Below are 72,089 nucleotides of genomic sequence, written 5' to 3' on the forward strand. Positions count from 1 at the left end.
GCTTCGGAACTTTTAAATATCTTGATATATCTCGAGAACTACGCATCTAATCAAAAAATATCATACAACATAAAAAGTAGGAAACTTAATTCTCTACAAAAAAGGTCTCTTAACATTTTGCCATAGCTCGCTTCGTTTCCGAGATATTTGCAGATTTATCTCAAGGGAAGGGGCCTGACGGACATATTTCGAGATATTTCTCCTTCTTGTTGTTCTTCTTCTGCACAGCTAAGCTGGAAGTGGCATTTGCAGCTCGCAATAGTGCAGAGTTATCTCAAAGAAAGGGGCCACGGTGTTTCTGTATCTCTATTATGTTGGTGCGGCTTCGGAACTTTTAAATATCTTGATATATCTCGAGAACTACGCATCTGATCAAAAAATATCATAGAACATAAAAAGTAGGAAGCTTAATTCTCTACAAAAGAGGTCTCTTAACATTTTGCCATAGCTCGCTTCGTTTCCGAGATATTTGCAGATTTATCTCAAGGGAAGGGGCCTAACGGACATATTTCGAGATATTTCTTCTTCTTGTTGTTCTTCTTCTGCACATCTAAGCTGGAAGTGGCATTTGCGGCTCGCACTAGTGCAGAGTTATCTCAAAGAAAGGGGCCACAGTGTTTCTGTATCTCTATTATGTTGGTGCGGTTTCGGAACTTTTAAATATCTTGATATATCTCGAGAGCTACGCATCAGATCAAAAAATATCATAGAACATACAAAGTAGGAAACTTAATTCTCTACAAAAGAGGTCTCTTAACATTTTGCCATAGCTCTCTTCGTTTCCGAGATATTTGCAGATTTATCTCAAGGGAAGGGGCCTGACGGACATATTTCGAGATATTTCTTCTTCTTGTTGTTCTTCCTCTGCACAGCTAAGCTGGAAGTGGCATTTGCAGCTCGCAATAGTGCAGAGTTATCTCAAAGAAAGGGGCCACAGTGTTTCTGTATCTCTATTATGTTGGTGCGGCTTCGGAACTTTTAAATATCTTGATATATCTCGAGAACTACGCATCTGATCAAAAAATATCATACAACATAAAAAGTAGGAAACTTAATTCTCTACAAAAAAGGTCTCTTAACATTTTGCCATAGCTCGCTTCGTTTCCGAGATATTTGCAGATTTATCTCAAGGGAAGGGGCCTGACGGACATATTTCGAGATATTTCTTCTTCTTGTTGTTCTTCTTCTGCACAGCTAAGCTGGAACTGGCATTTGCGGCTCGCACTAGTGCAGAGTTATCTCAAAGAAAGGGGCCACGGTGTTTCTGTATCTCTATTATGTTGGTGCGGCTTCGGAACTTTTAAATATCTCGATGTAGCTCGAAAACTACGCTTCTGATCAAAAAATATCATAGAACATAAATTGTAGGAAGCATAATTCTCTACAAAAAAGGTCTCTTAACATTTTGCCATAGCTCGCTTCGTTTCCGAGATATTTGCAGATATATCTCAAGGGAAGGGGCCTGACGGACATATTTCGACATATTTCTTCTTCTTGTTGTTCTTCTTCTGCACAGCTAAGCTGGAAGTGGCATTTACAGCTCGCAATAGTGCAGAGTTATCTCAAGGAAAGGGGCCACGGTGTTTCTGTATCCCTATTATGTTGGTGCGGCTTCGGAACTTTTAAATATCTCGGTATATCTCGAAAACTACGCTTCTGATCAAAAAATATCATAGAACATAAATTGTAGGAAACATAATTCTCTACAAAAAAGGTCTCTTAACATTTTGCCATAGCTCTCTTCGTTTCCGAGATATTTGCAGATTTATCTCAAGGGAAGGGGCCTGACGGACATATTTCGAGATATTTCTTCTTCTTGTTGTTCTTCTTCTGCACAGCTAAGCTGGAAGTGGCATTTGCGGCTCGCACTAGTGCAGAGTTATCTCAAAGAAAGGGGCCACGGTGTTTCTGTATCCCTATTATGTTGGTGCGGCTTCGGAACTTTTAAATATCTCGATATATCTCGAAAACTACGCTTCTGATCAAAAAATATCATAGAACATAAATTGTAGGAAACATAATTCTCTATAAAAAACGTATCTTAATATTTTGCCATAGCTCGCTTCGTTTCCGAGATATTTGCAGATTCAGCTCAAAGGAACTGGCCTGACGGACATATTTGGAGATATTTCTTCTTCTTGTTGTTCTTCCTCTGCGCAGCTAAGCTGGAAGTGGCATTTGCAGCTCGCAATAGTGCAGAGTTATCTCAAAGAAAGGGGCCACGGTGTTTCTGTATCTCTATTATGTTGGTGCGGCTTCGGAACTTTTAAATATCTTGATCTATCTCGAGAACTACGCATCTGATCAAAAAATATCATAGAACATAAAAAGTAGGAAACATAATTCTCTACAAAAAACGTCTGTTAACATTTTGCCATAGCTCGCTTCGTTTCCGAGATATTTGCAGATTCAGCTCAAAGGAACTGGCCTGACGGACATATTTCGAGATATTTCTTCTTCTTGTTGTTCTTCCTCTGCACAGCTAAGCTGGAAGTGGCATTTGCAGCTCGCAATAGTGCAGAGTTACCTCAAAGAAAGGGGCCACGGTGTTTCTGTATCTCTATTATGTTGGTGCGGCTTCGGAACTTTTAAATATCTTGATATATCTCGAGAACTACGCATCTGATCAAAAAATATCATAGAACCTGAAAAGTAGGAAACTTAATTCTCTACAAAAAAGGTCTCTTAACATTTCGCCATAGCTCGCTTCGTTTCCGAGATATTTGCAGATTTATCTCAAGGGAAGGGGCCTGACGGACATATTTCGAGATATTTCTTCTTCTTGTTGTTCTTCTTCTGCACAGCTAAGCTGGAAGTGGCATTTGCGGCTCGCACTAGTGCAGAGTTATCTCAAAGAAAGGGGCCACGGTGTTTCTGTATCCCTATTATGTTGGTGCGGCTTCGTAACTTTTAAATATCTCGATATATCTCGAAAACTACGCTTCTGATCAAAAAATATCATAGAACATAAATTGTAGGAAACATAATTCTCTACAAAAAACGTCTCTTAACATTTTGGCATAGCTCGCTTCGTTTCCGAGATATTTGCAGATTCAGCTCAAAGGAACTGGCCTGACGGACATATTTCGAGATATTTCTTCTTCTTGTTGTTCTTCCTCTGCACAGCTAAGCTGGAAGTGGCATTTGCAGCTCGCAATAGTGCAGAGTTATCTCAAAGAAAGGGGCCACGGTGTTTCTGTATCTCTATTATGTTGGTGCGGCTTCGGAACTTTTAAATATCTTGATATATCTCGAGAACTACGCATCTGATCAAAAAATATCATACAACATAAAAAGTAGGAAACTTAATTCTCTACAAAAAAGGTCTCTTAACATTTTGCCATAGCTCGCTTCGTTTCCGAGATATTTGCAGATTTATCTCAAGGGAAGGGGCCTGACGGACATAATTCGAGATATTTCTTCTTCTTGTTGTTCTTCTTCTGCACAGCTAAGCTGGAACTGGCATTTGCGGCTCGCACTAGTGCAGAGTTATCTCAAAGAAAGGGGCCGCGGTGTTTCTGTATCTCTATTATGTTGGTGCGGCTTCGGAACTTTTAAATATCTCGATGTAGCTCGAAAACTACGCTTCTGATCAAAAAATATCATAGAACATAAATTGTAGGAAGCATAATTCTCTACAAAAAAGGTCTCTTAACATTTTGCCATAGCTCGCTTCGTTTCCGAGATATTTGCAGATATATCTCAAGGGAAGGGGCCTGACGGACATATTTCGAGATATTTCTTCTTCTTGTTGTTCTTCTTCTGCACAGCTAAGCTGGAAGTGGCATTTGCGGCTCGCACTAGTGCAGAGTTATCTCAAAGAAAGGGGCCACGGTGTTTCTGTATCCCTATTATGTTGGTGCGGCTTCGGAACTTTTAAATATCTCGATATATCTCGAAAACTACGCTTCTGATCAAAAAATATCATAGAACATAAATTGTAGGAAACATAATTCTCTATAAAAAACGTATCTTAATATTTTGCCATAGCTCGCTTCGTTTCCGAGATATTTGCAGATTCAGCTCAAAGGAACTGGCCTGACGGACATATTTGGAGATATTTCTTCTTCTTGTTGTTCTTCCTCTGCGCAGCTAAGCTGGAAGTGGCATTTGCAGCTCGCAATAGTGCAGAGTTATCTCAAAGAAAGGGGCCACGGTGTTTCTGTATCTCTATTATGTTGGTGCGGCTTCGGAACTTTTAAATATCTTGATCTATCTCGAGAACTACGCATCTGATCAAAAAATATCATAGAACATAAAAAGTAGGAAACATAATTCTCTACAAAAAACGTCTGTTAACATTTTGCCATAGCTCGCTTCGTTTCCGAGATATTTGCAGATTCAGCTCAAAGGAACTGGCCTGACGGACATATTTCGAGATATTTCTTCTTCTTGTTGTTCTTCCTCTGCACAGCTAAGCTGGAAGTGGCATTTGCAGCTCGCAATAGTGCAGAGTTACCTCAAAGAAAGGGGCCACGGTGTTTCTGTATCTCTATTATGTTGGTGCGGCTTCGGAACTTTTAAATATCTTGATATATCTCGAGAACTACGCATCTGATCAAAAAATATCATAGAACCTGAAAAGTAGGAAACTTAATTCTCTACAAAAAAGGTCTCTTAACATTTCGCCATAGCTCGCTTCGTTTCCGAGATATTTGCAGATTTATCTCAAGGGAAGGGGCCTGACGGACATATTTCGAGATATTTCTTCTTCTTGTTGTTCTTCTTCTGCACAGCTAAGCTGGAAGTGGCATTTGCGGCTCGCACTAGTGCAGAGTTATCTCAAAGAAAGGGGCCACGGTGTTTCTGTATCCCTATTATGTTGGTGCGGCTTCGTAACTTTTAAATATCTCGATATATCTCGAAAACTACGCTTCTGATCAAAAAATATCATAGAACATAAATTGTAGGAAACATAATTCTCTACAAAAAACGTCTCTTAACATTTTGGCATAGCTCGCTTCGTTTCCGAGATATTTGCAGATTCAGCTCAAAGGAACTGGCCTGACGGACATATTTCGAGATATTTCTTCTTCTTGTTGTTCTTCCTCTGCACAGCTAAGCTGGAAGTGGCATTTGCAGCTCGCAATAGTGCAGAGTTATCTCAAAGAAAGGGGCCACGGTGTTTCTGTATCTCTATTATGTTGGTGCGGCTTCGGAACTTTTAAATATCTTGATATATCTCGAGAACTACGCATCTGATCAAAAAATATCATACAACATAAAAAGTAGGAAACTTAATTCTCTACAAAAAAGGTCTCTTAACATTTTGCCATAGCTCGCTTCGTTTCCGAGATATTTGCAGATTTATCTCAAGGGAAGGGGCCTGACGGACATAATTCGAGATATTTCTTCTTCTTGTTGTTCTTCTTCTGCACAGCTAAGCTGGAACTGGCATTTGCGGCTCGCACTAGTGCAGAGTTATCTCAAAGAAAGGGGCCGCGGTGTTTCTGTATCTCTATTATGTTGGTGCGGCTTCGGAACTTTTAAATATCTCGATGTAGCTCGAAAACTACGCTTCTGATCAAAAAATATCATAGAACATAAATTGTAGGAAGCATAATTCTCTACAAAAAAGGTCTCTTAACATTTTGCCATAGCTCGCTTCGTTTCCGAGATATTTGCAGATATATCTCAAGGGAAGGGGCCTGACGGACATATTTCGAGATATTTCTTCTTCTTGTTGTTCTTCTTCTGCACAGCTAAGCTGGAAGTGGCATTTGCGGCTCGCACTAGTGCAGAGTTATCTCAAAGAAAGGGGCCACGGTGTTTCTGTATCCCTATTATGTTGGTGCGGCTTCGGAACTTTTAAATATCTCGATATATCTCGAAAACTACGCTTCTGATCAAAAAATATCATAGAACATAAATTGTAGGAAACATAATTCTCTATAAAAAACGTCTCTTAACATTTTGCCATAGCTCGCTTCGTTTCCGAGATATTTGCAGATTCAGCTCAAAGGAACTGGCCTGACGGACATATTTCGAGATATTTCTTCTTCTTGTTGTTCTTCCTCTGCACAGCTAAGCTGGAAGTGGCATTTGCAGCTCGCAATAGTGCATAGTTATCTGAAAGAAAGGGGCCACGGTGTTTCTGTATCTCTATTATGTTGGTGCGGCTTCGGAACTTTTAAATATCTTGATATATCTCGAGAACTACGCATCTAATCAAAAAATATCATACAACATAAAAAGTAGGAAACTTAATTCTCTACAAAAAAGGTCTCTTAACATTTTGCCATAGCTCGCTTCGTTTCCGAGATATTTGCAGATTTATCTCAAGGGAAGGGGCCTGACGGACATATTTCGAGATATTTCTCCTTCTTGTTGTTCTTCTTCTGCACAGCTAAGCTGGAAGTGGCATTTGCAGCTCGCAATAGTGCAGAGTTATCTCAAAGAAAGGGGCCACGGTGTTTCTGTATCTCTATTATGTTGGTGCGGCTTCGGAACTTTTAAATATCTTGATATATCTCGAGAACTACGCATCTGATCAAAAAATATCATAGAACATAAAAAGTAGGAAGCTTAATTCTCTACAAAAGAGGTCTCTTAACATTTTGCCATAGCTCGCTTCGTTTCCGAGATATTTGCAGATTTATCTCAAGGGAAGGGGCCTAACGGACATATTTCGAGATATTTCTTCTTCTTGTTGTTCTTCTTCTGCACATCTAAGCTGGAAGTGGCATTTGCGGCTCGCACTAGTGCAGAGTTATCTCAAAGAAAGGGGCCACAGTGTTTCTGTATCTCTATTATGTTGGTGCGGATTCGGAACTTTTAAATATCTTGATATATCTCGAGAGCTACGCATCAGATCAAAAAATATCATAGAACATACAAAGTAGGAAACTTAATTCTCTACAAAAGAGGTCTCTTAACATTTTGCCATAGCTCTCTTCGTTTCCGAGATATTTGCAGATTTATCTCAAGGGAAGGGGCCTGACGGACATATTTCGAGATATTTCTTCTTCTTGTTGTTCTTCTTCTGCACAGCTAAGCTGGAAGTGGCATATACAGCGCGCAATAGTGCAGAGTTATCTCAAAGAAAGGGGCCACGGAGTTTCTGTATCTCTATTATGTTGGTGCGGCTTCGGAACTTTTAAATATCTTGATATATCTCGAGAACTACGCATCTGATCAAAAAATATCAATGAACATAAAGAGTAGGAAGCTTAATTCTCTACAAAAGAGGTCTCTTAACATTTTGCCATAGCTCGCTTCGTTTCCGAGATATTTGCAGATATATCTCAAGGGAAGGGGCCTGACGGACATATTTCGAGATATTTCTTCTTCTTGTTGTTCTTCTTCTGCACAGCTAAGCTGGAAGTGGCATTTGCGGCTCGCACTAGTGCAGAGTTATCTCAAAGAAAGGGGCCACGGTGTTTCTGTATCTCTATTATGTTGGTGCGGCTTTGGAACTTTTAAATATCTCGATATATCTCGAAAACTACGCTTCTGACCAAAAAATATCATAGAACATAAATTGTACGAAACATAATTCTCTACAAAAAAGGTCTCTTAACATTTTGCCATAGCTCGCTTCGTTTCCGAGATATTTGCAGATATATCTCAAGGGAAGGGGCCTGACGGACATATTTCGAGATATTTCTTCTTCTTGTTGTTCTTCTTCTGCACAGCTAAGCTGGAAGTGGCATTTACAGCTCGCAATAGTGCAGAGTTATCTCAAAGAAAGGGGCCACGGTGTTTCTGTATCTCTATTATGTTGGTGCGGCTTCGGAACTTTTAAATATCTTGATATATCTCGAGAACTACGCATCTGATCAAAAAATATCATAGAACATAAAAAGTAGGAAACTTAATTCCCTACAAAAAAGGTCTCTTAACATTTTGCCATACCTCGCTTCGTTTCCGAGATATTTGCAGATTTATCTCAAGGGAAGGGGCCTGACGGACATATTTCGAGATATTTCTTCTTCTTGTTGTTCTTCTTCTGCACAGCTAAGCTGGAAGTGGCATTTGCGGCTCGCACTAGTGCAGAGTTATCTCAAAGAAAGGGGCCACGGTGTTTCTGTATCTCTATTATGTTGGTGCGGCTTCGGAACTTATAAATATCTCGATGTATCTCGAAAACTACGCTTCTGATCAAAAAAAAGCATAGAACATAAATTGTAGCAAACATAATTCTCTACAAAAAAGGTCTCTTAACATTTTGCCATAGCTCGCTTCGTTTCCGAGATATTTGCAGATATATCTCAAGGGAAGGGGCCTGTCGGACATATTTCGAGATATTTCTTCTTTTTGTTGTTCTTCTTCTGCACAGCTAAGCTGGAAGTGGCATTTACAGCTCGCAATAGTGCAGAGTTATCTCAAAGAAAGGGGCCACGGTGTTTCTGTATCTCTATTATGTTGGTGCGGCTTCGGAACTTTTAAATATCTCGATATATCTCGAAAACTACGCTTCTGATCAAAAAATATCATAGAACATAAATTGTAGGAAACATAATTCTCTATAAAAAACGTCTCTTAACATTTTGTCATAGCTCGCTTCGTTTCCGAGATATTTGCAGATTCAGCTCAAAGGAACTGGCCTGACGGACATATTTCGAGATATTTCTTCTTCTTGTTGTTCTTCTTCTGCACAGCTAAGCTGGAAGTGGCATTTGCGGCTCGCACTAGTGCAGAGTTATCTCAAAGAAAGGGGCCACGGTGTTTCTGTATCCCTATTATGTTGGTGCGGCTTCGGAACTTTTAAATATCTCGATATATCTCGAAAACTACGCTTCTGATCAAAAAATATCATAGAACATAAATTGTAGGAAACATAATTCTCTATAAAAAACGTCTCTTAACATTTTGCCATAGCTCGCTTCGTTTCCGAGATATTTGCAGATTCAGCTCAAAGGAACTGGCCTGACGGACATATTTCGAGATATTTCTTCTTCTTGTTGTTCTTCCTCTGCACAGCTAAGCTGGAAGTGGCATTTGCAGCTCGCAATAGTGCAGAGTTATCTCAAAGAAAGGGGCCACGGTGTTTCTGTATCTCTATTATGTTGGTGCGGCTTCGGAACTTTTAAATATCTTGATATATCTAGAGAACTACGCATCTGATCAAAAAATATCATAGAACATAAAGAGTAGGAAACTTAATTCCCTACAAAAAAGGTCTCTTAACATTTTGCCATAGCTCGCTTCGTTTCCGAGATATTTGCAGATTTATCTCAAGGGAAGGGGCCTGACGGACATATTTCGAGATATTTCTTCTTCTTGTTGTTCTTCTTCTGCACAGCTAAGCTGGAAGTGGCATTTGCCGCTCGCACTAGTGCAGAGTTATCTCAAAGAAAGGGGCCACGGTGTTTCTGTATCTCTATTATGTTGGTGCGGCTTCGGAACTTTTAAATATCTCGATGTATCTCGAAAACTACGCTTCTGATCAAAAAATATCATAGAACATAAATTGTAGGAAACATAATTCTGTACAAAAAAGGTCTCTTAACATTTTGCCATAGCTCGCTTCGTGTCCGAGATATTTGCAGATATATCTCAAGGGAAGGGGCCTGACGGACATATTTCGAGATATTTCTTCTTCTTGTTGTTCTTCTTCTGCACAGCTAAGCTGGAAGTGGCATTTACAGCTCGCAATAGTGCCGAGTTATCTCAAAGAAAGGGGCCACGGTGTTTCTGTATCCCTATTATGTTGGTGCGGCTTCGGAACTTTTAAATATCTTGATATATCTCGAGAACTACGCATCTGATCAAAAAATATCATAGAACATAAAAAGTAGGAAACTTAATTCTCTACAAAAAAGGTCTCTTAACATTTTGCCATAGCTCGCTTCGTTTCCGAGATATTTGCAGATTTATCTCAAGGGAAGGGGCCTGACGGACATATTTCGAGATATTTCTTCTTCTTGTTGTTCTTCTTCTGCACAGCTAAGCTGGAAGTGGCATTTGCGGCTCGCACTAGTGCAGAGTTATCTCAAAGAAAGGGGCCACGGTGTTTCTGTATCCCTATTATGTTGGTGCGGCTTCGGAACTTTTAAATATCTCGATATATCTCGAAAACTACGCTTCTGATCAAAAAATATGATAGAACATAAATTGTAGGAAACATAATTCTCTATAAAAATCGTCTCTTAACATTTTGCCATAGCTCGCTTCGTTTCCGAGATATTTGCAGATTCAGCTCAAAGGAACTGGCCTGACGGACATATTTCGAGATATTTCTTCTTCTTGTTGTTCTTCCTCTGCACAGCTAAGCTGGAAGTGGCATTTGCAGCTCGCAATAGTGCAGAGTTATCTCAAAGAAAGGGGCCACGGTGTTTCTGTATCTCTATTATGTTGGTGCGGCTTCGGAACTTTTAAATATCTTGATATATCTCGAGAACTACGCATCTGATCAAAAAATATCATAGAACATAAAAAGTAGGAAACTTAATTCCCTACAAAAAAGGTCTCTTAACATTTTGCCATACCTCGCTTCGTTTCCGAGATATTTGCAGATATATCTCAAGGGAAGGGGCCTGACGGACATATTTCGAGATATTTCTTCTTTTTGTTGTTCTTCTTCTGCACAGCTAAGCTGGAAGTGGCATTTACAGCTCGCAATAGTGCAGAGTTATCTCAAAGAAAGGGGCCACGGTGTTTCTGTATTCCTATTATGTTGGTGCGGCTTCGGAACTTTTAAATATCTCGATATATCTCGAAAACTACGCTTCTGATCAAAAAATATCATAGAACATAAATTGTAGGAAACATAATTCTCTATAAAAAACGTCTCTTAACATTTTGCCATAGCTCGCTTCGTTTCCGAGATATTTGCAGATTCAGCTCAAAGGAACTGGCCTGACGGACATATTTCGAGATATTTCTTCTTCTTGTTGTTCTTCCTCTGCACAGCTAAGCTGGAAGTGGCATTTGCAGCTCGCAATAGTGCAGAGTTATCTCAAAGAAAGGGGCCACGGTGTTTCTGTATCTCTATTATGTTGGTGCGGCTTCGGAACTTTTAAATATCTTGATATATCTCGAGAACTACGCATCTGATCAAAAAATATCATAGAACATAAAAAGTAAGAAACTTAATTCTCTACAAAAAAGGTCTCTTAACATTTTGCCATAGCTCGCTTCGTTTCCGAGATATTTGCAGATATATCTCAAGGGAAGGGGCCTGTCGGACATATTTCGAGATATTTCTTCTTTTTGTTGTTCTTCTTCTGCACAGCTAAGCTGGAAGTGGCATTTACAGCTCGCAATAGTGCAGAGTTATCTCAAAGAAAGGGGCCACGGTGTTTCTGTATCTCTATTATGTTGGTGCGGCTTCGGAACTTTTAAATATCTCGATATATCTCGAAAACTACGCTTCTGATCAAAAAATATCATAGAACATAAATTGTAGGAAACATAATTCTCTATAAAAAACGTCTCTTAACATTTTGTCATAGCTCGCTTCGTTTCCGAGATATTTGCAGATTCAGCTCAAAGGAACTGGCCTGACGGACATATTTCGAGATATTTCTTCTTCTTGTTGTTCTTCTTCTGCACAGCTAAGCTGGAAGTGGCATTTGCGGCTCGCACTAGTGCAGAGTTATCTCAAAGAAAGGGGCCACGGTGTTTCTGTATCCCTATTATGTTGGTGCGGCTTCGGAACTTTTAAATATCTCGATATATCTCGAAAACTACGCTTCTGATCAAAAAATATCATAGAACATAAATTGTAGGAAACATAATTCTCTATAAAAAACGTCTCTTAACATTTTGCCATAGCTCGCTTCGTTTCCGAGATATTTGCAGATTCAGCTCAAAGGAACTGGCCTGACGGACATATTTCGAGATATTTCTTCTTCTTGTTGTTCTTCCTCTGCACAGCTAAGCTGGAAGTGGCATTTGCAGCTCGCAATAGTGCAGAGTTATCTCAAAGAAAGGGGCCACGGTGTTTCTGTATCTCTATTATGTTGGTGCGGCTTCGGAACTTTTAAATATCTTGATATATCTAGAGAACTACGCATCTGATCAAAAAATATCATAGAACATAAAGAGTAGGAAACTTAATTCCCTACAAAAAAGGTCTCTTAACATTTTGCCATAGCTCGCTTCGTTTCCGAGATATTTGCAGATTTATCTCAAGGGAAGGGGCCTGACGGACATATTTCGAGATATTTCTTCTTCTTGTTGTTCTTCTTCTGCACAGCTAAGCTGGAAGTGGCATTTGCGGCTCGCACTAGTGCAGAGTTATCTCAAAGAAAGGGGCCACGGTGTTTCTGTATCTCTATTATGTTGGTGCGGCTTCGGAACTTTTAAATATCTCGATATATCTCGAAAACTACGCTTCTGATCAAAAAATATCATAGAACATAAATTGTAGGAAACAGAATTCTCTACAAAAAAGGTCTCTTAACATTTTGCCATAGCTCGCTTCGTTTCCGAGATATTTGCAGATATTTCTCAAGGGAAGGGGCCTGACGGACATATTTCGAGATATTTCTTCTTCTTGTTGTTCTTCTTCTGCACAGCTAAGCTGGAAGTGGCATTTGCGGCTCGCACTAGTGCAGAGTTATCTCAAAGAAAGGGGCCACGGTGTTTCTGTATCTCTATTATGTTGGTTGCGGCTTCGGAACTTTTAAATATCTCGATCTATCTCGAAAACTACGCTTCTGATCAAAAAATATCATAGAACATAAATTGTAGGAAACATAATTCTCTACAAAAAAGGTCTCTTAACATTTTGCCATAGCTCGCTTCGTTTCCGAGATATTTGCTGATATATCTCAAGGGAAGGGGCCTGACGGACATCTTTCGAGATATTTCTTCTTCTTGTTGTTCATCTTCTGCACAGCTAAGCTGGAAGTGGCATTTCCAGCTCGCAATAGTGCAGAGTTATCTCAAGGAAAGGGGCCACGGTGTTTCTGTATCTCTATTATGTTGGTGCGGCTTCGGAACTTTTAAATATCTTGATATATCTCGAGAACTACGCATCAGATCAAAAAATATCATAGAACATAAAAAGTAGGAAACTTAATTCTCTACAAAAAAAGTCTCTTAACATTTTGCCATAGCTCTCTTCGTTTCCGAGATATTTGCAGATTTATCTCAAGGGAAGGGGCCTGACGGACATATTTCGAGATATTTCTTCTTCTTGTTGTTCTTCTGCACAGCTAAGCTGGAAGTGGCATTTGCAGCTCGCAATAGTGCATAGTTATCTGAAAGAAAGGGGCCACGGTGTTTCTGTATCTCTATTATGTTGGTGCGGCTTCGGAACTTTTAAATATCTCGATGTATCTCGAAAACTACGCTTCTGATCAAAAAATATCATAGAACATAAATTGTAGGAAACATAATTCTCTACAAAAAAGGTCTCTTAACATTTTGCCATAGGTCGCTTCGTTTCCGAGATATTTGCAGATATATCTCAAGGGAAGGGGCCTGACGGACATATTTCGAGATATTTCTTCTTCTTGTTGTTCTTCTTCTGCACAGCTAAGCTGGAAGTGGCATTTACAGCTCGCAATAGTGCAGAGTTATCTCAAAGAAAGGGGCCACGGTGTTTCTGTATCTCTATTATGTTGGTGCGGCTTCGGAACTTTTAAATATCTTGATATATCTCGAGAACTACGCATCTGATCAAAAAATATCATAGAACATAAAAAGTAGGAAACTTAATTCTCTACAAAAAAGGTCTCTTAACATTTTGCCATTTCTCGCTTCGTTTCCGAGATATTTGCAGATTTATCTCAAGGGAAGGGGCCTGACGGACATATTTCGAGATATTTCTTCTTCTTGTTGTTCTTCTTTTGCACAGCTAAGCTGGAAGTGGCATTTGCGGCTCGCACTAGTGCAGAGTTATCTCAAAGAAAGGGGCCACGGTGTTTCTGTATCCCTATTATGTTGGTGCGGCTTCGGAACTTTTAAATATCTCGATATATCTCGAAAACTACGCTTCTGATCAAAAAATATCATAGAACATAAATTGTAGGAAACATAATTCTCTATAAAAAACGTCTCTTAACATTTTGTCATAGCTCGCTTCGTTTCCGAGATATTTGCAGATTCAGCTCAAAGGAACTGGCCTGACGGACATATTTCGAGATATTTCTTCTTCTTGTTGTTCTTCCTCTGCACAGCTAAGCTGGAAGTGGCATTTGCAGCTCGCAATAGTGCAGAGTTATCTCAAAGAAAGGGGCCACGGTGTTTCCGTATCTCTATTATGTTGGTGCGGCTTCGGAACTTTTAAATATCTTGATATATCTCGAGAACTACGCATCTGATCAAAAAATATCATAGAACATAAAAAGTAGGAAACGTAATTCTCTACAAAAAAGGTCTCTTAACATTTTGCCATAGCTCGCTTCGTTTCCGAGATATTTGCAGATTTATCTCAAGGGAAGGGGCCTAACGGACATATTTCGAGATATTTCTTCTTCTTGTTGTTCTTCTTCTGCACAGCTAAACTGGAACTGGCATTTCCAGCTCGCAATAGTGCAGAGTTATCTCAAAGAAAGGGGCCACGGTGTTTCTGTATCTCTATTGTGTTGGTGCGGCTTCGGAACTTTTAAATATCTTGATATATCTCGAGAACTACGCATCTGATCAAAAAATATCATAGAACATAAAAAGTAGGAAACTTAATTCTCTACAAAAAAGGTCTCTTAACATTTTGCCATAGCTCGCTTCGTTTCCGAGATATTTGCAGATTTATCTCAAGGGAAGGGGCCTGACGGACATATTTCGAGATATTTCTTCTTCTTGTTGTTCTTCTTCTGCACAGCTAAGCTGGAAGTGGCATTTGCGGCTCGCACTAGTGCAGAGTTATCTCAAAGAAAGGGGCCACGGTGTTTCTGTATCCCTATTATGTTGGTGCGGCTTCGGAACTTTTAAATATCTCGATATATCTCGAAAACTACGCTTCTGATCAAAAAATATCATAGAACATAAATTGTAGGAAACATAATTCTCTATAAAAAACGTCTCTTAACATTTTGCCATAGCTCGCTTCGTTTCCGAGATATTTGCAGATTCAGCTCAAAGGAACTGGCCTGACGGACATATTTCGAGATATTTCTTCTTCTTGTTGTTCTTCTTCTGCACAGCTAAGCTGGAAGTGGCATTTCCAGCTCGCAATAGTGCAGAGTTATCTCAAGGAAAGGGGTCACGGTGTTTCTGTATCTCTATTATGTTGGTGCGGCTTCGGAACTTTTAAATATCTTGATATATCTCGAGAACTACGCATCAGATCAAAAAATATCATAGAACATAAAAAGTAGGAAACTTAATTCTCTACAAAAAAAGTCTCTTAACATTTTGCCATAGCTCTCTTCGTTTCCGAGATATTTGCAGATTTATCTCAAGGGAAGGGGCCTGACGGACATATTTCGAGATATTTCTTCTTCTTGTTGTTCTTCTTTTGCACAGCTAAGCTGGAAGTGGCATTTGCGGCTCGCACTAGTGCAGAGTTATCTCAAAGAAAGCGGCCACGGTGTTTCTGTATCTCTATTATGTTGGTGCGGCTTCGGAACTTTTAAATATCTCGATATATCTCGAAAACTACGCTTCTGATCAAAAAATATCATAGAAGATAAATTGTAGGAAACATAACTCTCTACAAAAAACGTCTCTTAACATTTTGCCATAGCTCGCTTCGTTTCCGAGATATTTGCAGATTCAGCTCAAAGGAACTGGCCTGACGGACATATTTCGAGATATTTCTTCTTCTTGTTGTTCTTCTTCTGCACAGCTAAGCTGGAAGTGGCATTTGCAGCTCGCAATAGTGCAGAGTTATCTCAAAGAAAGGGGCCACGGTGTTTCTGTATCTCTATTATGTTGGTGCGGCTTCGGAACTTTTAAATATCTTGATATATCTCGAGAACTACGCATCTGATCAAAAAATATCATAGAACATAAAAAGTAGGAAACTTAATTCTTTACAAAAGAGGTCTCTTAACATTTTGCCATAGCTCGCTTCGTTTCCGAGATATTTGCAGATTTATCTCACGGGAAGGGGCCTAACGGACATATTTCGAGATATTTCTTCTTCTTGTTGTTCTTCTTCTACACAGCTAAACTGGAAGTGGCATTTCCAGCTCGCAATCGTGCAGAGTTATCTCAAAGAAAGGGGCCACGGTGTTTCTGTATCTCTATTATGTTGGTGCGGCTTCGGAACTTTTAAATATCTTGATATATCTCGAGAACTACGCCTCTGATCGAAAAATATCATAGAACATAAAAAGTAGGAAACGTAATTCTCTACAAAAAAGGTCTCTTAACATTTTGCCATAGCTCGCTTCGTTTCCGAGATATTTGCAGGTTTATCTCAAGGGACGGGGCCTGACGGACATATTTCGAGATATTTCTTCTTCTTGTTGTCCTTCTTCTGCACAGCTAAGCTGGAAGTGGCATTTGCGGCTCGCACTAGTGCAGAGTTATCTCAAAGAAAGCGGCCACGGTGTTTCTGTATCTCTATTATGTTGGTGCGGCTTCGGAACTTTTAAATATCTCGATATATCTCGAAAACTACGCTTCTGATCAAAAAATATCATAGAAGATAAATTGTAGGAAACATAACTCTCTACAAAAAACGTCTGTAACATTTTGCCATAGCTCGCTTCGTTTCCGAGATATTTGCAGATTCAGCTCAAAGGAACTGGCCTGACGGACATATTTCGAGATATTTCTTCTTCTTGTTGTTCTTCTTCTGCACAGCTAAGCTGGAAGTGGCATTTGCAGCTCGCAATAGTGCAGAGTTATCTCAAAGAAAGGGGCCACGGTGTTTCTGTATCTCTATTATGTTGGTGCGGCTTCGGAACTTTTAAATATCTTGATATATCTCGAGAACTACGCATCTGATCAAAAAATATCATAGAACATAAAAAGTAGGAAACTTAATTCTTTACAAAAGAGGTCTCTTAACATTTTGCCATAGCTCGCTTCGTTTCCGAGATATTTGCAGATTTATCTCACGGGAAGGGGCCTAACGGACATATTTCGAGATATTTCTTCTTCTTGTTGTTCTTCTGCACAGCTAAGCTGGAAGTGGCATTCGCAGCTCGCAATAGTGCATAGTTATCTGAAAGAAAGGGGCCACGGTGTTTCTGTATCTCTATTATGTTGGTGCGGCTTCGGAACTTTTAAATATCTCGATGTATCTCGAAAACTACGCTTCTGATCAAAAAATATCATAGAACATAAATTGTAGGAAACATAATTCTCTACAAAAAAGGTCTCTTAACATTTTGCCATAGGTCGCTTCGTTTCCGAGATATTTGCAGATATATCTCAAGGGAAGGGGCCTGACGGACATATTTCGAGATATTTCTTCTTCTTGTTGTTCTTCTTCTGCACAGCTAAGCTGGAAGTGGCATTTACAGCTCGCAATAGTGCAGAGTTATCTCAAAGAAAGGGGCCACGGTGTTTCTGTATCTCTATTATGTTGGTGCGGCTTCGGAACTTTTAAATATCTTGATATATCTCGAGAACTACGCATCTGATCAAAAAATATCATAGAACATAAAAAGTAGGAAACTTAATTCTCTACAAAAAAGGTCTCTTAACATTTTGCCATTTCTCGCTTCGTTTCCGAGATATTTGCAGATTTATCTCAAGGGAAGGGGCCTGACGGACATATTTCGAGATATTTCTTCTTCTTGTTGTTCTTCTTTTGCACAGCTAAGCTGGAAGTGGCATTTGCGGCTCGCACTAGTGCAGAGTTATCTCAAAGAAAGGGGCCACGGTGTTTCTGTATCCCTATTATGTTGGTGCGGCTTCGGAACTTTTAAATATCTCGATATATCTCGAAAACTACGCTTCTGATCAAAAAATATCATAGAACATAAATTGTAGGAAACATAATTCTCTATAAAAAACGTCTCTTAACATTTTGTCATAGCTCGCTTCGTTTCCGAGATATTTGCAGATTCAGCTCAAAGGAACTGGCCTGACGGACATATTTCGAGATATTTCTTCTTCTTGTTGTTCTTCCTCTGCACAGCTAAGCTGGAAGTGGCATTTGCAGCTCGCAATAGTGCAGAGTTATCTCAAAGAAAGGGGCCACGGTGTTTCCGTATCTCTATTATGTTGGTGCGGCTTCGGAACTTTTAAATATCTTGATATATCTCGAGAACTACGCATCTGATCAAAAAATATCATAGAACATAAAAAGTAGGAAACGTAATTCTCTACAAAAAAGGTCTCTTAACATTTTGCCATAGCTCGCTTCGTTTCCGAGATATTTGCAGATTTATCTCAAGGGAAGGGGCCTAACGGACATATTTCGAGATATTTCTTCTTCTTGTTGTTCTTCTTCTGCACAGCTAAACTGGAACTGGCATTTCCAGCTCGCAATAGTGCAGAGTTATCTCAAAGAAAGGGGCCACGGTGTTTCTGTATCTCTATTGTGTTGGTGCGGCTTCGGAACTTTTAAATATCTTGATATATCTCGAGAACTACGCATCTGATCAAAAAATATCATAGAACATAAAAAGTAGGAAACTTAATTCTCTACAAAAAAGGTCTCTTAACATTTTGCCATAGCTCGCTTCGTTTCCGAGATATTTGCAGATTTATCTCAAGGGAAGGGGCCTGACGGACATATTTCGAGATATTTCTTCTTCTTGTTGTTCTTCTTCTGCACAGCTAAGCTGGAAGTGGCATTTGCGGCTCGCACTAGTGCAGAGTTATCTCAAAGAAAGGGGCCACGGTGTTTCTGTATCCCTATTATGTTGGTGCGGCTTCGGAACTTTTAAATATCTCGATATATCTCGAAAACTACGCTTCTGATCAAAAAATATCATAGAACATAAATTGTAGGAAACATAATTCTCTATAAAAAACGTCTCTTAACATTTTGCCATAGCTCGCTTCGTTTCCGAGATATTTGCAGATTCAGCTCAAAGGAACTGGCCTGACGGACATATTTCGAGATATTTCTTCTTCTTGTTGTTCTTCTTCTGCACAGCTAAGCTGGAAGTGGCATTTCCAGCTCGCAATAGTGCAGAGTTATCTCAAGGAAAGGGGTCACGGTGTTTCTGTATCTCTATTATGTTGGTGCGGCTTCGGAACTTTTAAATATCTTGATATATCTCGAGAACTACGCATCAGATCAAAAAATATCATAGAACATAAAAAGTAGGAAACTTAATTCTCTACAAAAAAAGTCTCTTAACATTTTGCCATAGCTCTCTTCGTTTCCGAGATATTTGCAGATTTATCTCAAGGGAAGGGGCCTGACGGACATATTTCGAGATATTTCTTCTTCTTGTTGTTCTTCTTTTGCACAGCTAAGCTGGAAGTGGCATTTGCGGCTCGCACTAGTGCAGAGTTATCTCAAAGAAAGCGGCCACGGTGTTTCTGTATCTCTATTATGTTGGTGCGGCTTCGGAACTTTTAAATATCTCGATATATCTCGAAAACTACGCTTCTGATCAAAAAATATCATAGAAGATAAATTGTAGGAAACATAACTCTCTACAAAAAACGTCTCTTAACATTTTGCCATAGCTCGCTTCGTTTCCGAGATATTTGCAGATTCAGCTCAAAGGAACTGGCCTGACGGACATATTTCGAGATATTTCTTCTTCTTGTTGTTCTTCTTCTGCACAGCTAAGCTGGAAGTGGCATTTGCAGCTCGCAATAGTGCAGAGTTATCTCAAAGAAAGGGGCCACGGTGTTTCTGTATCTCTATTATGTTGGTGCGGCTTCGGAACTTTTAAATATCTTGATATATCTCGAGAACTACGCATCTGATCAAAAAATATCATAGAACATAAAAAGTAGGAAACTTAATTCTTTACAAAAGAGGTCTCTTAACATTTTGCCATAGCTCGCTTCGTTTCCGAGATATTTGCAGATTTATCTCACGGGAAGGGGCCTAACGGACATATTTCGAGATATTTCTTCTTCTTGTTGTTCTTCTTCTACACAGCTAAACTGGAAGTGGCATTTCCAGCTCGCAATCGTGCAGAGTTATCTCAAAGAAAGGGGCCACGGTGTTTCTGTATCTCTATTATGTTGGTGCGGCTTCGGAACTTTTAAATATCTTGATATATCTCGAGAACTACGCCTCTGATCGAAAAATATCATAGAACATAAAAAGTAGGAAACGTAATTCTCTACAAAAAAGGTCTCTTAACATTTTGCCATAGCTCGCTTCGTTTCCGAGATATTTGCAGGTTTATCTCAAGGGACGGGGCCTGACGGACATATTTCGAGATATTTCTTCTTCTTGTTGTCCTTCTTCTGCACAGCTAAGCTGGAAGTGGCATTTGCGGCTCGCACTAGTGCAGAGTTATCTCAAAGAAAGCGGCCACGGTGTTTCTGTATCTCTATTATGTTGGTGCGGCTTCGGAACTTTTAAATATCTCGATATATCTCGAAAACTACGCTTCTGATCAAAAAATATCATAGAAGATAAATTGTAGGAAACATAACTCTCTACAAAAAACGTCTGTAACATTTTGCCATAGCTCGCTTCGTTTCCGAGATATTTGCAGATTCAGCTCAAAGGAACTGGCCTGACGGACATATTTCGAGATATTTCTTCTTCTTGTTGTTCTTCTTCTGCACAGCTAAGCTGGAAGTGGCATTTGCAGCTCGCAATAGTGCAGAGTTATCTCAAAGAAAGGGGCCACGGTGTTTCTGTATCTCTATTATGTTGGTGCGGCTTCGGAACTTTTAAATATCTTGATATATCTCGAGAACTACGCATCTGATCAAAAAATATCATAGAACATAAAAAGTAGGAAACTTAATTCTTTACAAAAGAGGTCTCTTAACATTTTGCCATAGCTCGCTTCGTTTCCGAGATATTTGCAGATTTATCTCACGGGAAGGGGCCTAACGGACATATTTCGAGATATTTCTTCTTCTTGTTGTTCTTCTGCACAGCTAAGCTGGAAGTGGCATTTGCAGCTCGCAATAGTGCATAGTTATCTGAAAGAAAGGGGCCACGGTGTTTCTGTATCTCTATTATGTTGGTGCGGCTTCGGAACTTTTAAATATCTCGATGTATCTCGAAAACTACGCTTCTGATCAAAAAATATCATAGAACATAAATTGTAGGAAACATAATTCTCTACAAAAAAGGTCTCTTAACATTTTGCCATAGGTCGCTTCGTTTCCGAGATATTTGCAGATATATCTCAAGGGAAGGGGCCTGACGGACATATTTCGAGATATTTCTTCTTCTTGTTGTTCTTCTTCTGCACAGCTAAGCTGGAAGTGGCATTTACAGCTCGCAATAGTGCAGAGTTATCTCAAAGAAAGGGGCCACGGTGTTTCTGTATCTCTATTATGTTGGTGCGGCTTCGGAACTTTTAAATATCTTGATATATCTCGAGAACTACGCATCTGATCAAAAAATATCATAGAACATAAAAAGTAGGAAACTTAATTCTCTACAAAAAAGGTCTCTTAACATTTTGCCATTTCTCGCTTCGTTTCCGAGATATTTGCAGATTTATCTCAAGGGAAGGGGCCTGACGGACATATTTCGAGATATTTCTTCTTCTTGTTGTTCTTCTTTTGCACAGCTAAGCTGGAAGTGGCATTTGCGGCTCGCACTAGTGCAGAGTTATCTCAAAGAAAGGGGCCACGGTGTTTCTGTATCCCTATTATGTTGGTGCGGCTTCGGAACTTTTAAATATCTCGATATATCTCGAAAACTACGCTTCTGATCAAAAAATATCATAGAACATAAATTGTAGGAAACATAATTCTCTATAAAAAACGTCTCTTAACATTTTGTCATAGCTCGCTTCGTTTCCGAGATATTTGCAGATTCAGCTCAAAGGAACTGGCCTGACGGACATATTTCGAGATATTTCTTCTTCTTGTTGTTCTTCCTCTGCACAGCTAAGCTGGAAGTGGCATTTGCAGCTCGCAATAGTGCAGAGTTATCTCAAAGAAAGGGGCCACGGTGTTTCCGTATCTCTATTATGTTGGTGCGGCTTCGGAACTTTTAAATATCTTGATATATCTCGAGAACTACGCATCTGATCAAAAAATATCATAGAACATAAAAAGTAGGAAACGTAATTCTCTACAAAAAAGGTCTCTTAACATTTTGCCATAGCTCGCTTCGTTTCCGAGATATTTGCAGATTTATCTCAAGGGAAGGGGCCTAACGGACATATTTCGAGATATTTCTTCTTCTTGTTGTTCTTCTTCTGCACAGCTAAACTGGAACTGGCATTTCCAGCTCGCAATAGTGCAGAGTTATCTCAAAGAAAGGGGCCACGGTGTTTCTGTATCTCTATTGTGTTGGTGCGGCTTCGGAACTTTTAAATATCTTGATATATCTCGAGAACTACGCATCTGATCAAAAAATATCATAGAACATAAAAAGTAGGAAACTTAATTCTCTACAAAAAAGGTCTCTTAACATTTTGCCATAGCTCGCTTCGTTTCCGAGATATTTGCAGATTTATCTCAAGGGAAGGGGCCTGACGGACATATTTCGAGATATTTCTTCTTCTTGTTGTTCTTCTTCTGCACAGCTAAGCTGGAAGTGGCATTTGCGGCTCGCACTAGTGCAGAGTTATCTCAAAGAAAGGGGCCACGGTGTTTCTGTATCCCTATTATGTTGGTGCGGCTTCGGAACTTTTAAATATCTCGATATATCTCGAAAACTACGCTTCAGATCAAAAAATATCATAGAACATAAATTGTAGGAAACATAATTCTCTATAAAAAACTTCTCTTAACATTTTGCCATAGCTCGCTTCGTTTCCGAGATATTTGCAGATTCAGCTCAAAGGAACTGGCCTGACGGACATATTTCGAGATATTTCTTCTTCTTGTTGTTCTTCCTCTGCACAGCTAAGCTGGAAGTGGCATTTGCAGCTCGCAATAGTGCAGAGTTATCTCAAAGAAAGGGGCCACGGTGTTTCTGTATCTCTATTATGTTGGTGCGGCTTCGGAACTTTTAAATATCTTGATATATCTCGAGAACTACGCATCTGATCAAAAAATATCATAGAACATAAAAAGTAGGAAACTTAATTCTTTACAAAAGAGGTCTCTTAACATTTTGCCATAGCTCGCTTCGTTTCCGAGATATTTGCAGATTTATCTCACGGGAAGGGGCCTAACGGACATATTTCGAGATATTTCTTCTTCTTGTTGTTCTTCTGCACAGCTAAGCTGGAAGTGGCATTTGCAGCTCGCAATAGTGCATAGTTATCTGAAAGAAAGGGGCCACGGTGTTTCTGTATCTCTATTATGTTGGTGCGGCTTCGGAACTTTTAAATATCTCGATGTATCTCGAAAACTACGCTTCTGATCAAAAAATATCATAGAACATAAATTGTAGGAAACATAATTCTCTACAAAAAAGGTCTCTTAACATTTTGCCATAGGTCGCTTCGTTTCCGAGATATTTGCAGATATATCTCAAGGGAAGGGGCCTGACGGACATATTTCGAGATATTTCTTCTTCTTGTTGTTCTTCTTCTGCACAGCTAAGCTGGAAGTGGCATTTACAGCTCGCAATAGTGCAGAGTTATCTCAAAGAAAGGGGCCACGGTGTTTCTGTATCTCTATTATGTTGGTGCGGCTTCGGAACTTTTAAATATCTTGATATATCTCGAGAACTACGCATCTGATCAAAAAATATCATAGAACATAAAAAGTAGGAAACTTAATTCTCTACAAAAAAGGTCTCTTAACATTTTGCCATTTCTCGCTTCGTTTCCGAGATATTTGCAGATTTATCTCAAGGGAAGGGGCCTGACGGACATATTTCGAGATATTTCTTCTTCTTGTTGTTCTTCTTTTGCACAGCTAAGCTGGAAGTGGCATTTGCGGCTCGCACTAGTGCAGAGTTATCTCAAAGAAAGGGGCCACGGTGTTTCTGTATCCCTATTATGTTGGTGCGGCTTCGGAACTTTTAAATATCTCGATATATCTCGAAAACTACGCTTCTGATCAAAAAATATCATAGAACATAAATTGTAGGAAACATAATTCTCTATAAAAAACGTCTCTTAACATTTTGTCATAGCTCGCTTCGTTTCCGAGATATTTGCAGATTCAGCTCAAAGGAACTGGCCTGACGGACATATTTCGAGATATTTCTTCTTCTTGTTGTTCTTCCTCTGCACAGCTAAGCTGGAAGTGGCATTTGCAGCTCGCAATAGTGCAGAGTTATCTCAAAGAAAGGGGCCACGGTGTTTCCGTATCTCTATTATGTTGGTGCGGCTTCGGAACTTTTAAATATCTTGATATATCTCGAGAACTACGCATCTGATCAAAAAATATCATAGAACATAAAAAGTAGGAAACGTAATTCTCTACAAAAAAGGTCTCTTAACATTTTGCCATAGCTCGCTTCGTTTCCGAGATATTTGCAGATTTATCTCAAGGGAAGGGGCCTAACGGACATATTTCGAGATATTTCTTCTTCTTGTTGTTCTTCTTCTGCACAGCTAAACTGGAACTGGCATTTCCAGCTCGCAATAGTGCAGAGTTATCTCAAAGAAAGGGGCCACGGTGTTTCTGTATCTCTATTGTGTTGGTGCGGCTTCGGAACTTTTAAATATCTTGATATATCTCGAGAACTACGCATCTGATCAAAAAATATCATAGAACATAAAAAGTAGGAAACTTAATTCTCTACAAAAAAGGTCTCTTAACATTTTGCCATAGCTCGCTTCGTTTCCGAGATATTTGCAGATTTATCTCAAGGGAAGGGGCCTGACGGACATATTTCGAGATATTTCTTCTTCTTGTTGTTCTTCTTCTGCACAGCTAAGCTGGAAGTGGCATTTGCGGCTCGCACTAGTGCAGAGTTATCTCAAAGAAAGGGGCCACGGTGTTTCTGTATCCCTATTATGTTGGTGCGGCTTCGGAACTTTTAAATATCTCGATATATCTCGAAAACTACGCTTCAGATCAAAAAATATCATAGAACATAAATTGTAGGAAACATAATTCTCTATAAAAAACGTCTCTTAACATTTTGCCATAGCTCGCTTCGTTTCCGAGATATTTGCAGATTCAGCTCAAAGGAACTGGCCTGACGGACATATTTCGAGATATTTCTTCTTCTTGTTGTTCTTCCTCTGCACAGCTAAGCTGGAAGTGGCATTTGCAGCTCGCAATAGTGCAGAGTTATCTCAAAGAAAGGGGCCACGGTGTTTCTGTATCTCTATTATGTTGGTGCGGCTTCGGAACTTTTAAATATCTTGATATATCTAGAGAACTACGCATCTGATCAAAAAATATCATAGAACATAAAGAGTAGGAAACTTAATTCCCTACAAAAAAGGTCTCTTAAGATTTTGCCATAGCTCGCTTCGTTTCCGAGATATTTGCAGATTTATCTCAAGGGAAGGGGCCTGACGGACATATTTCGAGATATTTCTTCTTCTTGTTGTTCTTCTTCTGCACAGCTAAGCTGGAAGTGGCATTTCCAGCTCGCAATAGTGCAGAGTTATCTCAAGGAAAGGGGTCACGGTGTTTCTGTATCTCTATTATGTTGGTGCGGCTTCGGAACTTTTAAATATCTTGATATATCTCGAGAACTACGCATCAGATCAAAAAATATCATAGAACATAAAAAGTAGGAAACTTAATTCTCTACAAAAAAAGTCTCTTAACATTTTGCCATAGCTCTCTTCGTTTCCGAGATATTTGCAGATTTATCTCAAGGGAAGGGGCCTGACGGACATATTTCGAGATATTTCTTCTTCTTGTTGTTCTTCTTTTGCACAGCTAAGCTGGAAGTGGCATTTGCGGCTCGCACTAGTGCAGAGTTATCTCAAAGAAAGCGGCCACGGTGTTTCTGTATCTCTATTATGTTGGTGCGGCTTCGGAACTTTTAAATATCTCGATATATCTCGAAAACTACGCTTCTGATCAAAAAATATCATAGAAGATAAATTGTAGGAAACATAACTCTCTACAAAAAACGTCTCTTAACATTTTGCCATAGCTCGCTTCGTTTCCGAGATATTTGCAGATTCAGCTCAAAGGAACTGGCCTGACGGACATATTTCGAGATATTTCTTCTTCTTGTTGTTCTTCTTCTGCACAGCTAAGCTGGAAGTGGCATTTGCAGCTCGCAATAGTGCAGAGTTATCTCAAAGAAAGGGGCCACGGTGTTTCTGTATCTCTATTATGTTGGTGCGGCTTCGGAACTTTTAAATATCTTGATATATCTCGAGAACTACGCATCTGATCAAAAAATATCATAGAACATAAAAAGTAGGAAACTTAATTCTTTACAAAAGAGGTCTCTTAACATTTTGCCATAGCTCGCTTCGTTTCCGAGATATTTGCAGATTTATCTCACGGGAAGGGGCCTAACGGACATATTTCGAGATATTTCTTCTTCTTGTTGTTCTTCTTCTGCACAGCTAAACTGGAAGTGGCATTTCCAGCTCGCAATCGTGCAGAGTTATCTCAAAGAAAGGGGCCACGGTGTTTCTGTATCTCTATTATGTTGGTGCGGCTTCGGAACTTTTAAATATCTTGATATATCTCGAGAACTACGCCTCTGATCGAAAAATATCATAGAACATAAAAAGTAGGAAACGTAATTCTCTACAAAAAAGGTCTCTTAACATTTTGCCATAGCTCGCTTCGTTTCCGAGATATTTGCAGGTTTATCTCAAGGGACGGGGCCTGACGGACATATTTCGAGATATTTCTTCTTCTTGTTGTCCTTCTTCTGCACAGCTAAGCTGGAAGTGGCATTTGCGGCTCGCACTAGTGCAGAGTTATCTCAAAGAAAGCGGCCACGGTGTTTCTGTATCTCTATTATGTTGGTGCGGCTTCGGAACTTTTAAATATCTCGATATATCTCGAAAACTACGCTTCTGATCAAAAAATATCATAGAAGATAAATTGTAGGAAACATAACTCTCTACAAAAAACGTCTGCAACATTTTGCCATAGCTCGCTTCGTTTCCGAGATATTTGCAGATTCAGCTCAAAGGAACTGGCCTGACGGACATATTTCGAGATATTTCTTCTTCTTGTTGTTCTTCTTCTGCACAGCTAAGCTGGAAGTGGCATTTGCAGCTCGCAATAGTGCAGAGTTATCTCAAAGAAAGGGGCCACGGTGTTTCTGTATCTCTATTATGTTGGTGCGGCTTCGGAACTTTTAAATATCTTGATATATCTCGAAAACTACGCTTCTGATCAAAAAATATCATAGAACATAAATTGTAGGAAACATAATTCTCTATAAAAAACGTCTCTTAACATTTTGCCATAGCTCGCTTCGTTTCCGAGATATTTGCAGATTCAGCTCAAAGGAACTGGCCTGACGGACATATTTCGAGATATTTCTTCTTCTTGTTGTTCTTCCTCTGCACAGCTAAGCTGGAAGTGGCATTTGCAGCTCGCAATAGTGCAGAGCTATCTCAAAGAAAGGGGCCACGGTGTTTCTGTATCTCTATTATGTTGGTGCGGCTTCGGAACTTTTAAATATCTTGATATATCTCGAGAACTACGCATCTGATCAAAAAATATCATAGAACATAAAAAGTAGGAAACTTAATTCCCTACAAAAAAGGTCTCTTAACATTTTGCCACACCTCGCTTCGTTTCCGAGATATTTGCAGATTTATCTCAAGGGAAGGGGCCTGACGGACATATTTCGAGATATTTCTTCTTCTTGTTGTTCTTCTTCTGCACAGCTAAGCTGGAAGTGGCATTTGCGGCTCGCACTAGTGCAGAGTTATCTCAAAGAAAGGGGCCACGGTGTTTCTGTATCTCTATTATGTTGGTGCGGCTTCGGAACTTATAAATATCTCGATGTATCTCGAAAACTACGCTTCTGATCAAAAAAAAGCATAGAACATAAATTGTAGCAAACATAATTCTCTACAAAAAAGGTCTCTTAACATTTTGCCATAGCTCGCTTCGTTTCCGAGATATTTGCAGATATATCTCAAGGGAAGGGGCCTGACGGACATATTTCGAGATATTTCTTCTTTTTGTTGTTCTTCTTCTGCACAGCTAAGCTGGAAGTGGCATTTACAGCTCGCAATAGTGCAGAGTTAACTCAAAGAAAGGGGCCACGGTGTTTCTGTATCTCTATTATGTTGGTGCGGCTTCGGAACTTTTAAATATCTTGATATATCTCGAGAACTACGCATCTGATCAAAAAATATCATAGAACATAAAAAGTAGGAAACTTAATTCTCTACAAAAAAGGTCTCTTAACATTTTGCCATAGCTCGCTTCGTTTCCGAGATATTTGCAGATTTATCTCAAGGGAAGGGGCCTGACGGACATATTGCGAGATATTTCTTCTTCTTGTTGTTCTTCTTCTGCACAGCTAAGCTGGAAGTGGCATTTGCGGCTCGCACTAGTGCAGAGTTATCTCAAAGAAAGGGGCCACGGTGTTTCTGTATCCCTATTATGTTGGTGCGGCTTCGGAACTTTTAAATATCTCGATATATCTCGAAAACTACGCTTCTGATCAAAAAATATCATAGAACATAAATTGTAGGAAACATAATTCTCTATAAAAAACGTCTCTTAACATTTTGCCATAGCTCGCTTCGTTTCCGAGATATTTGCAGATACAGCTCAAAGGAACTGGCCTGACGGACATATTTCGAGATATTTCTTCTTCTTGTTGTTCTTCCTCTGCGCAGCTAAGCTGGAAGTGGCATTTGCGGCTCGCACTAGTGCAGAGTTATCTCAAAGAAAGGGGCCACGGTGTTTCTGTATTCCTATTATGTTGGTGCGGCTTCGGAACTTTTAAATATCTCGATATATCTCGAAAACTACGCTTCTGATCAAAAAATATCATAGAACATAAATTGTAGGAAACATAATTCTCTATAAAAAACGTCTCTTAACATTTTGCCATAGCTCGCTTCGTTTCCGAGATATTTGCAGATACAGCTCAAAGGAACTGGCCTGACGGACATATTTCGAGATATTTCTTCTTCTTGTTGTTCTTCCTCTGCGCAGCTAAGCTGGAAGTGGCATTTGCGGCTCGCACTAGTGCAGAGTTATCTCAAAGAAAGGGGCCACGGTGTTTCTGTATTCCTATTATGTTGGTGCGGCTTCGGAACTTTTAAATATCTCGATATATCTCGAAAACTACGCTTCTGATCAAAAAATATCATAGAACATAAATTGTAGGAAACATAATTCTCTATAAAAAACGTCTCTTAACATTTTGCCATAGCTCGCTTCGTTTCCGAGATATTTGCAGATTCAGCTCAAAGGAACTGGCCTGACGGACATATTTCGAGATATTTCTTCTTCTTGTTGTTCTTCCTCTGCACAGCTAAGCTGGAAGTGGCATTTGCAGCTCGCAATAGTGCAGAGTTATCTCAAAGAAAGGGGCCACGGTGTTTCTGTATCTCTATTATGTTGGTGCGGCTTCGGAACTTTTAAATATCTTGATATATCTCGAGAACTACGCATCTGATCAAAAAATATCATAGAACATAAAAAGTAAGAAACTTAATTCTCTACAAAAAAGGTCTCTTAACATTTTGCCATAGCTCGCTTCGTTTCCGAGATATTTGCAGATTTATCTCAAGGGAAGGGGCCTGACGGACATATTTCGAGATATTTCTTCTTCTTGTTGTTCTTCTTCTGCACAGCTAAGCTGGAAGTGGCATTTGCGGCTCGCACTAGTGCAGAGTTATCTCAAAGAAAGGGGCCACGGTGTTTCTGTATCTCTATTATGTTGGTGCGGCTTCGGAACTTTTAAATATCTCGATATATCTCGAAAACTACGCTTCTGATCAAAAAATATCATAGAACATAAATTGTAGCAAACAGAATTCTCTACAAAAAAGGTCTCTTAACATTTTGCCATAGCTCGCTTCGTTTCCGAGATATTTGCAGATATTTCTCAAGGGAAGGGGCCTGACGGACATATTTCGAGATATTTCTTCTTCTTGTTGTTCTTCTTCTGCACAGCTAAGCTGGAAGTGGCATTTGCGGCTCGCACTAGTGCAGAGTTATCTCAAAGAAAGGGGCCACGGTGTTTCTGTATCTCTATTATGTTGGTGCGGCTTCGGAACTTTTAAATATCTTGATATATCTCGAGAACTACGCATCAGATCAAAAAATATCATAGAACATAAAAAGTAGGAAACTTAATTCTCTACAAAAAAAGTCTCTTAACATTTTGCCATAGCTCTCTTCGTTTCCGAGATATTTGCAGATTTATCTCAAGGGAAGGGGCCTGACGGACATATTTCGAGATATTTCTTCTTCTTGTTGTTCTTCTGCACAGCTAAGCTGGAAGTGGCATTTGCAGCTCGCAATAGTGCATAGTTATCTGAAAGAAAGGGGCCACGGTGTTTCTGTATCTCTATTATGTTGGTGCGGCTTCGGAACTTTTAAATATCTCGATGTATCTCGAAAACTACGCTTCTGATCAAAAAATATCATAGAACATAAATTGTAGGAAACATAATTCTCTACAAAAAAGGTCTCTTAACATTTTGCCATAGCTCGCTTCGTTTCCGAGATATTTGCAGATATATCTCAAGGGAAGGGGCCTGACGGACATATTTCGAGATATTTCTTCTTCTTGTTGTTCTTCTTCTGCACAGCTAAGCTGGACGTGGCATTTACAGCTCGCAATAGTGCAGAGTTATCTCAAAGAAAGGGGCCACGGTGTTTCTGTATCTCTATTATGTTGGTGAGGCTTCGGAACTTTTAAATATCTTGATATATCTCGAGAACTACGCATCAGATCAAAAAATATCATAGAACATAAAAAGTAGGAAACTTAATTCTCTACAAAAAAAGTCTCTTAACATTTTGCCATAGCTCTCTTCGTTTCCGAGATATTTGCAGATTTATCTCAAGGGAAGGGGCCTGACGGACATATTTCGAGATATTTCTTCTTCTTGTTGTTCTTCTGCACAGCTAAGCTGGAAGTGGCATTTGCAGCTCGCAATAGTGCATAGTTATCTGAAAGAAAGGGGCCACGGTGTTTCTGTATCTCTATTATGTTGGTGCGGCTTCGGAACTTTTAAATATCTCGATGTATCTCGAAAACTACGCTTCTGATCAAAAAATATCATAGAACATAAATTGTAGGAAACATAATTCTCTACAAAAAAGGTCTCTTAACATTTTGCCATAGCTCGCTTCGTTTCCGAGATATTTGCAGATATATCTCAAGGGAAGGGGCCTGACGGACATATTTCGAGATATTTCTTCTTCTTGTTGTTCTTCTTCTGCACAGCTAAGCTGGACGTGGCATTTACAGCTCGCAATAGTGCAGAGTTATCTCAAAGAAAGGGGCCACGGTGTTTCTGTATCTCTATTATGTTGGTGCGGCTTCGGAACTTTTAAATATCTTGATATATCTCGAGAACTACGCATCTGATCAAAAAATATCATAGAACATAAAAAGTAGGAAACGTAATTCTCTACAAAAAAGGTCTCTTAACATTTTGCCATAGCTCGCTTCGTTTCCGAGATATTTGCAGATTTATCTCAAGGGAAGGGGCCTAACGGACATATTTCGAGATATTTCTTCTTCTTGTTGTTCTTCTTCTGCACAGCTAAACTGGAACTGGCATTTCCAGCTCGCAATAGTGCAGAGTTATCTCAAAGAAAGGGGCCACGGTGTTTCTGTATCTCTATTGTGTTGGTGCGGCTTCGGAACTTTTAAATATCTTGATATATCTCGAGAACTACGCATCTGATCAAAAAATATCATAGAACATAAAAAGTAGGAAACTTAATTCTCTACAAAAAAGGTCTCTTAACATTTTGCCATAGCTCGCTTCGTTTCCGAGATATTTGCAGATTTATCTCAAGGGAAGGGGCCTGACGGACATATTTCGAGATATTTCTTCTTCTTGTTGTTCTTCTTCTGCACAGCTAAGCTGGAAGTGGCATTTGCGGCTCGCACTAGTGCAGAGTTATCTCAAAGAAAGGGGCCACGGTGTTTCTGTATCCCTATTATGTTGGTGCGGCTTCGGAACTTTTAAATATCTCGATATATCTCGAAAACTACGCTTCTGATCAAAAAATATCATAGAACATAAATTGTAGGAAACATAACTCTCTACAAAAAACGTCTCTTAACATTTTGCCATAGCTCGCTTCGTTTCCGAGATATTTGCAGATTCAGCTCAAAGGAACTGGCCTGACGGACATATTTCGAGATATTTCTTCTTCTTGTTGTTCTTCTTCTGCACAGCTAAGCTGGAAGTGGCATTTGCAGCTCGCAATAGTGCAGAGTTATCTCAAAGAAAGGGGCCACGGTGTTTCTGTATCTCTATTATGTTGGTGCGGCTTCGGAACTTTTAAATATCTTGATATATCTCGAGAACTACGCATCTGATCAAAAAATATCATAGAACATAAAAAGTAGGAAACTTAATTCTCTACAAAAGAGGTCTCTTAACATTTTGCCATAGCTCGCTTCGTTTCCGAGATATTTGCAGATTTATCTCACGGGAAGGGGCCTAACGGACATATTTCGAGATATTTCTTCTTCTTGTTGTTCTTCTTCTGCACAGCTAAGCTGGAAGTGGCATTTGCAGCTCGCAATAGTGCAGAGTTATCTCAAAGAAAGGGGCCACGGTGTTTCTGTATCTCTATTATGTTGGTGCGGCTTCGGAACTTTTAAATATCTTGATATATCTCGAGAACTACGCATCTGATGAAAAAATATCATAGAACATAAAAAGTAGGAAACTTAATTCTGTACAAAAAAGGTCTCTGAACATTTTGCCATAGCTCGCTTCGTTTCCGAGATATTTGCAGATTTATCTCAAGGGAAGGGGCCTGACGGACATATTTCGAGATATTTCTTCTTCTTGTTGTTCTTCTTCTGCACAGCTAAGCTGGAAGTGGCATTTGCGGCTCGCACTAGTGCAGAGTTATCTCAAAGAAAGGGGCCACGGTGTTTCTGTATCTCTATTATGTTGGTGCGGCTTCGGAACTTTTAAATATCTCGATGTATCTCGAAAACTACGCTTCTGATCAAAAAATATCATAGAACATAAATTGTAGGAAACATAATTCTCTACAAAAAAGGTCTCTTAACATTTTGCCATAGCTCGCTTCGTTTCCGAGATATTTGCAGATATATCTCAAGGGAAGGGGCCTGACGGACATATTTCGAGATATTTCTTCTTCTTGTTGTTCTTCTTCTGCACAGCTAAGCTGGAAGTGGCATTTACAGCTCGCAATAGTGCAGAGTTATCTCAAAGAAAGGGGCCACGGTGTTTCTGTATCTCTATTATGTTGGTGCGGCTTCGGAACTTTTAAATATCTTGATATATCTCGAGAACTACGCATCTGATCAAAAAATATCATAGAACATAAAAAGTAGGAAACTTAATTCTCTACAAAAAAGGTCTCTTAACATTTTGCCATAGCTCGCTTCGTTTCCGAGATATTTGCAGATTTATCTCAAGGGAAGGGGCCTGACGGACATATTTCGAGATATTTCTTCTTCTTGTTGTTCTTCTTCTGCACAGCTAAGCTGGAAGTGGCATTTGCGGCTCGCACTAGTGCAGAGTTATCTCAAAGAAAGGGGCCACGGTGTTTCTGTATCCCTATTATGTTGGTGCGGCTTCGGAACTTTTAAATATCTCGATGTATCTCGAAAACTACGCTTCTGATCAAAAAATATCATAGAACATAAATTGTAGGAAACATAATTCTCTATAAAAAACGTCTCTTAACATTTTGCCATAGCTCGCTTCGTTTCCGAGATATTTGCAGATTCAGCTCAAAGGAACTGGCCTGACGGACATATTTCGAGATATTTCTTCTTCTTGTTGTTCTTCCTCTGCACAGCTAAGCTGGAAGTGGCATTTGCAGCGCGCAATAGTGCAGAGTTATCTCAAAGAAAGGGGCCACGGTGTTTCTGTATCTCTATTATGTTGGTGCGACTTCGGAACTTTTAAATATCTTGATATATCTCGAGAACTACGCATCTGATCAAAAAATATCATAGAACATAAAAAGTAGGAAACTTAATTCTTTACAAAAGAGGTCTCTCAACATTTTGCCATAGCTCGCTTCGTTTCCGAGATATTTGCAGATTTATCTCACGGGAAGGGGCCTAACGGACATATTTCGAGATATTTCTTCTTCTTGTTGTTCTTCTTCTGCACAGCTAAACTGGAAGTGGCATTTCCAGCTCGCAATCGTGCAGAGTTATCTCAAAGAAAGGGGCCACGGTGTTTCTGTATCTCTATTATGTTGGTGCGGCTTCGGAACTTTTAAATATCTTGATATATCTCGAGAACTACGCCTCTGATCGAAAAATATCATAGAACATAAAAAGTAGGAAACGTAATTCTCTACAAAAAAGGTCTCTTAACATTTTGCCATAGCTCGCTTCGTTTCCGAGATATTTGCAGGTTTATCTCAAGGGAAGGGGCCTGACGGACATATTTCGAGATATTTCTTCTTCTTGTTGTTCTTCTTCTGCACAGCTAAGCTGGAAGTGGCATTTGCAGCGCGCAATAGTGCAGAGTTATCTCAAAGAAAGGGGCCACGGTGTTTCTGTATCTCTATTATGTTGGTGCGACTTCGGAACTTTTAAATATCTTGATATATCTCGAGAACTACGCATCTGATCTAAAAATATCATACTACATAAAAAGTAGGAAACTTAATTCTCTACAAGAAAGGTCTCTAAACATTTTGCCATAGCTCGCTTCGTTTCCGAGATATTTGCAGATTTATCTCAAGGGAAGGGGCCTGACGGACGTATTTCGAGATATTTCTTCTTCTTGTTGTTCTTCCTCTGCACAGCTAAGCTGGAAGTGGCATTTGCAGCTCGCAATAGTGCAGAGTTATCTCAAAGAGAGGGGCCACGGTGTTTCTGTATCTCTATTATGTTGGTGCGGCTTCGGAACTTTTAAATATCTTGATATATCTCGAGAACTACGCATCTGATCAAAAAATATCATAGAAGATAAAAAGTAGGAAACTTAATTCTCTACAAAAAAGGTCTCTTAACATTTTGCCATAGCTCGCTTCGTTTCCGAGATATTTGCAGATTTATCTCAAGGGAAGGGGCCTGACGGACATATTTCGAGATATTTCTTCTTCTTGTTGTTCTTCTTCTGCACAGCTAAGCTGGAAGTGGCATTTACAGCTCGCAATAGTGCAGAGTTATCTCAAAGAAAGGGGCCACGGTGTTTCTGTATCTCTATTATGTTGGTGCGGCTTCGGAACTTTTAAATATCTTGATATATCTCGAGAACTACGCATCTGATCAAAAAATATCATAGAACATAAAAAGTAGGAAACTTAATTCTCTACAAAAAAGGTCTCTTAACATTTTGCCATAGCTCGCTTCGTTTCCGAGATATTTGCAGATTTATCTCAAGGGAAGGGGCCTGACGGACATATTTCGAGATATTTCTTCTTCTTGTTGTTCTTCTTCTGCCCAGCTAAGCTGGAAGTGGCATTTGCGGCTCGCACTAGTGCAGAGTTATCTCAAAGAAAGCGGCCACGGTGTTTCTGTATCTCTATTATGTTGGTGCGGCTTCGGAACTTTTAAATATCTCGATATATCTCGAAAACTACGCTTCTGATCAAAAAATATCATAGAACATAAATTGTAGGAAACATAACTCTCTACAAAAAACGTCTCTTAACATTTTGCCATAGCTCGCTTCGTTTCCGAGATATTTGCAGATTCAGCTCAAAGGAACTGGCCTGACGGACATATTTCGAGATATTTCTTCTTCTTGTTGTTCTTCTTCTGCACAGCTAAGCTGGAAGTGGCATTTGCAGCTCGCAATAGTGCAGAGTTATCTCAAAGAAAGGGGCCACGGTGTTTCTGTATCTCTATTATGTTGGTGCGGCTTCGGAACTTTTAAATATCTTGATATATCTCGAGAACTACGCATCTGATCAAAAAATATCATAGAACATAAAAAGTAGGAAACTTAATTCTCTACAAAAGAGGTCTCTTAACATTTTGCCATAGCTCGCTTCGTTTCCGAGATATTTGCAGATTTATCTCACGGGAAGGGGCCTAACGGACATATTTCGAGATATTTCTTCTTCTTGTTGTTCTTCTTCTGCACAGCTAAGCTGGAAGTGGCATTTGCAGCTCGCAATAGTGCAGAGTTATCTCAAAGAAAGGGGCCACGGTGTTTCTGTATCTCTATTATGTTGGTGCGGCTTCGGAACTTTTAAATATCTTGATATATCTCGAGAACTACGCATCTGATGAAAAAATATCATAGAACATAAAAAGTAGGAAACTTAATTCTGTACAAAAAAGGTCTCTGAACATTTTGCCATAGCTCGCTTCGTTTCCGAGATATTTGCAGATTTATCTCAAGGGAAGGGGCCTGACGGACATATTTCGAGATATTTCTTCTTCTTGTTGTTCTTCTTCTGCACAGCTAAGCTGGAAGTGGCATTTGCGGCTCGCACTAGTGCAGAGTTATCTCAAAGAAAGGGGCCACGGTGTTTCTGTATCTCTATTATGTTGGTGCGGCTTCGGAACTTTTAAATATCTCGATGTATCTCGAAAACTACGCTTCTGATCAAAAAATATCATAGAACATAAATTGTAGGAAACATAATTCTCTACAAAAAAGGTCTCTTAACATTTTGCCATAGCTCGCTTCGTTTCCGAGATATTTGCAGATATATCTCAAGGGAAGGGGCCTGACGGACATATTTCGAGATATTTCTTCTTCTTGTTGTTCTTCTTCTGCACAGCTAAGCTGGAAGTGGCATTTACAGCTCGCAATAGTGCAGAGTTATCTCAAAGAAAGGGGCCACGGTGTTTCTGTATCTCTATTATGTTGGTGCGGCTTCGGAACTTTTAAATATCTTGATATATCTCGAGAACTACGCATCTGATCAAAAAATATCATAGAACATAAAAAGTAGGAAACTTAATTCTCTACAAAAAAGGTCTCTTAACATTTTGCCATAGCTCGCTTCGTTTCCGAGATATTTGCAGATTTATCTCAAGGGAAGGGGCCTGACGGACATATTTCGAGATATTTCTTCTTCTTGTTGTTCTTCTTCTGCACAGCTAAGCTGGAAGTGGCATTTGCGGCTCGCACTAGTGCAGAGTTATCTCAAAGAAAGGGGCCACGGTGTTTCTGTATCCCTATTATGTTGGTGCGGCTTCGGAACTTTTAAATATCTCGATGTATCTCGAAAACTACGCTTCTGATCAAAAAATATCATAGAACATAAATTGTAGGAAACATAATTCTCTATAAAAAACGTCTCTTAACATTTTGCCATAGCTCGCTTCGTTTCCGAGATATTTGCAGATTCAGCTCAAAGGAACTGGCCTGACGGACATATTTCGAGATATTTCTTCTTCTTGTTGTTCTTCCTCTGCACAGCTAAGCTGGAAGTGGCATTTGCAGCTCGCAATAGTGCAGAGTTATCTCAAAGAAAGGGGCCACGGTGTTTCTGTATCTCTATTATGTTGGTGCGGCTTCGGAACTTTTAAATATCTTGATATATCTCGGGAACTACGCATCTGATCAAAAAATATCATAGAACATAAAAAGTTGGAAACTTAATTCTCTACAAAAAAGGTCTCTTAACATTTTGCCATAGCTCGCTTCGTTTCCGAGATATTTGCAGATTTATATCAAGGGAAGGGGCCTGACGGACATATTTCGAGATATTTCTTCTTCTTGTTGTTCTTCTTCTGCACAGCTAAGCTGGAAGTGGCATTTGCGGCTCGCACTAGAGCAGAGTTATCTCAAAGAAAGGGGCCACGGTGTTTCTGTATCCCTATTATGTTGGTGCGGCTTCGGAACTTTTAAATATCTCGATATATCTCGAAAACTACGCTTCTGATCAAAAAATATCATAGAACATAAATTGTAGGAAACATAATTCTCTATAAAAAACGTCTCTTAACATTTTGCCATAGCTCGCTTCGTTTCCGAGATATTTGCAGATTCAGCTCGAAGGAACTGGCCTGACGGACATATTTCGAGATATTTCTTCTTCTTGTTGCTCTTCCTCTGCACAGCTAAGCTGGAAGTGGCATTTGCAGCTCGCAATAGTGCAGAGTTATCTCAAAGAAAGGGGCCACGGTGTTTCTGTATCTCTATTATGTTGGTGCGGCTTCGGAACTTTTAAATATCTTGATATATCTCGAGAACTACGCATCTGATCAAAAAATATCATAGAACATAAAAAGTAGGAAACTTAATTCTCTACAAAAAAGGTCTCTTAACATTTTGCCATAGCTCGCTTCGTTTCCGAGATATTTGCAGATTTATCTCAAGGGAAGGGGCCTGACGGACATATTTCGAGATATTTCTTCTTCTTGTTGTTCTTCTTCTGCACAGCTAAGCTGGAAGTGGCATTTGCGGCTCGCACTAGTGCAGAGTTATCTCAAAGAAAGGGGCCACGGTGTTTCTGTATCCCTATTATGTTGGTGCGGCTTCGGAACTTTTAAATATCTCGATGTATCTCGAAAACTACGCTTCTGATCAAAAAATATCATAGAACATAAATTGTAGGAAACATAATTCTCTACAAAAAAGGTCTCTTAACATTTTGCCATAGCTCGCTTCGTTTCCGAGATATTTGCAGATATATCTCAAGGGAAGGGGCCTGACGGACATATTTCGAGATATTTCTTCTTCTTGTTGTTCTTCTTCTGCACAGCTAAGCTGGAAGTGGCATTTACAGCTCGCAATAGTGCAGAGTTATCTCAAAGAAAGGGGCCACGGTGTTTCTGTATCTCTATTATGTTGGTGCGGCTTCGGAACTTTTAAATATCTTGATATATCTCGAGAACTACGCATCTGATCAAAAAATATCATAGAACATAAAAAGTAGGAAACTTAATTCTCTACAAAAAAGGTCTCTTAACATTTTGCCATAGCTCGCTTCGTTTCCGAGATATTTGCAGATTTATCTCAAGGGAAGGGGCCTGACGGACATATTTCGAGATATTTCTTCTTCTTGTTGTTCTTCTTCTGCACAGCTAAGCTGGAAGTGGCATTTGCGGCTCGCACTAGTGCAGAGTTATCTCAAAGAAAGGGGCCACGGTGTTTCTGTATCTCTATTATGTTGGTGCGGCTTCGGAACTTTTAAATATCTCGATGTATCTCGAAAACTACGCTTCTGATCAAAAAATATCATAGAACATAAATTGTAGGAAACATAACTCTCTACAAAAAACGTCTCTTAACATTTTGCCATAGCTCGCTTCGTTTCCGAGATATTTGCAGATTCAGCTCAAAGGAACTGGCCTGACGGACATATTTCGAGATATTTCTTCTTCTTGTTGTTCTTCTTCTGCACAGCTAAGCTGGAAGTGGCATTTGCAGCTCGCAATAGTGCAGAGTTATCTCAAAGAAAGGGGCCACGGTGTTTCTGTATCTCTATTATGTTGGTGCGGCTTCGGAACTTTTAAATATCTTGATATATCTCGAGAACTACGCATCTGATCAAAAAATATCATAGAACATAAAAAGTAGGAAACTTAATTCTCTACAAAAGAGGTCTCTTAACATTTTGCCATAGCTCGCTTCGTTTCCGAGATATTTGCAGATTTATCTCACGGGAAGGGGCCTAACGGACATATTTCGAGATATTTCTTCTTCTTGTTGTTCTTCTTCTGCACAGCTAAGCTGGAAGTGGCATTTGCAGCTCGCAATAGTGCAGAGTTATCTCAAAGAAAGGGGCCACGGTGTTTCTGTATCTCTATTATGTTGGTGCGGCTTCGGAACTTTTAAATATCTTGATATATCTCGAGAACTACGCATCTGATGAAAAAATATCATAGAACATAAAAAGTAGGAAACTTAATTCTGTACAAAAAAGGTCTCTGAACATTTTGCCATAGCTCGCTTCGTTTCCGAGATATTTGCAGATTTATCTCAAGGGAAGGGGCCTGACGGACATATTTCGAGATATTTCTTCTTCTTGTTGTTCTTCTTCTGCACAGCTAAGCTGGAAGTGGCATTTGCGGCTCGCACTAGTGCAGAGTTATCTCAAAGAAAGGGGCCACGGTGTTTCTGTATCTCTATTATGTTGGTGCGGCTTCGGAACTTTTAAATATCTCGATGTATCTCGAAAACTACGCTTCTGATCAAAAAATATCATAGAACATAAATTGTAGGAAACATAATTCTCTACAAAAAAGGTCTCTTAACATTTTGCCATAGCTCGCTTCGTTTCCGAGATATTTGCAGATATATCTCAAGGGAAGGGGCCTGACGGACATATTTCGAGATATTTCTTCTTCTTGTTGTTCTTCTTCTGCACAGCTAAGCTGGAAGTGGCATTTACAGCTCGCAATAGTGCAGAGTTATCTCAAAGAAAGGGGCCACGGTGTTTCTGTATCTCTATTATGTTGGTGCGGCTTCGGAACTTTTAAATATCTTGATATATCTCGAGAACTACGCATCTGATCAAAAAATATCATAGAACATAAAAAGTAGGAAACTTAATTCTCTACAAAAAAGGTCTCTTAACATTTTGCCATAGCTCGCTTCGTTTCCGAGATATTTGCAGATTTATCTCAAGGGAAGGGGCCTGACGGACATATTTCGAGATATTTCTTCTTCTTGTTGTTCTTCTTCTGCACAGCTAAGCTGGAAGTGGCATTTGCGGCTCGCACTAGTGCAGAGTTATCTCAAAGAAAGGGGCCACGGTGTTTCTGTATCCCTATTATGTTGGTGCGGCTTCGGAACTTTTAAATATCTCGATGTATCTCGAAAACTACGCTTCTGATCAAAAAATATCATAGAACATAAATTGTAGGAAACATAATTCTCTATAAAAAACGTCTCTTAACATTTTGCCATAGCTCGCTTCGTTTCCGAGATATTTGCAGATTCAGCTCAAAGGAACTGGCCTGACGGACATATTTCGAGATATTTCTTCTTCTTGTTGTTCTTCCTCTGCACAGCTAAGCTGGAAGTGGCATTTGCAGCTCGCAATAGTGCAGAGTTATCTCAAAGAAAGGGGCCACGGTGTTTCTGTATCTCTATTATGTTGGTGCGGCTTCGGAACTTTTAAATATCTTGATATATCTCGGGAACTACGCATCTGATCAAAAAATATCATAGAACATAAAAAGTTGGAAACTTAATTCTCTACAAAAAAGGTCTCTTAACATTTTGCCATAGCTCGCTTCGTTTCCGAGATATTTGCAGATTTATATCAAGGGAAGGGGCCTGACGGACATATTTCGAGATATTTCTTCTTCTTGTTGTTCTTCTTCTGCACAGCTAAGCTGGAAGTGGCATTTGCGGCTCGCACTAGAGCAGAGTTATCTCAAAGAAAGGGGCCACGGTGTTTCTGTATCCCTATTATGTTGGTGCGGCTTCGGAACTTTTAAATATCTCGATATATCTCGAAAACTACGCTTCTGATCAAAAAATATCATAGAACATAAATTGTAGGAAACATAATTCTCTATAAAAAACGTCTCTTAACATTTTGCCATAGCTCGCTTCGTTTCCGAGATATTTGCAGATTCAGCTCGAAGGAACTGGCCTGACGGACATATTTCGAGATATTTCTTCTTCTTGTTGCTCTTCCTCTGCACAGCTAAGCTGGAAGTGGCATTTGCAGCTCGCAATAGTGCAGAGTTATCTCAAAGAAAGGGGCCACGGTGTTTCTGTATCTCTATTATGTTGGTGCGGCTTCGGAACTTTTAAATATCTTGATATATCTCGAGAACTACGCATCTGATCAAAAAATATCATAGAACATAAAAAGTAGGAAACTTAATTCTCTACAAAAAAGGTCTCTTAACATTTTGCCATAGCTCGCTTCGTTTCCGAGATATTTGCAGATTTATCTCAAGGGAAGGGGCCTGACGGACATATTTCGAGATATTTCTTCTTCTTGTTGTTCTTCTTCTGCACAGCTAAGCTGGAAGTGGCATTTGCGGCTCGCACTAGTGCAGAGTTATCTCAAAGAAAGGGGCCACGGTGTTTCTGTATCCCTATTATGTTGGTGCGGCTTCGGAACTTTTAAATATCTCGATGTATCTCGAAAACTACGCTTCTGATCAAAAAATATCATAGAACATAAATTGTAGGAAACATAATTCTCTACAAAAAAGGTCTCTTAACATTTTGCCATAGCTCGCTTCGTTTCCGAGATATTTGCAGATATATCTCAAGGGAAGGGGCCTGACGGACATATTTCGAGATATTTCTTCTTCTTGTTGTTCTTCTTCTGCACAGCTAAGCTGGAAGTGGCATTTACAGCTCGCAATAGTGCAGAGTTATCTCAAAGAAAGGGGCCACGGTGTTTCTGTATCTCTATTATGTTGGTGCGGCTTCGGAACTTTTAAATATCTTGATATATCTCGAGAACTACGCATCTGATCAAAAAATATCATAGAACATAAAAAGTAGGAAACTTAATTCTCTACAAAAAAGGTCTCTTAACATTTTGCCATAGCTCGCTTCGTTTCCGAGATATTTGCAGATTTATCTCAAGGGAAGGGGCCTGACGGACATATTTCGAGATATTTCTTCTTCTTGTTGTTCTTCTTCTGCACAGCTAAGCTGGAAGTGGCATTTGCGGCTCGCACTAGTGCAGAGTTATCTCAAAGAAAGGGGCCACGGTGTTTCTGTATCTCTATTATGTTGGTGCGGCTTCGGAACTTTTAAATATCTCGATGTATCTCGAAAACTACGCTTCTGATCAAAAAATATCATAGAACATAAATTGTAGGAAACATAACTCTCTACAAAAAACGTCTCTTAACATTTTGCCATAGCTCGCTTCGTTTCCGAGATATTTGCAGATTCAGCTCAAAGGAACTGGCCTGACGGACATATTTCGAGATATTTCTTCTTCTTGTTGTTCTTCTTCTGCACAGCTAAGCTGGAAGTGGCATTTGCAGCTCGCAATAGTGCAGAGTTATCTCAAAGAAAGGGGCCACGGTGTTTCTGTATCTCTATTATGTTGGTGCGGCTTCGGAACTTTTAAATATCTTGATATATCTCGAGAACTACGCATCTGATCAAAAAATATCATAGAACATAAAAAGTAGGAAACTTAATTCTCTACAAAAGAGGTCTCTTAACATTTTGCCATAGCTCGCTTCGTTTCCGAGATATTTGCAGATTTATCTCACGGGAAGGGGCCTAACGGACATATTTCGAGATATTTCTTCTTCTTGTTGTTCTTCTTCTGCACAGCTAAGCTGGAAGTGGCATTTGCAGCTCGCAATAGTGCAGAGTTATCTCAAAGAAAGGGGCCACGGTGTTTCTGTATCTCTATTATGTTGGTGCGGCTTCGGAACTTTTAAATATCTTGATATATCTCGAGAACTACGCATCTGATGAAAAAATATCATAGAACATAAAAAGTAGGAAACTTAATTCTGTACAAAAAAGGTCTCTGAACATTTTGCCATAGCTCGCTTCGTTTCCGAGATATTTGCAGATTTATCTCAAGGGAAGGGGCCTGACGGACATATTTCGAGATATTTCTTCTTCTTGTTGTTCTTCTTCTGCACAGCTAAGCTGGAAGTGGCATTTGCGGCTCGCACTAGTGCAGAGTTATCTCAAAGAAAGGGGCCACGGTGTTTCTGTATCTCTATTATGTTGGTGCGGCTTCGGAACTTTTAAATATCTCGATGTATCTCGAAAACTACGCTTCTGATCAAAAAATATCATAGAACATAAATTGTAGGAAACATAATTCTCTACAAAAAAGGTCTCTTAACATTTTGCCATAGCTCGCTTCGTTTCCGAGATATTTGCAGATATATCTCAAGGGAAGGGGCCTGACGGACATATTTCGAGATATTTCTTCTTCTTGTTGTTCTTCTTCTGCACAGCTAAGCTGGAAGTGGCATTTACAGCTCGCAATAGTGCAGAGTTATCTCAAAGAAAGGGGCCACGGTGTTTCTGTATCTCTATTATGTTGGTGCGGCTTCGGAACTTTTAAATATCTTGATATATCTCGAGAACTACGCATCTGATCAAAAAATATCATAGAACATAAAAAGTAGGAAACTTAATTCTCTACAAAAAAGGTCTCTTAACATTTTGCCATAGCTCGCTTCGTTTCCGAGATATTTGCAGATTTATCTCAAGGGAAGGGGCCTGACGGACATATTTCGAGATATTTCTTCTTCTTGTTGTTCTTCTTCTGCACAGCTAAGCTGGAAGTGGCATTTGCGGCTCGCACTAGTGCAGAGTTATCTCAAAGAAAGGGGCCACGGTGTTTCTGTATCCCTATTATGTTGGTGCGGCTTCGGAACTTTTAAATATCTCGATGTATCTCGAAAACTACGCTTCTGATCAAAAAATATCATAGAACATAAATTGTAGGAAACATAATTCTCTATAAAAAACGTCTCTTAACATTTTGCCATAGCTCGCTTCGTTTCCGAGATATTTGCAGATTCAGCTCAAAGGAACTGGCCTGACGGACATATTTCGAGATATTTCTTCTTCTTGTTGTTCTTCCTCTGCACAGCTAAGCTGGAAGTGGCATTTGCAGCTCGCAATAGTGCAGAGTTATCTCAAAGAAAGGGGCCACGGTGTTTCTGTATCTCTATTATGTTGGTGCGGCTTCGGAACTTTTAAATATCTTGATATATCTCGGGAACTACGCATCTGATCAAAAAATATCATAGAACATAAAAAGTTGGAAACTTAATTCTCTACAAAAAAGGTCTCTTAACATTTTGCCATAGCTCGCTTCGTTTCCGAGATATTTGCAGATTTATATCAAGGGAAGGGGCCTGACGGACATATTTCGAGATATTTCTTCTTCTTGTTGTTCTTCTTCTGCACAGCTAAGCTGGAAGTGGCATTTGCGGCTCGCACTAGAGCAGAGTTATCTCAAAGAAAGGGGCCACGGTGTTTCTGTATCCCTATTATGTTGGTGCGGCTTCGGAACTTTTAAATATCTCGATATATCTCGAAAACTACGCTTCTGATCAAAAAATATCATAGAACATAAATTGTAGGAAACATAATTCTCTATAAAAAACGTCTCTTAACATTTTGCCATAGCTCGCTTCGTTTCCGAGATATTTGCAGATTCAGCTCGAAGGAACTGGCCTGACGGACATATTTCGAGATATTTCTTCTTCTTGTTGCTCTTCCTCTGCACAGCTAAGCTGGAAGTGGCATTTGCAGCTCGCAATAGTGCAGAGTTATCTCAAAGAAAGGGGCCACGGTGTTTCTGTATCTCTATTATGTTGGTGCGGCTTCGGAACTTTTAACTATCTTGATATATCTCGAGAACTACGCATCTGATCAAAAAATATCATAGAACATAAAAAGTAGGAAACTTAATTCTCTACAAAAAAGGTCTCTTAACATTTTGCCATAGCTCGCTTCGTTTCCGAGATATTTGCAGATTTATCTCAAGGGAAGGGGCCTGACGGACATATTTCGAGATATTTCTTCTTCTTGTTGTTCTTCTTCTGCACAGCTAAGCTGGAAGTGGCATTTGCGGCTCGCACTAGTGCAGAGTTATCTCAAAGAAAGGGGCCACGGTGTTTCTGTATCCCTATTATGTTGGTGCGGCTTCGGAACTTTTAAATATCTCGATGTATCTCGAAAACTACGCTTCTGATCAAAAAATATCATAGAACATAAATTGTAGGAAACATAATTCTCTACAAAAAAGGTCTCTTAACATTTTGCCATAGCTCGCTTCGTTTCCGAGATATTTGCAGATATATCTCAAGGGAAGGGGCCTGACGGACATATTTCGAGATATTTCTTCTTCTTGTTGTTCTTCTTCTGCACAGCTAAGCTGGAAGTGGCATTTACAGCTCGCAATAGTGCAGAGTTATCTCAAAGAAAGGGGCCACGGTGTTTCTGTATCTCTATTATGTTGGTGCGGCTTCGGAACTTTTAAATATCTTGATATATCTCGAGAACTACGCATCTGATCAAAAAATATCATAGAACATAAAAAGTAGGAAACTTAATTCTCTACAAAAAAGGTCTCTTAACATTTTGCCATAGCTCGCTTCGTTTCCGAGATATTTGCAGATTTATCTCAAGGGAAGGGGCCTGACGGACATATTTCGAGATATTTCTTCTTCTTGTTGTTCTTCTTCTGCACAGCTAAGCTGGAAGTGGCATTTGCGGCTCGCACTAGTGCAGAGTTATCTCAAAGAAAGGGGCCACGGTGTTTCTGTATCTCTATTATGTTGGTGCGGCTTCGGAACTTTTAAATATCTCGATGTATCTCGAAAACTACGCTTCTGATCAAAAAATATCATAGAACATAAATTGTAGGAAACATAATTCTCTATAAAAAACGTCTCTTAACATTTTGCCATAGCTCGCTTCGTTTCCGAGATATTTGCAGATTCAGCTCAAAGGAACTGGCCTGACGGACATATTTCGAGATATTTCTTCTTCTTGTTGCTCTTCCTCTGCACAGCTAAGCTGGAGGTGGCATTTGCAGCTCGCAATAGTGCAGAGTTATCTCAAAGAAAGGGGCCACGGTGTTTCTGTATCTCTATTATGTTGGTGCGGCTTCGGAACTTTTAAATATCTTGATATATCTCGAGAACTACGCATCTGATCAAAAAATATCATAGAACATAAATTGTAGGAAACATAATTCTCTACAAAAAAGGTCTCTTAACATTTTGCCATAGCTCGCTTCGTATCCGAGATATTTGCAGATATATCTCAAGGGAAGGGGCCTGACGGACATATTTCGAGATATTTCTTCTTCTTGTTGTTCTTCTTCTGCACAGCTAAGCTGGAAGTGGCATTTACAGCTCGCAATAGTGCAGAGTTATGTCAAAGAAAGGGGCCACGGTGTTTCTGTATCTCTATCATGTTGGTGCGGCTTCGGAACTTTTAAATATCTTGATATATCTCGAGAACTACGCATCTGATCAAAAAATATCATAGAACATAAAAAGTAGGAAACTTAATTCTCTACAAAAAAGGTCTCTTAACATTTTGCCATAGCTCGCTTCGTTTCCGAGATATTTGCAGATTTATCTCAAGGGAAGGGGCCTGACGGACATATTTCGAGATATTTCTTCTTCTTGTTGTTCTTCTTCTGCACAGCTAAGCTGGAAGTGGCATTTGCGGCTCGCACTAGTGCAGAGTTATCTCAAAGAAAGGGGCCACGGTGTTTCTGTATCCCTATTATGTTGGTGCGGCTTCGGAACTTTTAAATATCTCGATATATCTCGAAAACTACGCTTCTGATCAAAAAATATCATAGAACATAAATTGTAGGAAACATAATTCTCTATAAAAAACGTCTCTTAACATTTTGTCATAGCTCGCTTCGTTTCCGAGATATTTGCAGATTCAGCTCAAAGGAACTGGCCTGACGGACATATTTCGAGATATTTCTTCTTCTTGTTGTTCTTCCTCTGCACAGCTAAGCTGGAAGTGGCATTTGCAGGTGGCAATAGCGCAGAGTTATCTCAAAGAAAGGGGCCACGGTGTTTCTGTATCTCTATTATGTTGGTGCGGCTTCGGAACTTTTAAATATCTTGATATATCTCGAGAACTACGCATCTGATCAAAAAATATCATAGAACATAAATTGTAGGAAACATAATTCTCTACAAAAAAGGTCTCTTAACATTTTGCCATAGCTCGCTTTGTATCCGAGATATTTGCAGATATATCTCAAGGGAAGGGGCCTGACGGACATATTTCGAGATATTTCTTCTTCTTGTTGTTCTTCTTCTGCACAGCTAAGCTGGAAGTGGCATTTACAGCTCGCGATAGAGCAGAGTTATCTCAAAGAAAGGGGCCACGGTGTTTCTGTATCTCTATTATGTTGGTGCGGCTTCGGAACTTTTAAATATCTTGATATATCTCGAGAACTACGCATCTGATCAAAAAATATCATAGGACATAAAAAGTAGGAAACTGAATTCTCTACAAAAAAGGTCTCTTAACATTTTGCCATAGCTCGCTTCGTTTCCGAGATATTTGCAGATTTATCTCAAGGGAAGGGGCCTGACGGACATATTTCGAGATATTTCTTCTTCTTGTTGTTCTTCTTCTGCACAGCTAAGCTGGAAGTGGCATTTGCGGCTCGCACTAGGGCAGAGTTATCTCAAAGAAAGGGGCCACGGTGTTTCTGTATCTCTATTATGTTGGTGCGGCTTCGGAACTTTTAAATATCTCGATGTATCTCGAAAACTACGCTTCTGATCAAAAAATATCATAGAACATAAATTGTAGGAAACATAATTCTCTATAAAAAACGTCTCTTAACATTTTGCCATAGCTCGCTTCGTTTCCGAGATATTTGCAGATTCAGCTCAAAGGAACTGGCCTGACGGACATATTTCGAGATATTTCTTCTTCTTGTTGCTCTTCCTCTGCACAGCTAAGCTGGAAGTGGCATTTGCAGCTCGCAATAGTGCAGAGTTATCTCAAAGAAAGGGGCCACGGTGTTTCTGTATCTCTATTATGTTGGTGCGGCTTCGGAACTTTTAAATATCTTGATATATCTCGAGAACTACGCATCTGATCAAAAAATATCATAGAACATAAATTGTAGGAAACATAATTCTCTACAAAAAAGGTCTCTTAACATTTTGCCATAGCTCGCTTCGTATCCGAGATATTTGCAGATATATCTCAAGGGAAGGGGCCTGACGGACATATTTCGAGATATTTCTTCTTCTTGTTGTTCTTCTTCTGCACAGCTAAGCTGGAAGTGGCATTTACAGCTCGCAATAGTGCAGAGTTATCTCAAAGAAAGGGGCCACGGTGTTTCTGTATCTCTATTATGTTGGTGCGGCTTCGGAACTTTTAAATATCTTGATATATCTCGAGAACTACGCATCTGATCAAAAAATATCATAGAACGTAAAAAGTAGGAAACTTAATTCTCTACAAAAAAGGTCTCTTAACATTTTGCCATAGCTTGCTTCGTTTCCGAGATATTTGCAGATTTATCTCAAGGGAAGGGGCCTGACGGACATATTTCGAGATATTTCTTCTTCTTGTTGTTCTTCTTCTGCACAGCTAAGCTGGAAGTGGCATTTGCGGCTCGCACTAGTGCAGAGTTATCTCAAAGAAAGGGGCCACGGTGTTTCTGTATCCCTATTATGTTGGTGCGGCTTCGGAACTTTTAAATATCTCGATGTATCTCGAAAACTACGCTTCTGATCAAAAAATATCATAGAACATAAATTGTAGGAAACATAATTCTCTACAAAAAAGGTCTCTTAACATTTTGCCATAGCTCGCTTCGTTTCCGAGATATTTGCAGATATATCTCAAGGGAAGGGGCCTGACGGACATATTTCGAGATATTTCTTCTTCTTGTTGTTCTTCTTCTGCACAGCTAAGCTGGAAGTGGCATTTACAGCTCGCAATAGTGCAGAGTTATCTCAAAGAAAGGGGCCACGGTGTTTCTGTATCTCTATTATGTTGGTGCGGCTTCGGAGCTTATAAATATCTTGATATATCTCGAGAACTACGCATCTGATCAAAAAATATCATAGAACATAAAAAGTAGGAAACTTAATTCTCTACAAAAAAGGTCTCTTAACATTTTGCCATAGCTCGCTTCGTTTCCGAGATATTTGCAGATTTATCTCAAGGGAAGGGGCCTGACGGACATATTTCGAGATATTTCTTCTTCTTGTTGTTCTTCTTCTGCACAGCTAAGCTGGAAGTGGCATTTGCGGCTCGCACTAGTGCAGAGTTATCTCAAAGAAAGGGGCCACGGTGTTTCTGTATCCCTATTATGTTGGTGCGGCTTCGGAACTTTTAAATATCTCGATATATCTCGAAAACTACGCTTCTGATCAAAAAATATCATAGAACATAAAAAGTAGGAAACTTAATTCTCTACAAAAAAGGTCTCTTAACATTTTGCCATAGCTCGCTTCGTTTCCGAGATATTTGCAGATTTATCTCAAGGGAAGGGGCCTGACGGACATATTTCGAGATATTTCTTCTTCTTGTTGTTCTTCTTCTGCACAGCTAAGCTGGAAGTGGCATTTGCGGCTCGCACTAGTGCAGAGTTATCTCAAAGAAAGGGGCCACGGTGTTTCTGTATCCCTATTATGTTGGTGCGGCTTCGGAACTTTTAAATATCTCGATATATCTCGAAAACTACGCTTCTGATCAAAAAATATCATAGAACATAAAAAGTAGGAAACTTAATTCTCTACAAAAAAGGTCTCTTAACATTTTGCCATAGCTCGCTTCGTTTCCGAGATATTTGCAGATTTATCTCAAGGGAAGGGGCCTGACGGACATATTTCGAGATATTTCTTCTTCTTGTTGTTCTTCTTCTGCACAGCTAAGCTGGAAGTGGCATTTGCAGCTCGCAATAGTGCAGAGTTATCTCAAAGAAAGGGGCCACGGTGTTTCTGTATCTCTATTATGTTGGTGCGGCTTCGGAACTTTTAAATATCTTGATATATCTCGAGAACTACGCATCTGATCAAAAAATATCATAGAACATAAAAAGTAGGAAACTTAATTGTCTACAAAAAAGGTCTCTTAACATTTTGCCATAGCTCGCTTCGTTTCCGAGATATTTGCAGATTTATCTCAAGGGAAGGGGCCTGACGGACATATTTCGAGATATTTCTTCTTCTTGTTGTTCTTCTTCTGCACAGCTAAGCTGGAAGTGGCATTTGCGGCTCGCACTAGTGCAGAGTTATCTCAAAGAAAGGGGCCACGGTGTTTCTGTATCCCTATTATGTTGGTGCGGCTTCGGAACTTTTAAATATCTCGATATATCTCGAAAACTACGCTTCTGATCAAAAAATATCATAGAACATAAATTGTAGGAAACATAATTCTCTACAAAAAAGGTCTCTTAACATTTTGCCATAGCTCGCTTCGTTTCCGAGATATTTGCAGATATATCTCAAGGGAAGGGGCCTGACGGACATATTTCGAGATATTTCTTCTTCTTGTTGTTCTTCTTCTGCACAGCTAAGCTGGAAGTGGCATTTCCAGCTCGCAATAGTGCAGAGTTATCTCAAGGAAAGGGGTCACGGTGTTTCTGTATCTCTATTATGTTGGTGCGGCTTCGGAACTTTTAAATATCTTGATATATCTCGAGAACTACGCATCAGATCAAAAAATATCATAGAACATAAAAAGTAGGAAACTTAATTCTCTACAAAAAAAGTCTCTTAACATTTTGCCATAGCTCTCTTCGTTTCCGAGATATTTGCAGATTTATCTCAAGGGAAGGGGCCTGACGGACATATTTCGAGATATTTCTTCTTCTTGTTGTTCTTCTTTTGCACAGCTAAGCTGGAAGTGGCATTTGCGGCTCGCACTAGTGCAGAGTTATCTCAAAGAAAGCGGCCACGGTGTTTCTGTATCTCTATTATGTTGGTGCGGCTTCGGAACTTTTAAATATCTCGATATATCTCGAAAACTACGCTTCTGATCAAAAAATATCATAGAAGATAAATTGTAGGAAACATAACTCTCTACAAAAAACGTCTCTTAACATTTTGCCATAGCTCGCTTCGTTTCCGAGATATTTGCAGATTCAGCTCAAAGGAACTGGCCTGACGGACATATTTCGAGATATTTCTTCTTCTTGTTGTTCTTCTTCTGCACAGCTAAGCTGGAAGTGGCATTTGCAGCTCGCAATAGTGCAGAGTTATCTCAAAGAAAGGGGCCACGGTGTTTCTGTATCTCTATTATGTTGGTGCGGCTTCGGAACTTTTAAATATCTTGATATATCTCGAGAACTACGCATCTGATCAAAAAATATCATAGAACATAAAAAGTAGGAAACTTAATTCTTTACAAAAGAGGTCTCTTAACATTTTGCCATAGCTCGCTTCGTTTCCGAGATATTTGCAGATTTATCTCACGGGAAGGGGCCTAACGGACATATTTCGAGATATTTCTTCTTCTTGTTGTTCTTCTTCTGCACAGCTAAACTGGAAGTGGCATTTCCAGCTCGCAATCGTGCAGAGTTATCTCAAAGAAAGGGGCCACGGTGTTTCTGTATCTCTATTATGTTGGTGCGGCTTCGGAACTTTTAAATATCTTGATATATCTCGAGAACTACGCCTCTGATCGAAAAATATCATAGAACATAAAAAGTAGGAAACGTAATTCTCTACAAAAAAGGTCTCTTAACATTTTGCCATAGCTCGCTTCGTTTCCGAGATATTTGCAGGTTTATCTCAAGGGACGGGGCCTGACGGACATATTTCGAGATATTTCTTCTTCTTGTTGTCCTTCTTCTGCACAGCTAAGCTGGAAGTGGCATTTGCGGCTCGCACTAGTGCAGAGTTATCTCAAAGAAAGCGGCCACGGTGTTTCTGTATCTCTATTATGTTGGTGCGGCTTCGGAACTTTTAAATATCTCGATATATCTCGAAAACTACGCTTCTGATCAAAAAATATCATAGAAGATAAATTGTAGGAAACATAACTCTCTACAAAAAACGTCTGCAACATTTTGCCATAGCTCGCTTCGTTTCCGAGATATTTGCAGATTCAGCTCAAAGGAACTGGCCTGACGGACATATTTCGAGATATTTCTTCTTCTTGTTGTTCTTCTTCTGCACAGCTAAGCTGGAAGTGGCATTTGCAGCTCGCAATAGTGCAGAGTTATCTCAAAGAAAGGGGCCACGGTGTTTCTGTATCTCTATTATGTTGGTGCGGCTTCGGAACTTTTAAATATCTTGATATATCTCGAAAACTACGCTTCTGATCAAAAAATATCATAGAACATAAATTGTAGGAAACATAATTCTCTATAAAAAACGTCTCTTAACATTTTGCCATAGCTCGCTTCGTTTCCGAGATATTTGCAGATTCAGCTCAAAGGAACTGGCCTGACGGACATATTTCGAGATATTTCTTCTTCTTGTTGTTCTTCCTCTGCACAGCTAAGCTGGAAGTGGCATTTGCAGCTCGCAATAGTGCAGAGCTATCTCAAAGAAAGGGGCCACGGTGTTTCTGTATCTCTATTATGTTGGTGCGGCTTCGGAACTTTTAAATATCTTGATATATCTCGAGAACTACGCATCTGATCAAAAAATATCATAGAACATAAAAAGTAGGAAACTTAATTCCCTACAAAAAAGGTCTCTTAACATTTTGCCACACCTCGCTTCGTTTCCGAGATATTTGCAGATTTATCTCAAGGGAAGGGGCCTGACGGACATATTTCGAGATATTTCTTCTTCTTGTTGTTCTTCTTCTGCACAGCTAAGCTGGAAGTGGCATTTGCGGCTCGCACTAGTGCAGAGTTATCTCAAAGAAAGGGGCCACGGTGTTTCTGTATCTCTATTATGTTGGTGCGGCTTCGGAACTTATAAATATCTCGATGTATCTCGAAAACTACGCTTCTGATCAAAAAAAAGCATAGAACATAAATTGTAGCAAACATAATTCTCTACAAAAAAGGTCTCTTAACATTTTGCCATAGCTCGCTTCGTTTCCGAGATATTTGCAGATATATCTCAAGGGAAGGGGCCTGACGGACATATTTCGAGATATTTCTTCTTTTTGTTGTTCTTCTTCTGCACAGCTAAGCTGGAAGTGGCATTTACAGCTCGCAATAGTGCAGAGTTAACTCAAAGAAAGGGGCCACGGTGTTTCTGTATCTCTATTATGTTGGTGCGGCTTCGGAACTTTTAAATATCTTGATATATCTCGAGAACTACGCATCTGATCAAAAAATATCATAGAACATAAAAAGTAGGAAACTTAATTCTCTACAAAAAAGGTCTCTTAACATTTTGCCATAGCTCGCTTCGTTTCCGAGATATTTGCAGATTTATCTCAAGGGAAGGGGCCTGACGGACATATTGCGAGATATTTCTTCTTCTTGTTGTTCTTCTTCTGCACAGCTAAGCTGGAAGTGGCATTTGCGGCTCGCACTAGTGCAGAGTTATCTCAAAGAAAGGGGCCACGGTGTTTCTGTATCCCTATTATGTTGGTGCGGCTTCGGAACTTTTAAATATCTCGATATATCTCGAAAACTACGCTTCTGATCAAAAAATATCATAGAACATAAATTGTAGGAAACATAATTCTCTATAAAAAACGTCTCTTAACATTTTGCCATAGCTCGCTTCGTTTCCGAGATATTTGCAGATACAGCTCAAAGGAACTGGCCTGACGGACATATTTCGAGATATTTCTTCTTCTTGTTGTTCTTCCTCTGCACAGCTAAGCTGGAAGTGGCATTTGCGGCTCGCACTAGTGCAGAGTTATCTCAAAGAAAGGGGCCACGGTGTTTCTGTATTCCTATTATGTTGGTGCGGCTTCGGAACTTTTAAATATCTCGATATATCTCGAAAACTACGCTTCTGATCAAAAAATATCATAGAACATAAATTGTAGGAAACATAATTCTCTATAAAAAACGTCTCTTAACATTTTGCCATAGCTCGCTTCGTTTCCGAGATATTTGCAGATTCAGCTCAAAGGAACTGGCCTGACGGACATATTTCGAGATATTTCTTCTTCTTGTTGTTCTTCCTCTGCACAGCTAAGCTGGAAGTGGCATTTGCAGCTCGCAATAGTGCAGAGTTATCTCAAAGAAAGGGGCCACGGTGTTTCTGTATCTCTATTATGTTGGTGCGGCTTCGGAACTTTTAAATATCTTGATATATCTCGAGAACTACGCATCTGATCAAAAAATATCATAGAACATAAAAAGTAAGAAACTTAATTCTCTACAAAAAAGGTCTCTTAACATTTTGCCATAGCTCGCTTCGTTTCCGAGATATTTGCAGATTTATCTCAAGGGAAGGGGCCTGACGGACATATTTCGAGATATTTCTTCTTCTTGTTGTTCTTCTTCTGCACAGCTAAGCTGGAAGTGGCATTTGCGGCTCGCACTAGTGCAGAGTTATCTCAAAGAAAGGGGCCACGGTGTTTCTGTATCTCTATTATGTTGGTGCGGCTTCGGAACTTTTAAATATCTCGATATATCTCGAAAACTACGCTTCTGATCAAAAAATATCATAGAACATAAATTGTAGCAAACAGAATTCTCTACAAAAAAGGTCTCTTAACATTTTGCCATAGCTCGCTTCGTTTCCGAGATATTTGCAGATATTTCTCAAGGGAAGGGGCCTGACGGACATATTTCGAGATATTTCTTCTTCTTGTTGTTCTTCTTCTGCACAGCTAAGCTGGAAGTGGCATTTGCGGCTCGCACTAGTGCAGAGTTATCTCAAAGAAAGGGGCCACGGTGTTTCTGTATCTCTATTATGTTGGTGCGGCTTCGGAACTTTTAAATATCTTGATATATCTCGAGAACTACGCATCAGATCAAAAAATATCATAGAACATAAAAAGTAGGAAACTTAATTCTCTACAAAAAAAGTCTCTTAAGATTTTGCCATAGCTCTCTTCGTTTCCGAGATATTTGCAGATTTATCTCAAGGGAAGGGGCCTGACGGACATATTTCGAGATATTTCTTCTTCTTGTTGTTCTTCTGCACAGCTAAGCTGGAAGTGGCATTTGCAGCTCGCAATAGTGCATAGTTATCTGAAAGAAAGGGGCCACGGTGTTTCTGTATCTCTATTATGTTGGTGCGGCTTCGGAACTTTTAAATATCTCGATGTATCTCGAAAACTACGCTTCTGATCAAAAAATATCATAGAACATAAATTGTAGGAAACATAATTCTCTACAAAAAAGGTCTCTTAACATTTTGCCATAGCTCGCTTCGTTTCCGAGATATTTGCAGATATATCTCAAGGGAAGGGGCCTGACGGACATATTTCGAGATATTTCTTCTTCTTGTTGTTCTTCTTCTGCACAGCTAAGCTGGACGTGGCATTTACAGCTCGCAATAGTGCAGAGTTATCTCAAAGAAAGGGGCCACGGTGTTTCTGTATCTCTATTATGTTGGTGAGGCTTCGGAACTTTTAAATATCTTGATATATCTCGAGAACTACGCATCAGATCAAAAAATATCATAGAACATAAAAAGTAGGAAACTTAATTCTCTACAAAAAAAGTCTCTTAACATTTTGCCATAGCTCTCTTCGTTTCCGAGATATTTGCAGATTTATCTCAAGGGAAGGGGCCTGACGGACATATTTCGAGATATTTCTTCTTCTTGTTGTTCTTCTGCACAGCTAAGCTGGAAGTGGCATTTGCAGCTCGCAATAGTGCATAGTTATCTGAAAGAAAGGGGCCACGGTGTTTCTGTATCTCTATTATGTTGGTGCGGCTTCGGAACTTTTAAATATCTCGATGTATCTCGAAAACTACGCTTCTGATCAAAAAATATCATAGAACATAAATTGTAGGAAACATAATTCTCTACAAAAAAGGTCTCTTAACATTTTGCCATAGCTCGCTTCGTTTCCGAGATATTTGCAGATATATCTCAAGGGAAGGGGCCTGACGGACATATTTCGAGATATTTCTTCTTCTTGTTGTTCTTCTTCTGCACAGCTAAGCTGGACGTGGCATTTACAGCTCGCAATAGTGCAGAGTTATCTCAAAGAAAGGGGCCACGGTGTTTCTGTATCTCTATTATGTTGGTGCGGCTTCGGAACTTTTAAATATCTTGATATATCTCGAGAACTACGCATCTGATCAAAAAATATCATAGAACATAAAAAGTAGGAAACGTAATTCTCTACAAAAAAGGTCTCTTAACATTTTGCCATAGCTCGCTTCGTTTCCGAGATATTTGCAGATTTATCTCAAGGGAAGGGGCCTAACGGACATATTTCGAGATATTTCTTCTTCTTGTTGTTCTTCTTCTGCACAGCTAAGCTGGAAGTGGCATTTGCGGCTCGCACTAGTGCAGAGTTATCTCAAAGAAAGGGGCCACGGTGTTTCTGTATCCCTATTATGTTGGTGCGGCTTCGGAACTTTTAAATATCTCGATATATCTCGAAAACTACGCTTCTGATCAAAAAATATCATAGAACATAAATTGTAGGAAACATAATTCTCTATAAAAAACGTCTCTTAACATTTTGCCATAGCTCGCTTCGTTTCCGAGATATTTGCAGATTCAGCTCAAAGGAACTGGCCTGACGGACATATTTCGAGATATTTCTTCTTCTTGTTGTTCTTCCTCTGCACAGCTAAGCTGGAAGTGGCATTTGCAGCTCGCAATAGTGCAGAGTTATCTCAAAGAAAGGGGCCACGGTGTTTCTGTATCTCTATTATGTTGGTGCGGCTTCGGAACTTTTAAATATCTTGATATATCTAGAGAACTACGCATCTGATCAAAAAATATCATAGAACATAAAAAGTAGGAAACGTAATTCTCTACAAAAAAGGTCTCTTAACATTTTGCCATAGCTCGCTTCGTTTCCGAGATATTTGCAGATTTATCTCAAGGGAAGGGGCCTAACGGACATATTTCGAGATATTTCTTCTTCTTGTTGTTCTTCTTCTGCACAGCTAAGCTGGAAGTGGCATTTCCAGCTCGCAATAGTGCAGAGTTATCTCAAGGAAAGGGGTCACGGTGTTTCTGTATCTCTATTATGTTGGTGCGGCTTCGGAACTTTTAAATATCTTGATATATCTCGAGAACTACGCATCAGATCAAAAAATATCATAGAACATAAAAAGTAGGAAACTTAATTCTCTACAAAAAAAGTCTCTTAACATTTTGCCATAGCTCGCTTCGTTTCCGAGATATTTGCAGATTCAGCTCAAAGGAACTGGCCTGACGGACATATTTCGAGATATTTCTTCTTCTTGTTGTTCTTCTTCTGCACAGCTAAGCTGGAAGTGGCATTTGCAGCTCGCAATAGTGCAGAGTTATCTCAAAGAAAGGGGCCACGGTGTTTCTGTATCTCTATTATGTTGGTGCGGCTTCGGAACTTTTAAATATCTTGATATATCTCGAGAACTACGCATCTGATCAAAAAATATCATAGAACATAAAAAGTAGGAAACTTAATTCTTTACAAAAGAGGTCTCTCAACATTTTGCCATAGCTCGCTTCGTTTCCGAGATATTTGCAGATTTATCTCACGGGAAGGGGCCTAACGGACATATTTCGAGATATTTCTTCTTCTTGTTGTTCTTCTTCTGCACAGCTAAACTGGAAGTGGCATTTCCAGCTCGCAATCGTGCAGAGTTATCTCAAAGAAAGGGGCCACGGTGTTTCTGTATCTCTATTATGTTGGTGCGGCTTCGGAACTTTTAAATATCTTGATATATCTCGAGAACTACGCCTCTGATCGAAAAATATCATAGAACATAAAAAGTAGGAAACGTAATTCTCTACAAAAAAGGTCTCTTAACATTTTGCCATAGCTCGCTTCGTTTCCGAGATATTTGCAGGTTTATCTCAAGGGAAGGGGCCTGACGGACATATTTCGAGATATTTCTTCTTCTTGTTGTTCTTCTTCTGCACAGCTAAGCTGGAAGTGGCATTTGCAGCGCGCAATAGTGCAGAGTTATCTCAAAGAAAGGGGCCACGGTGTTTCTGTATCTCTATTATGTTGGTGCGACTTCGGAACTTTTAAATATCTTGATATATCTCGAGAACTACGCATCTGATCTAAAAATATCATACTACATAAAAAGTAGGAAACTTAATTCTCTACAAGAAAGGTCTCTAAACATTTTGCCATAGCTCGCTTCGTTTCCGAGATATTTGCAGATTTATCTCAAGGGAAGGGGCCTGACGGACGTATTTCGAGATATTTCTTCTTCTTGTTGTTCTTCCTCTGCACAGCTAAGCTGGAAGTGGCATTTGCAGCTCGCAATAGTGCAGAGTTATCTCAAAGAGAGGGGCCACGGTGTTTCTGTATCTCTATTATGTTGGTGCGGCTTCGGAACTTTTAAATATCTTGATATATCTCGAGAACTACGCATCTGATCAAAAAATATCATAGAAGATAAAAAGTAGGAAACTTAATTCTCTACAAAAAAGGTCTCTTAACATTTTGCCATAGCTCGCTTCGTTTCCGAGATATTTGCAGATTTATCTCAAGGGAAGGGGCCTGACGGACATATTTCGAGATATTTCTTCTTCTTGTTGTTCTTCTTCTGCCCAGCTAAGCTGGAAGTGGCATTTGCGGCTCGCACTAGTGCAGAGTTATCTCAAAGAAAGCGGCCACGGTGTTTCTGTATCTCTATTATGTTGGTGCGGCTTCGGAACTTTTAAATATCTCGATATATCTCGAAAACTACGCTTCTGATCAAAAAATATCATAGAACATAAATTGTAGGAAACATAACTCTCTACAAAAAACGTCTCTTAACATTTTGCCATAGCTCGCTTCGTTTCCGAGATATTTGCAGATTCAGCTCAAAGGAACTGGCCTGACGGACATATTTCGAGATATTTCTTCTTCTTGTTGTTCTTCTTCTGCACAGCTAAGCTGGAAGTGGCATTTGCAGCTCGCAATAGTGCAGAGTTATCTCAAAGAAAGGGGCCACGGTGTTTCTGTATCTCTATTATGTTGGTGCGGCTTCGGAACTTTTAAATATCTCGATGTATCTCGAAAACTACGCTTCTGATCAAAAAATATCATAGAACATAAATTGTAGGAAACATAATTCTCTACAAAAAAGGTCTCTTAACATTTTGCCATAGCTCGCTTCGTTTCCGAGATATTTGCAGATATATCTCAAGGGAAGGGGCCTGACGGACATATTTCGAGATATTTCTTCTTCTTGTTGTTCTTCTTCTGCACAGCTAAGCTGGAAGTGGCATTTACAGCTCGCAATAGTGCAGAGTTATCTCAAAGAAAGGGGCCACGGTGTTTCTGTATCTCTATTATGTTGGTGCGGCTTCGGAACTTTTAAATATCTTGATATATCTCGAGAACTACGCATCTGATCAAAAAATATCATAGAACATAAAAAGTAGGAAACTTAATTCTCTACAAAAAAGGTCTCTTAACATTTTGCCATAGCTCGCTTCGTTTCCGAGATATTTGCAGATTTATCTCAAGGGAAGGGGCCTGACGGACATATTTCGAGATATTTCTTCTTCTTGTTGTTCTTCTTCTGCCCAGCTAAGCTGGAAGTGGCATTTGCGGCTCGCACTAGTGCAGAGTTATCTCAAAGAAAGCGGCCACGGTGTTTCTGTATCTCTATTATGTTGGTGCGGCTTCGGAACTTTTAAATATCTCGATATATCTCGAAAACTACGCTTCTGATCAAAAAATATCATAGAACATAAATTGTAGGAAACATAACTCTCTACAAAAAACGTCTCTTAACATTTTGCCATAGCTCGCTTCGTTTCCGAGATATTTGCAGATTCAGCTCAAAGGAACTGGCCTGACGGACATATTTCGAGATATTTCTTCTTCTTGTTGTTCTTCTTCTGCACAGCTAAGCTGGAAGTGGCATTTGCAGCTCGCAATAGTGCAGAGTTATCTCAAAGAAAGGGGCCACGGTGTTTCTGTATCTCTATTATGTTGGTGCGGCTTCGGAACTTTTAAATATCTTGATATATCTCGAGAACTACGCATCTGATCAAAAAATATCATAGAACATAAAAAGTAGGAAACTTAATTCTCTACAAAAGAGGTCTCTTAACATTTTGCCATAGCTCGCTTCGTTTCCGAGATATTTGCAGATTTATCTCACGGGAAGGGGCCTAACGGACATATTTCGAGATATTTCTTCTTCTTGTTGTTCTTCTTCTGCACAGCTAAGCTGGAAGTGGCATTTGCAGCTCGCAATAGTGCAGAGTTATCTCAAAGAAAGGGGCCACGGTGTTTCTGTATCTCTATTATGTTGGTGCGGCTTCGGAACTTTTAAATATCTTGATATATCTCGAGAACTACGCATCTGATGAAAAAATATCATAGAACATAAAAAGTAGGAAACTTAATTCTGTACAAAAAAGGTCTCTGAACATTTTGCCATAGCTCGCTTCGTTTCCGAGATATTTGCAGATTTATCTCAAGGGAAGGGGCCTGACGGACATATTTCGAGATATTTCTTCTTCTTGTTGTTCTTCTTCTGCACAGCTAAGCTGGAAGTGGCATTTGCGGCTCGCACTAGTGCAGAGTTATCTCAAAGAAAGGGGCCACGGTGTTTCTGTATCTCTATTATGTTGGTGCGGCTTCGGAACTTTTAAATATCTCGATGTATCTCGAAAACTACGCTTCTGATCAAAAAATATCATAGAACATAAATTGTAGGAAACATAATTCTCTACAAAAAAGGTCTCTTAACATTTTGCCATAGCTCGCTTCGTTTCCGAGATATTTGCAGATATATCTCAAGGGAAGGGGCCTGACGGACATATTTCGAGATATTTCTTCTTCTTGTTGTTCTTCTTCTGCACAGCTAAGCTGGAAGTGGCATTTACAGCTCGCAATAGTGCAGAGTTATCTCAAAGAAAGGGGCCACGGTGTTTCTGTATCTCTATTATGTTGGTGCGGCTTCGGAACTTTTAAATATCTTGATATATCTCGAGAACTACGCATCTGATCAAAAAATATCATAGAACATAAAAAGTAGGAAACTTAATTCTCTACAAAAAAGGTCTCTTAACATTTTGCCATAGCTCGCTTCGTTTCCGAGATATTTGCAGATTTATCTCAAGGGAAGGGGCCTGACGGACATATTTCGAGATATTTCTTCTTCTTGTTGTTCTTCTTCTGCACAGCTAAGCTGGAAGTGGCATTTGCGGCTCGCACTAGTGCAGAGTTATCTCAAAGAAAGGGGCCACGGTGTTTCTGTATCCCTATTATGTTGGTGCGGCTTCGGAACTTTTAAATATCTCGATGTATCTCGAAAACTACGCTTCTGATCAAAAAATATCATAGAACATAAATTGTAGGAAACATAATTCTCTATAAAAAACGTCTCTTAACATTTTGCCATAGCTCGCTTCGTTTCCGAGATATTTGCAGATTCAGCTCAAAGGAACTGGCCTGACGGACATATTTCGAGATATTTCTTCTTCTTGTTGTTCTTCCTCTGCACAGCTAAGCTGGAAGTGGCATTTGCAGCTCGCAATAGTGCAGAGTTATCTCAAAGAAAGGGGCCACGGTGTTTCTGTATCTCTATTATGTTGGTGCGGCTTCGGAACTTTTAAATATCTTGATATATCTCGGGAACTACGCATCTGATCAAAAAATATCATAGAACATAAAAAGTTGGAAACTTAATTCTCTACAAAAAAGGTCTCTTAACATTTTGCCATAGCTCGCTTCGTTTCCGAGATATTTGCAGATTTATATCAAGGGAAGGGGCCTGACGGACATATTTCGAGATATTTCTTCTTCTTGTTGTTCTTCTTCTGCACAGCTAAGCTGGAAGTGGCATTTGCGGCTCGCACTAGAGCAGAGTTATCTCAAAGAAAGGGGCCACGGTGTTTCTGTATCCCTATTATGTTGGTGCGGCTTCGGAACTTTTAAATATCTCGATATATCTCGAAAACTACGCTTCTGATCAAAAAATATCATAGAACATAAATTGTAGGAAACATAATTCTCTATAAAAAACGTCTCTTAACATTTTGCCATAGCTCGCTTCGTTTCCGAGATATTTGCAGATTCAGCTCGAAGGAACTGGCCTGACGGACATATTTCGAGATATTTCTTCTTCTTGTTGCTCTTCCTCTGCACAGCTAAGCTGGAAGTGGCATTTGCAGCTCGCAATAGTGCAGAGTTATCTCAAAGAAAGGGGCCACGGTGTTTCTGTATCTCTATTATGTTGGTGCGGCTTCGGAACTTTTAAATATCTTGATATATCTCGAGAACTACGCATCTGATCAAAAAATATCATAGAACATAAAAAGTAGGAAACTTAATTCTCTACAAAAAAGGTCTCTTAACATTTTGCCATAGCTCGCTTCGTTTCCGAGATATTTGCAGATTTATCTCAAGGGAAGGGGCCTGACGGACATATTTCGAGATATTTCTTCTTCTTGTTGTTCTTCTTCTGCACAGCTAAGCTGGAAGTGGCATTTGCGGCTCGCACTAGTGCAGAGTTATCTCAAAGAAAGGGGCCACGGTGTTTCTGTATCCCTATTATGTTGGTGCGGCTTCGGAACTTTTAAATATCTCGATGTATCTCGAAAACTACGCTTCTGATCAAAAAATATCATAGAACATAAATTGTAGGAAACATAATTCTCTACAAAAAAGGTCTCTTAACATTTTGCCATAGCTCGCTTCGTTTCCGAGATATTTGCAGATATATCTCAAGGGAAGGGGCCTGACGGACATATTTCGAGATATTTCTTCTTCTTGTTGTTCTTCTTCTGCACAGCTAAGCTGGAAGTGGCATTTACAGCTCGCAATAGTGCAGAGTTATCTCAAAGAAAGGGGCCACGGTGTTTCTGTATCTCTATTATGTTGGTGCGGCTTCGGAACTTTTAAATATCTTGATATATCTCGAGAACTACGCATCTGATCAAAAAATATCATAGAACATAAAAAGTAGGAAACTTAATTCTCTACAAAAAAGGTCTCTTAACATTTTGCCATAGCTCGCTTCGTTTCCGAGATATTTGCAGATTTATCTCAAGGGAAGGGGCCTGACGGACATATTTCGAGATATTTCTTCTTCTTGTTGTTCTTCTTCTGCACAGCTAAGCTGGAAGTGGCATTTGCGGCTCGCACTAGTGCAGAGTTATCTCAAAGAAAGGGGCCACGGTGTTTCTGTATCTCTATTATGTTGGTGCGGCTTCGGAACTTTTAAATATCTCGATGTATCTCGAAAACTACGCTTCTGATCAAAAAATATCATAGAACATAAATTGTAGGAAACATAACTCTCTACAAAAAACGTCTCTTAACATTTTGCCATAGCTCGCTTCGTTTCCGAGATATTTGCAGATTCAGCTCAAAGGAACTGGCCTGACGGACATATTTCGAGATATTTCTTCTTCTTGTTGTTCTTCTTCTGCACAGCTAAGCTGGAAGTGGCATTTGCAGCTCGCAATAGTGCAGAGTTATCTCAAAGAAAGGGGCCACGGTGTTTCTGTATCTCTATTATGTTGGTGCGGCTTCGGAACTTTTAAATATCTTGATATATCTCGAGAACTACGCATCTGATCAAAAAATATCATAGAACATAAAAAGTAGGAAACTTAATTCTCTACAAAAGAGGTCTCTTAACATTTTGCCATAGCTCGCTTCGTTTCCGAGATATTTGCAGATTTATCTCACGGGAAGGGGCCTAACGGACATATTTCGAGATATTTCTTCTTCTTGTTGTTCTTCTTCTGCACAGCTAAGCTGGAAGTGGCATTTGCAGCTCGCAATAGTGCAGAGTTATCTCAAAGAAAGGGGCCACGGTGTTTCTGTATCTCTATTATGTTGGTGCGGCTTCGGAACTTTTAAATATCTTGATATATCTCGAGAACTACGCATCTGATGAAAAAATATCATAGAACATAAAAAGTAGGAAACTTAATTCTGTACAAAAAAGGTCTCTGAACATTTTGCCATAGCTCGCTTCGTTTCCGAGATATTTGCAGATTTATCTCAAGGGAAGGGGCCTGACGGACATATTTCGAGATATTTCTTCTTCTTGTTGTTCTTCTTCTGCACAGCTAAGCTGGAAGTGGCATTTGCGGCTCGCACTAGTGCAGAGTTATCTCAAAGAAAGGGGCCACGGTGTTTCTGTATCTCTATTATGTTGGTGCGGCTTCGGAACTTTTAAATATCTCGATGTATCTCGAAAACTACGCTTCTGATCAAAAAATATCATAGAACATAAATTGTAGGAAACATAATTCTCTACAAAAAAGGTCTCTTAACATTTTGCCATAGCTCGCTTCGTTTCCGAGATATTTGCAGATATATCTCAAGGGAAGGGGCCTGACGGACATATTTCGAGATATTTCTTCTTCTTGTTGTTCTTCTTCTGCACAGCTAAGCTGGAAGTGGCATTTACAGCTCGCAATAGTGCAGAGTTATCTCAAAGAAAGGGGCCACGGTGTTTCTGTATCTCTATTATGTTGGTGCGGCTTCGGAACTTTTAAATATCTTGATATATCTCGAGAACTACGCATCTGATCAAAAAATATCATAGAACATAAAAAGTAGGAAACTTAATTCTCTACAAAAAAGGTCTCTTAACATTTTGCCATAGCTCGCTTCGTTTCCGAGATATTTGCAGATTTATCTCAAGGGAAGGGGCCTGACGGACATATTTCGAGATATTTCTTCTTCTTGTTGTTCTTCTTCTGCACAGCTAAGCTGGAAGTGGCATTTGCGGCTCGCACTAGTGCAGAGTTATCTCAAAGAAAGGGGCCACGGTGTTTCTGTATCCCTATTATGTTGGTGCGGCTTCGGAACTTTTAAATATCTCGATGTATCTCGAAAACTACGCTTCTGATCAAAAAATATCATAGAACATAAATTGTAGGAAACATAATTCTCTATAAAAAACGTCTCTTAACATTTTGCCATAGCTCGCTTCGTTTCCGAGATATTTGCAGATTCAGCTCAAAGGAACTGGCCTGACGGACATATTTCGAGATATTTCTTCTTCTTGTTGTTCTTCCTCTGCACAGCTAAGCTGGAAGTGGCATTTGCAGCTCGCAATAGTGCAGAGTTATCTCAAAGAAAGGGGCCACGGTGTTTCTGTATCTCTATTATGTTGGTGCGGCTTCGGAACTTTTAAATATCTTGATATATCTCGGGAACTACGCATCTGATCAAAAAATATCATAGAACATAAAAAGTTGGAAACTTAATTCTCTACAAAAAAGGTCTCTTAACATTTTGCCATAGCTCGCTTCGTTTCCGAGATATTTGCAGATTTATATCAAGGGAAGGGGCCTGACGGACATATTTCGAGATATTTCTTCTTCTTGTTGTTCTTCTTCTGCACAGCTAAGCTGGAAGTGGCATTTGCGGCTCGCACTAGAGCAGAGTTATCTCAAAGAAAGGGGCCACGGTGTTTCTGTATCCCTATTATGTTGGTGCGGCTTCGGAACTTTTAAATATCTCGATATATCTCGAAAACTACGCTTCTGATCAAAAAATATCATAGAACATAAATTGTAGGAAACATAATTCTCTATAAAAAACGTCTCTTAACATTTTGCCATAGCTCGCTTCGTTTCCGAGATATTTGCAGATTCAGCTCGAAGGAACTGGCCTGACGGACATATTTCGAGATATTTCTTCTTCTTGTTGCTCTTCCTCTGCACAGCTAAGCTGGAAGTGGCATTTGCAGCTCGCAATAGTGCAGAGTTATCTCAAAGAAAGGGGCCACGGTGTTTCTGTATCTCTATTATGTTGGTGCGGCTTCGGAACTTTTAAATATCTTGATATATCTCGAGAACTACGCATCTGATCAAAAAATATCATAGAACATAAAAAGTAGGAAACTTAATTCTCTACAAAAAAGGTCTCTTAACATTTTGCCATAGCTCGCTTCGTTTCCGAGATATTTGCAGATTTATCTCAAGGGAAGGGGCCTGACGGACATATTTCGAGATATTTCTTCTTCTTGTTGTTCTTCTTCTGCACAGCTAAGCTGGAAGTGGCATTTGCGGCTCGCACTAGTGCAGAGTTATCTCAAAGAAAGGGGCCACGGTGTTTCTGTATCCCTATTATGTTGGTGCGGCTTCGGAACTTTTAAATATCTCGATGTATCTCGAAAACTACGCTTCTGATCAAAAAATATCATAGAACATAAATTGTAGGAAACATAATTCTCTACAAAAAAGGTCTCTTAACATTTTGCCATAGCTCGCTTCGTTTCCGAGATATTTGCAGATATATCTCAAGGGAAGGGGCCTGACGGACATATTTCGAGATATTTCTTCTTCTTGTTGTTCTTCTTCTGCACAGCTAAGCTGGAAGTGGCATTTACAGCTCGCAATAGTGCAGAGTTATCTCAAAGAAAGGGGCCACGGTGTTTCTGTATCTCTATTATGTTGGTGCGGCTTCGGAACTTTTAAATATCTTGATATATCTCGAGAACTACGCATCTGATCAAAAAATATCATAGAACATAAAAAGTAGGAAACTTAATTCTCTACAAAAAAGGTCTCTTAACATTTTGCCATAGCTCGCTTCGTTTCCGAGATATTTGCAGATTTATCTCAAGGGAAGGGGCCTGACGGACATATTTCGAGATATTTCTTCTTCTTGTTGTTCTTCTTCTGCACAGCTAAGCTGGAAGTGGCATTTGCGGCTCGCACTAGTGCAGAGTTATCTCAAAGAAAGGGGCCACGGTGTTTCTGTATCTCTATTATGTTGGTGCGGCTTCGGAACTTTTAAATATCTCGATGTATCTCGAAAACTACGCTTCTGATCAAAAAATATCATAGAACATAAATTGTAGGAAACATAATTCTCTATAAAAAACGTCTCTTAACATTTTGCCATAGCTCGCTTCGTTTCCGAGATATTTGCAGATTCAGCTCAAAGGAACTGGCCTGACGGACATATTTCGAGATATTTCTTCTTCTTGTTGCTCTTCCTCTGCACAGCTAAGCTGGAGGTGGCATTTGCAGCTCGCAATAGTGCAGAGTTATCTCAAAGAAAGGGGCCACGGTGTTTCTGTATCTCTATTATGTTGGTGCGGCTTCGGAACTTTTAAATATCTTGATATATCTCGAGAACTACGCATCTGATCAAAAAATATCATAGAACATAAATTGTAGGAAACATAATTCTCTACAAAAAAGGTCTCTTAACATTTTGCCATAGCTCGCTTCGTATCCGAGATATTTGCAGATATATCTCAAGGGAAGGGGCCTGACGGACATATTTCGAGATATTTCTTCTTCTTGTTGTTCTTCTTCTGCACAGCTAAGCTGGAAGTGGCATTTACAGCTCGCAATAGTGCAGAGTTATGTCAAAGAAAGGGGCCACGGTGTTTCTGTATCTCTATCATGTTGGTGCGGCTTCGGAACTTTTAAATATCTTGATATATCTCGAGAACTACGCATCTGATCAAAAAATATCATAGAACATAAAAAGTAGGAAACTTAATTCTCTACAAAAAAGGTCTCTTAACATTTTGCCATAGCTCGCTTCGTTTCCGAGATATTTGCAGATTTATCTCAAGGGAAGGGGCCTGACGGACATATTTCGAGATATTTCTTCTTCTTGTTGTTCTTCTTCTGCACAGCTAAGCTGGAAGTGGCATTTGCGGCTCGCACTAGTGCAGAGTTATCTCAAAGAAAGGGGCCACGGTGTTTGTGTATCCCTATTATGTTGGTGCGGCTTCGGAACTTTTAAATATCTCGATATATCTCGAAAACTACGCTTCTGATCAAAAAATATCATAGAACATAAATTGTAGGAAACATAATTCTCTATAAAAAACGTCTCTTAACATTTTGTCATAGCTCGCTTCGTTTCCGAGATATTTGCAGATTCAGCTCAAAGGAACTGGCCTGACGGACATATTTCGAGATATTTCTTCTTCTTGTTGTTCTTCCTCTGCACAGCTAAGCTGGAAGTGGCATTTGCAGGTGGCAATAGCGCAGAGTTATCTCAAAGAAAGGGGCCACGGTGTTTCTGTATCTCTATTATGTTGGTGCGGCTTCGGAACTTTTAAATATCTTGATATATCTCGAGAACTACGCATCTGATCAAAAAATATCATAGAACATAAATTGTAGGAAACATAATTCTCTACAAAAAAGGTCTCTTAACATTTTGCCATAGCTCGCTTTGTATCCGAGATATTTGCAGATATATCTCAAGGGAAGGGGCCTGACGGACATATTTCGAGATATTTCTTCTTCTTGTTGTTCTTCTTCTGCACAGCTAAGCTGGAAGTGGCATTTACAGCTCGCAATAGAGCAGAGTTATCTCAAAGAAAGGGGCCACGGTGTTTCTGTATCTCTATTATGTTGGTGCGGCTTCGGAACTTTTAAATATCTTGATATATCTCGAGAACTACGCATCTGATCAAAAAATATCATAGGACATAAAAAGTAGGAAACTGAATTCTCTACAAAAAAGGTCTCTTAACATTTTGCCATAGCTCGCTTCGTTTCCGAGATATTTGCAGATTTATCTCAAGGGAAGGGGCCTGACGGACATATTTCGAGATATTTCTTCTTCTTGTTGTTCTTCTTCTGCACAGCTAAGCTGGAAGTGGCATTTGCGGCTCGCACTAGGGCAGAGTTATCTCAAAGAAAGGGGCCACGGTGTTTCTGTATCTCTATTATGTTGGTGCGGCTTCGGAACTTTTAAATATCTCGATGTATCTCGAAAACTACGCTTCTGATCAAAAAATATCATAGAACATAAATTGTAGGAAACATAATTCTCTATAAAAAACGTCTCTTAACATTTTGCCATAGCTCGCTTCGTTTCCGAGATATTTGCAGATTCAGCTCAAAGGAACTGGCCTGACGGACATATTTCGAGATATTTCTTCTTCTTGTTGCTCTTCCTCTGCACAGCTAAGCTGGAAGTGGCATTTGCAGCTCGCAATAGTGCAGAGTTATCTCAAAGAAAGGGGCCACGGTGTTTCTGTATCTCTATTATGTTGGTGCGGCTTCGGAACTTTTAAATATCTTGATATATCTCGAGAACTACGCATCTGATCAAAAAATATCATAGAACATAAATTGTAGGAAACATAATTCTCTACAAAAAAGGTCTCTTAACATTTTGCCATAGCTCGCTTCGTATCCGAGATATTTGCAGATATATCTCAAGGGAAGGGGCCTGACGGACATATTTCGAGATATTTCTTCTTCTTGTTGTTCTTCTTCTGCACAGCTAAGCTGGAAGTGGCATTTACAGCTCGCAATAGTGCAGAGTTATCTCAAAGAAAGGGGCCACGGTGTTTCTGTATCTCTATTATGTTGGTGCGGCTTCGGAACTTTTAAATATCTTGATATATCTCGAGAACTACGCATCTGATCAAAAAATATCATAGAACGTAAAAAGTAGGAAACTTAATTCTCTACAAAAAAGGTCTCTTAACATTTTGCCATAGCTTGCTTCGTTTCCGAGATATTTGCAGATTTATCTCAAGGGAAGGGGCCTGACGGACATATTTCGAGATATTTCTTCTTCTTGTTGTTCTTCTTCTGCACAGCTAAGCTGGAAGTGGCATTTGCGGCTCGCACTAGTGCAGAGTTATCTCAAAGAAAGGGGCCACGGTGTTTCTGTATCCCTATTATGTTGGTGCGGCTTCGGAACTTTTAAATATCTCGATGTATCTCGAAAACTACGCTTCTGATCAAAAAATATCATAGAACATAAATTGTAGGAAACATAATTCTCTACAAAAAAGGTCTCTTAACATTTTGCCATAGCTCGCTTCGTTTCCGAGATATTTGCAGATATATCTCAAGGGAAGGGGCCTGACGGACATATTTCGAGATATTTCTTCTTCTTGTTGTTCTTCTTCTGCACAGCTAAGCTGGAAGTGGCATTTACAGCTCGCAATAGTGCAGAGTTATCTCAAAGAAAGGGGCCACGGTGTTTCTGTATCTCTATTATGTTGGTGCGGCTTCGGAGCTTATAAATATCTTGATATATCTCGAGAACTACGCATCTGATCAAAAAATATCATAGAACATAAAAAGTAGGAAACTTAATTCTCTACAAAAAAGGTCTCTTAACATTTTGCCATAGCTCGCTTCGTTTCCGAGATATTTGCAGATTTATCTCAAGGGAAGGGGCCTGACGGACATATTTCGAGATATTTCTTCTTCTTGTTGTTCTTCTTCTGCACAGCTAAGCTGGAAGTGGCATTTGCGGCTCGCACTAGTGCAGAGTTATCTCAAAGAAAGGGGCCACGGTGTTTCTGTATCCCTATTATGTTGGTGCGGCTTCGGAACTTTTAAATATCTCGATATATCTCGAAAACTACGCTTCTGATCAAAAAATATCATAGAACATAAAAAGTAGGAAACTTAATTCTCTACAAAAAAGGTCTCTTAACATTTTGCCATAGCTCGCTTCGTTTCCGAGATATTTGCAGATTTATCTCAAGGGAAGGGGCCTGACGGACATATTTCGAGATATTTCTTCTTCTTGTTGTTCTTCTTCTGCACAGCTAAGCTGGAAGTGGCATTTGCCGCTCGCACTAGTGCAGAGTTATCTCAAAGAAAGGGGCCACGGTGTTTCTGTATCCCTATTATGTTGGTGCGGCTTCGGAACTTTTAAATATCTCGATATATCTCGAAAACTACGCTTCTGATCAAAAAATATCATAGAACATAAAAAGTAGGAAACTTAATTCTCTACAAAAAAGGTCTCTTAACATTTTGCCATAGCTCGCTTCGTTTCCGAGATATTTGCAGATTTATCTCAAGGGAAGGGGCCTGACGGACATATTTCGAGATATTTCTTCTTCTTGTTGTTCTTCTTCTGCACAGCTAAGCTGGAAGTGGCATTTGCAGCTCGCAATAGTGCAGAGTTATCTCAAAGAAAGGGGCCACGGTGTTTCTGTATCTCTATTATGTTGGTGCGGCTTCGGAACTTTTAAATATCTCGATATATCTCGAAAACTACGCTTCTGATCAAAAAATATCATAGAAGATAAATTGTAGGAAACATAACTCTCTACAAAAAACGTCTGCAACATTTTGCCATAGCTCGCTTCGTTTCCGAGATATTTGCAGATTCAGCTCAAAGGAACTGGCCTGACGGACATATTTCGAGATATTTCTTCTTCTTGTTGTTCTTCTTCTGCACAGCTAAGCTGGAAGTGGCATTTGCAGCTCGCAATAGTGCAGAGTTATCTCAAAGAAAGGGGCCACGGTGTTTCTGTATCTCTATTATGTTGGTGCGGCTTCGGAACTTTTAAATATCTTGATATATCTCGAAAACTACGCTTCTGATCAAAAAATATCATAGAACATAAATTGTAGGAAACATAATTCTCTATAAAAAACGTCTCTTAACATTTTGCCATAGCTCGCTTCGTTTCCGAGATATTTGCAGATTCAGCTCAAAGGAACTGGCCTGACGGACATATTTCGAGATATTTCTTCTTCTTGTTGTTCTTCCTCTGCACAGCTAAGCTGGAAGTGGCATTTGCAGCTCGCAATAGTGCAGAGCTATCTCAAAGAAAGGGGCCACGGTGTTTCTGTATCTCTATTATGTTGGTGCGGCTTCGGAACTTTTAAATATCTTGATATATCTCGAGAACTACGCATCTGATCAAAAAATATCATAGAACATAAAAAGTAGGAAACTTAATTCCCTACAAAAAAGGTCTCTTAACATTTTGCCACACCTCGCTTCGTTTCCGAGATATTTGCAGATTTATCTCAAGGGAAGGGGCCTGACGGACATATTTCGAGATATTTCTTCTTCTTGTTGTTCTTCTTCTGCACAGCTAAGCTGGAAGTGGCATTTGCGGCTCGCACTAGTGCAGAGTTATCTCAAAGAAAGGGGCCACGGTGTTTCTGTATCTCTATT

The sequence above is a fragment of the Osmia lignaria genome, unplaced genomic scaffold, assembly GCF_051020975.1.
Source record: "Osmia lignaria lignaria isolate PbOS001 unplaced genomic scaffold, iyOsmLign1 scaffold0002, whole genome shotgun sequence".
NCBI lineage: Eukaryota > Metazoa > Arthropoda > Insecta > Hymenoptera > Megachilidae > Osmia > Osmia lignaria.